Genomic DNA, 72089 nt, shown 5'->3' with positions numbered 1-72089 from the left:
TTAAATTCGGATGCAATTTCTGTGTTTCATCGTCAATAAGAAAGTCCAAGGGATACAGTAAACCTGAAGTGAAGCATCGGAATCTAAAACTGGACTCACAGGAGAGGTACAAATCATAGAAAGTGAGAGTGTCAGTCCTCTTTTACTTAAGTCGGCATTGTGCCTTTTGTAATAAATTCGGATGCTGTTTCTGTGTTTCATCGTCAATAAGAAGGTCCAAGGGATACAGTAAACCTGAAGTGAAGCATCGGAATCTAAAACTGGACTCACAGGAGAGGTTCAAATCATAGAAAGTGAGAGTGTCAGTCCTCTTTTACTTAAGTTGGCATTGTGCCTTTTGTATTAAATTCGGATGCTATTTCTGTGTTTCATCGTCAATAAGAAGGTGCAAGGTATACAGTAAACTTGAAGTGAGGCATCGGAATCTAAAACTGGACTCACAGGAGAGGTTCAAATCATAGGAAGTTAGAGTGTCACTCCTCCTGTACTTAAGTCGGTATTGTGCCCTTTGTATTAAATTCGGATGCAATTTCTGTGTTGAATAGTCAATAAGAAGGTCCAAATGATACAGTAAACCTGAAGTGAAGCATCAGAATTTAAAACTGGGCTCACAGGAGAGGTTCGAATCATAAAAAGTTAGTGTGTCAGTCCTCTTGCACTTAAGTCGGCATTGTTCCTTTTGAATTTAATTCCGATGCAATTTCTTTGTTTCATCGTCAATAAGAAGGTGCAAGGTATACAGTAAACCTGAAGTGAAGTATCGGAATCTAAAACTGGACTCACAGGAGAGGTTAAAATCATAGAAAGTGAGAGTGTCAGTCCTCTTGTACTTAAGTCGGCATTGTGCCATTTGTATTAAAATTCGGATGCAATATCTGCGTTTCATCGTCAATAAGATGGTCCAAGCGATGCAGTAAACCTGAAGTGAAGCATCGGAATCTAAATCTGGTCTCACAGGAGAGGTTCAAATCATAGAATATTAGAGTGTCACTCCTCTTGTACTTAAGTCGGCATTGTGCCATTTGTATTAAATTCGGATGCAATTTCTGTTTTTCATCGTCAATAAGAAAGTCAAAGTGATACAGTAAACCTGAAGTGAAGCATCGGAATCTAAAACTGTACTCACAGGAGAGGTTCGAATCATTGAAAGTTAGTGTGTCAGTCCTCTTGCACTTATGTCGGCATTGTGCCTTTTGAGTTTAATTCCGATGCAATTTCTGTGTTTCATCGTCAATAAGAAGGTGCAAGGTATACAGTAAACCTGAAGTGAAGCATCGGAATCTAAAACTGGACTCACAGGAGAGGTTCAAATCATAGACAGTGAGAGTGTCAGTCCTCTTGTACTTAAGTCGGCATTATGGCATTTGTATTAAATTCGGATGCAATTTCTGTGTTTCATCGTCAATAAGAAGGTGCAAGGTATACAGTAAACCTGAAGTGATGCATCGGAATCTAAAACTGGACTCACAGGAGTTGTTCATATCATAGAAAGTGAGAGTGTCAGTCCTCTTGTACTTAAGTCGGTATTGTGCCTTTTGTATTAAATTCGGATGCAATTTCTGTGTTTCATCGTCAATAAGAAGGTCCAAGGTATACAGTGAACCTGAAGTGAAGTATCGGAATTAAAAACTGGACTCACAGGAGACATTCAAATCATAGAAAGTTAGAGTGTCAGTCCTCATGTACTTAAGTCGGCATTGTGCCTTTTGAATTTAATTCCGATGCAATTTCTGTGTTTCATCGTCAATAAGAAGGTGCAAGGTATACAGTAAACCTGAAGTGAAGCATCGGAATCTGAAACTGGACTCACAGGAGAGGTTCAAATCATAGAAAGAGTGAGTGTCAGTCCTCTTGTACTTAAGTCGCCATTCTGCCTTTTGTATTAAATTCGGATGCAATTTCTGTGTTTCATCGTCAATAAGAAGGTCCAAGGGATACAGTAAACCTGAAGTGAACATCGGAATTTAAACTGGACTCACAGGAGCGGTTCAAATCATTGAAAGTTAGAGTATCAATCCTTTTGTACTTAAGTCGGCATTGTGCATTCTGTATTAAATTCGGATGCAAACTCTGTGTTTCATCGTCAATACGAAGGTCCAAGGGATACAGTAAACATGAAGTGAAGCATCGGAATCAAAAACTGGACTCACAGGAGAGGATCAAATCATAGAAAGTTAGAGTGTTACTCCTCTTGCACTTAAGTCGGTATTGTGCCCTTTGTATTAAATTTGGATGCAATTTATGTGTTTCATCGTCAACAAGAAAGTCCAAGGGATACAGTAAATCTGAAGTGAAACATCGGAATCTAAAACTGGACTTACAGGAGAGGTTCATATAAATGAAAGTTAGAGTGTCAGTCCTCTTTTACTTAAGTCGGCATTGAGCCTTTTGTATTAAATTCGGATGCAATTTCTGTGTTTCGTCGTCAATTAGAAGGTGCAAGGTATACAGTAACCCTGAAGTGAAGCATCGGAACCTAAAACTGGACTTACAGGAGAGGTTGAAATCATTGAAAGTGAGAGTGTCAGTCCTCTTGTACTTAAGTCGGCATTGTGGCATTTGTATTAAATTCGGATGCAATTTCTGTGTTTCATCGTCAATAAGAAAGTCCAAGGGATACAGTAAACCTGAAGTGAAGCATCGGAATCTAAAACTGGACTCACAGGAGAGGTTCAAATCATAGAAAGTGAGAGTGTCAATCCTCTTTTACTTAAGTTGGCATTGTGCCTTTTGTATTAAATTCGGATGCTATTTCTGTGTTTCATCGTCAATAAGAATGTGCAAGGTATACAGTAAACTTGAAGTGAGGCATCGGAATCTAAAACTGGACTCACAGGAGAGGTTCAAATCATAGGAAGTTAGAGTGTCACTCCTCCTGTACTTAAGTCGGTATTGTGCCCTTTGTATTAAATTCGGATGCAATTTCTGTGTTGAATAGTCAATAAGAAGGTCCAAATGATACAGTAAACCTGAAGTAAAGCATCGGAATTTAAACTGGGCTCACAGGAGAGGTTCGAATCAAAAAAAGTTAGTGTGTCAGTCCTCTTGCACTTAAGTCGGCATTGTGCCTTTTGAATTTAATTTCGATGCAATTTCTTTGTTTCATCGTCAATAAGAAGGTGCAAGGTATACAGTAAACCTGAAGTGAAGTATCGGAATCTAAAACTGGACTCACAGGAGAGGTTAAAATCATAGAAAGTGAGAGTGTCAGTCCTCTTGTACTTAAGTCGGCTTTGTGCCATTTGTATTAAAATTCGGATGCAATATCTGTGTTTCATCGTCAATAAGAAGGTCCAAGCGATACAGTAAACCTGAAGTGAAGCATCGGAATCTAAAACTGGTCTCACAGGAGAGGTTGAAATCATAGAATGTTAGAGTGTCACTCCTCTTGCACTTAAGTCGGTATTGTGCCTTTTGTATTAAATTCAGATGCAATTTCTGTGTTTCATCGTCAATAAGAAAGTACATGTGATACAGTAAACCTGAAGTGAAGCATCGGAATCTAAAACTGGACTCACAGGGGATGTTCAAATCATAGAAAGTTAGAATGTCAGTCCTCTTGTACTTCAGTCGGCATTGTGCCTTTTGTATTAAATTTGGATGCAATTTCTGTGTTTCATCGTCAATAAGAATGTCCAAGGGATACAGTAAACTTAAGTGAAGCAACGGAATCTAAAACTCTACTCGCAGGAGAGGTTCAAATCATAGAAAGTTAGAGTGTCAGTCCTATTTTCTTAAGTCGGCATTGTGCCCTTTGTATTAAATTTGGATGTAATTTCTGTGTTTCATCGTCAATAAGAAAGTCCAAGGGATACAGTAAACCTGAAGTGAAGCATCGGAATCTAAAACTGGACTTACAGGAGAGGTTCATATCATTGAATGTTAGAGTGTCAGTCTTCTTTTACTTAAGTCGGCATTGTGCCTTTTGTATTAAATTCGGATGCAATTTCTGTGTTTCGTCGTCAATAAGAAGGTGCAAGGTATACAGTAACAATGAAGTGAAGCATCGGAACCTAAAACTGGACTTACAGGAGAGGATGAAATCATTGAAAGTGAGAGTGTCAGTCCTCTTGTACTTAAGTAGGCATTGTGGCATTTGTATTAAATTCGGATGCAATTTCTGTGTTTCATCGTCAATAAGAAAGTCCATGGGATACATTAAACCTGAAGTGAAGCATCGGAATCTAAAACTGGACTCACAGGAGAGGTACAAATCATAGAAAGTGAGAGTGTCAGTCCTCTTTTACTTAAGTCGGCATTGTGCCTTTTGTAATAAATTTGGATGCTATTTCTGTGTTTCATCGTCAATAAGAAGGTCCAAGGGATACAGTAAACCTGAGGTGAAGCATCAGAATCTAAAACTGGACTCACAGGAGAGGTTCAAATCATAAAATTTAGAGTGTCAGTCCTCTTTTACTTAAGTCGGCATTGTGCCTTTTGTATTACATTCCGATGCAATTTCTGTGTTTCATCGTCAATAAGAAGGTGCAAGGTATACAGTAAACCTGAAGTGATGCATCGGAATCTAAAACTGGACTCACAGGAGTTGTTCATATCATAGAAAGTGAGAGTGTCAGTCCTCTTGTACTTAAGTCGGTATTGTGCCTTTTGTATTAAATTCGGATGCAATTTCTGTGTTTCATCGTCAATAAGAAGGTCCAAGGGATACAGTAAACTTAAGTGAAGCAACGGAATCTAAAACTCTACTCGCAGGAGAGGTTCAAATCATAGAAAGTTAGAGTGTCAGTCCTATTTTCTTAAGTCGGCATTGTGCCCTTTGTATTAAATTTGGATGTAATTTCTGTGTTTCATCGTCAATAAGAAAGTCCAAGGGATACAGTAAACCTGAAGTGAAGCATTGGAATCTAAAACTGGACTTACAGGAGAGGCTCATATCATTGAAAGTTAGAGTGTCTGTCTTCTATTACTTAAGTCGGCATTGTGCCTTTTGTATTAAATTCGGATGCAATATCTGTGTTTCGTCGTCAATAAGAAGGTGCAAGGTACACAGTAACAATGAAGTGAGGCATCGGAACCTAAAACTGGACTTACAGGAGAGGATGAATTCATTGAAAGTGAGTGTGTCAGTCCTCTTGTACTTAAGTAGGCATTGTGGCATTTGTATTAAATTCGGATGCAATTTCTGTGTTTCATCGTCAATAAGAAAGTCCAAGGGATACAGTAAACCTGAAGTGAAGCATCGGAATCTAAAACTGGACTCACAGGAGAGGTACAAATCATAGAAAGTGAGAGTGTCAGTCCTCTTTTACTTAAGTCGGCATTGTGCCTTTTGTAATAAATTCGGATGCTGTTTCTGTGTTTCATCGTCAATAAGAAGGTCCAAGGGATACAGTAAACCTGAAGTGAAGCATCGGAATCTAAAACTGGACTCACAGGAGAGGTTCAAATCATAGAAAGTGAGAGTGTCAGTCCTCTTTTACTTAAGTTGGCATTGTGCCTTTTGTATTAAATTCGGATGCTATTTCTGTGTTTCATCGTCAATAAGAAGGTGCAAGGTATACAGTAAACTTGAAGTGAGGCATCGGAATCTAAAACTGGACTCACAGGAGAGGTTCAAATCATAGGAAGTTAGAGTGTCACTCCTCCTGTACTTAAGTCGGTATTGTGCCCTTTGTATTAAATTCGGATGCAATTTCTGTGTTGAATAGTCAATAAGAAGGTCCAAATGATACAGTAAACCTGAAGTGAAGCATCAGAATTTAAAACTGGGCTCACAGGAGAGGTTCGAATCATAAAAAGTTAGTGTGTCAGTCCTCTTGCACTTAAGTCGGCATTGTTCCTTTTGAATTTAATTCCGATGCAATTTCTTTGTTTCATCGTCAATAAGAAGGTGCAAGGTATACAGTAAACCTGAAGTGAAGTATCGGAATCTAAAACTGGACTCACAGGAGAGGTTAAAATCATAGAAAGTGAAAGTGTCAGTCCTCTTGTACTTAAGTCGGCATTGTGCCATTTGTATTAAAATTCGGATGCAATATCTGCGTTTCATCGTCAATAAGATGGTCCAAGCGATGCAGTAAACCTGAAGTGAAGCATCGGAATCTAAATCTGGTCTCACAGGAGAGGTTCAAATCATAGAATGTTAGAGTGTCACTCCTCTTGTACTTAAGTCGGCATTGTGCCATTTGTATTAAATTCGGATGCAATTTCTGTTTTTCATCGTCAATAAGAAAGTCAAAGTGATACAGTAAACCTGAAGTGAAGCATCGGAATCTAAAACTGTACTCACAGGAGAGGTTCGAATCATTGAAAGTTAGTGTGTCAGTCCTCTTGCACTTATGTCGGCATTGTGCCTTTTGAGTTTAATTCCGATGCAATTTCTGTGTTTCATCGTCAATAAGAAGGTGCAAGGTATACAGTAAACCTGAAGTGAAGCATCGGAATCCAAAACTGGACTCACAGGAGAGGTTCAAATCATAGACAGTGAGAGTGTCAGTCCTCTTGTACTTAAGTCGGCATTATGGCATTTGTATTAAATTCGGATGCAATTTCTGTGTTTCATCGTCAATAAGAAGGTGCAAGGTATACAGTAAACCTGAAGTGATGCATCGGAATCTAAAACTGGACTCACAGGAGTTGTTCATATCATAGAAAGTGAGAGTGTCAGTCCTCTTGTACTTAAGTCGGTATTGTGCCTTTTGTATTAAATTCGGATGCAATTTCTGTGTTTCATCGTCAATAAGAAGGTCCAAGGTATACAGTGAACATGAAGTGAAGTATCGGAATTAAAAACTGGACTCACAGGAGACATTCAAATCATAGAAAGTTAGAGTGTCAGTCCTCATGTACTTAAGTCGGCATTGTGCCTTTTGAATTTAATTCCGATGCAATTTCTGTGTTTCATCGTCAATAAGAAGGTGCAAGGTATACAGTAAACCTGAAGTGAAGCATCGGAATCTGAAACTGGACTCACAGGAGAGGTTCAAATCATAGAAAGAGTGAGTGTCAGTCCTCTTGTACTTAAGTCGCCATTCTGCCTTTTGTATTAAATTCGGATGCAATTTCTGTGTTTCATCGTCAATAAGAAGGTCCAAGGGATACAGTAAACCTGAAGTGAACATCGGAATTTAAACTGGACTCACAGGAGCGGTTCAAATCATTGAAAGTTAGAGTATCAATCCTTTTGTACTTAAGTCGGCATTGTGCATTCTGTATTAAATTCGGATGCAAACTCTGTGTTTCATCGTCAATACGAAGGTCCAAGGGATACAGTAAACATGAAGTGAAGCATCGGAATCAAAAACTGGACTCACAGGAGAGGTTCAAATCATAGAAAGTTAGAGTGTTACTCCTCTTGCACTTAAGTCGGTATTGTGCCCTTTGTATTAAATTTGGATGCAATTTATGTGTTTCATCGTCAATAAGAAAGTCCAAGGGATACAGTAAATCTGAAGTGAAACATCGGAATCTAAAACTGGACTTACAGGAGAGGTTCATATAAATGAAAGTTAGAGTGTCAGTCCTCTTTTACTTAAGTCGGCATTGAGCCTTTTGTATTAAATTCGGATGCAATTTCTGTGTTTCGTCGTCAATTAGAAGGTGCAAGGTATACAGTAACCCTGAAGTGAAGCATCGGAACCTAAAACTGGACTTACAGGAGAGGTTGAAATCATTGAAAGTGAGAGTGTCAGTCCTCTTGTACTTAAGTCGGCATTGTGGCATTTGTATTAAATTCGGATGCAATTTCTGTGTTTCATCGTCAATAAGAAAGTCCAAGGGATACAGTAAACCTGAAGTGAAGCATCGGAATCTAAAACTGGACTCACAGGAGAGGTTCAAATCATAGAAAGTGAGAGTGTCAATCCTCTTTTACTTAAGTTGGCATTGTGCCTTTTGTATTAAATTCGGATGCTATTTCTGTGTTTCATCGTCAATAAGAAGGTGCAAGGTATACAGTAAACTTGAAGTGAGGCATCGGAATCTAAAACTGGACTCACAGGAGAGGTTCAAATCATAGGAAGTTAGAGTGTCACTCCTCCTGTACTTAAGTCGGTATTGTGCCCTTTGTATTAAATTCGGATGCAATTTCTGTGTTGAATAGTCAATAAGAAGGTCCAAATGATACAGTAAACCTGAAGTAAAGCATCGGAATTTAAACTGGGCTCACAGGAGAGGTTCGAATCAAAAAAAGTTAGTGTGTCAGTCCTCTTGCACTTAAGTCGGCATTGTGCCTTTTGAATTTAATTTCGATGCAATTTCTTTGTTTCATCGTCAATAAGAAGGTGCAAGGTATACAGTAAACCTGAAGTGAAGTATCGGAATCTAAAACTGGACTCACAGGAGAGGTTAAAATCATAGAAAGTGAGAGTGTCAGTCCTCTTGTACTTAAGTCGGCTTTGTGCCATTTGTATTAAAATTCGGATGCAATATCTGTGTTTCATCGTCAATAAGAAGGTCCAAGCGATACAGTAAACCTGAAGTGAAGCATCGGAATCTAAAACTGGTCTCACAGGAGAGGTTGAAATCATAGAATGTTAGAGTGTCACTCCTCTTGCACTTAAGTCGGTATTGTGCCTTTTGTATTAAATTCAGATGCAATTTCTGTGTTTCATCGTCAATAAGAAAGTACATGTGATACAGTAAACCTGAAGTGAAGCATCGGAATCTAAAACTGGACTCACAGGGGATGTTCAAATCATAGAAAGTTAGAATGTCAGTCCTCTTGTACTTCAGTCGGCATTGTGCCTTTTGTATTAAATTTGGATGCAATTTCTGTGTTTCATCGTCAATAAGAATGTCCAAGAGATACAGTAAACTTAAGTGAAGCAACGGAATCTAAAACTCTACTCGCAGGAGAGGTTCAAATCATAGAAAGTTAGAGTGTCAGTCCTATTTTCTTAAGTAGGCATTGTGGCATTTGTATTAAATTCGGATGCAATTTCTGTGTTTCATCGTCAATAAGAAAGTCCATGGGATACATTAAACCTGAAGTGAAGCATCGGAATCTAAAACTGGACTCACAGGAGAGGTACAAATCATAGAAAGTGAGAGTGTCAGTCCTCTTTTACTTAAGTCTGCATTGTGCCTTTTGTAATAAATTTGGATGCTATTTCTGTGTTTCATCGTCAATAAGAAGGTCCAAGGGATACAGTAAACCTGAGGTGAAGCATCAGAATCTAAAACTGGACTCACAGGAGAGGTTCAAATCATAAAATTTAGAGTGTCAGTCCTCTTTTACTTAAGTCGGCATTGTGCCTTTTGTATTACATTCCGATGCAATTTCTGTGTTTCATCGTCAATAAGAAGGTGCAAGGTATACAGTAAACTTGAGTGAGGCATCGGAATCTAAAACTGGACTCACAGGAGAGGTTCAAATCATTGAAAGTGAGAGTGTCAGTCCTCTTGTACTTGAGTCGGCATTGTCCCATTTGTATTAAATTCGGATGCAATTTCTGTGTTTCATCCTCAATATGAAGGTCCAAGGGATACTGTTAACCTGAAGTGAAGCATCGGAATATAAAACAAGACTCTCAGGAGAGGTTCAAATCATAGAAAGTTAGAGTGTCACTCCTCTTGTACTTAAGTCAGCATTGTGCCATTTGTATTAAATTCGGATGCAATTTCTGAGTTTCATCGTCAATAAGAAAGTCAAAGTGATACAGAAAACCTGAAGTGAAGCATCGGAATCTAGAACTGTACTCACAGGAGAGGTTCAAATCATAGAAAGTTAGAATGTCAGTCCTCTTGTACTTATGTCGGCATTGTGCCATTTGTATTAAATTCGGATGCAATTTCTGTGTTTCATCGTCAATATGAAGGTGCAAGGTATACAGTAAACCTGAAGTGATGCATTAGAATCTAAAACTGGACTCACAGGAGTGGTTCAAATCATAGAAAGTGAGAGTGTAAGTCCTCTTGTAGTTAAGTCGACGTTGTGCCATTTGTATTAAATTCGGATGCAATTTCTGTGTTTCATCGTCAATAAGAAGGTCCAAGGGATACAGTAAATCTGAAGTGAAGCATCGGAATCTAAAACTGGGCTCACAGGAGAGGTTCGAATCAAAAAAAGTTAGTGTGTCAGTCCTCTTGCACTTAAGTCGGCATTGTGCCTTTTGAATTTAATTTCGATGCAATTTCTTTTTTTCATCGTCAATAAGAAGGTGCAAGGTATACAGTAAACCTGAAGTGAAGTATCGGAATCTAAAACTGGGCTCACAGGAGAGGTTAAAATCATAGAAAGTGAGAGTGTCAGTCCTCTTGTACTTAAGTCGGCATTGTGCCATTTGTATTAAAATTCGGATGCAATATCTGTGTTTCATCGTCAATAAGAAGGTCCAAGCGATACAGTAAACCTGAAGTGAAGCATCGGAATCTAAAACTGGTCTCACAGGAGAGGTTCAAATCATAGAATGTTAGAGTGTCACTCCTCTTGCACTTAAGTCGGTATTGTGCCATTTGTATTAAAATTCGGATGCAATATATGTGTTTCATCGTCAATAAGAAGGTCCAAGCGATACAGTAATCCTGAAGTGAAGCATCGGAATCTAAAACTGGACTCACAGGAGAGGTTCAAATCATAGAAAGTGAGAGTGTCAGTCCTCTTTTACTTAAGTCGGCATTTTGCCTTTTGAATTTAATTCCGATGCAATTTCTGTGTTTCATCGTCAATAAGAAAGTACATGGGATACAGTAAACCTGAAGTGAAGCATCAGAATCTAAAACTGGACTCACAGGGAATGTTCAAATCATAGAAAGTTAGAATGTCAGTCCTCTTGTACTTCAGTCGGCATTGTGCCTTTTGTATTAAATTCGGATGCAATTTCTGTGTTTCATCGTCAATAAGAAGGTCCAAGGGATACAGTAAACTTAAGTGAAGCAACGGAATCTAAAACTCTACTCGCAGGAGAGGTTCAAATCATAGAAAGTTAGAGTGTCCGTCCTATTTTCTTAAGTCGGCATTGTGCCCTTTGTATTAAATTTGGATGTAATTTCTGTGTTTCATCGTCAATAAGAAAGTTCAAGGGATACAGTAAACCTGAAGTGAAGCATCGGAATCTAAAACTGTACTCACAGGAGAGGTTCGAATCATTGAAAGTTAGTGTGTCAGTCCTCTTGCACTTATGTCGGCATTGTGCCTTTTGAGTTTAATTCCGATGCAATTTCTGTGTTTCATCGTCATTAAGAAGGTGCAAGGTATACAGTAAACCTGAAGTGAAGCATCGGAATCTAAAACTGGACTCACAGGAGAGGTTCAAATCATAGACAGTGAGAGTGTCAGTCCTCTTGTACTTAAGTCGGCATTATGGCATTTGTATTAAATTCGGATGCAATTTCTGTGTTTCATCGTCAATAAGAAGGTGCAAGGTATACAGTAAACCTGAAGTGATGCATCGGAATCTAAAACTGGACTCACAGGAGTTGTTCATATCATAGAAAGTGAGAGTGTCAGTCCTCTTGTACTTAAATCGGTATTGTGCCTTTTGTATTAAATTCGGATGCAATTTCTGTGTTTCATCGTCAATAAGAAGGTCCAAGGTATACAGTGAACCTGAAGTGAAGTATCGGAATTAAAAACTGGACTCACAGGAGACATTCAAATCATAGAAAGTTAGAGTGTCAGTCCTCATGTACTTAAGTCGGCATTGTGCCTTTTGAATTTAATTCCGATGCAATTTCTGTGTTTCATCGTCAATAAGAAGGTGCAAGGTATACAGTAAACCTGAAGTGAAGCATCGGAATCTGAAACTGGACTCACAGGAGAGGTTCAAATCATAGAAAGAGAGAGTGTCAGTCCTCTTGTACTTAAGTCGCCATTCTGCCTTTTGTATTAAATTCGGATGCAATTTCTGTGTTTCATCGTCAATAAGAAGGTCCAAGGGATACAGTAAACCTGAAGTGAACATCGGAATTTAAACTGGACTCACAGGGGCGGTTCAAATCATTGAAAGTTAGAGTATCAATCCTTTTGTACTTAAGTCGGCATTGTGCATTCTGTATTAAATTCGGATGCAAACTCTGTGTTTCATCGTCAATAAGAAGGTCCAAGGGATACAGTAAACATGAAGTGAAGCATCGGAATCAAAAACTGGACTCACAGGAGAGGTTCAAATCATAGAAAGTTAGAGTGTTACTCCTCTTGCATTTAAGTCGGTATTGTGCCCTTTGTATTAAATTTGGATGCAATTTATGTGTTTCATCGTCAATAAGAAAGTCCAAGGGATACAGTAAATCTGAAGTGAAACATCGGAATCTAAAACTGGACTTACAGGAGAGGTTCATATAAATGAAAGTTAGAGTGTCAGTCCTCTTTTACTTAAGTCGGCATTGAGCCTTTTGTATTAAATTCGGATGCAATTTCTGTGTTTCGTCGTCAATTAGAAGGTGCAAGGTATACAGTAACCCTGAAGTGAAGCATCGGAACCTAAAACTGGACTTACAGGAGAGGTTGAAATCATTGAAAGTGAGAGTGTCAGTCCTCTTGTACTTAAGTCGGCATTGTGGCATTTGTATTAAATTCGGATGCAATTTCTGTGTTTCATCGTCAATAAGAAAGTCCAAGGGATACAGTAAACCTGAAGTGAAGCATCGGAATCTAAAACTGGACTCACAGGAGAGGTTCAAATCATAGAAAGTGAGAGTGTCAATCCTCTTTTACTTAAGTTGGCATTGTGCCTTTTGTATTAAATTCGGATGCTATTTCTGTGTTTCATCGTCAATAAGAAGGTGCAAGGTATACAGTAAACTTGAAGTGAGGCATCGGAATCTAAAACTGGACTCACAGGAGAGGCTCAAATCATAGGAAGTTAGAGTGTCACTCCTCCTGTACTTAAGTCGGTATTGTGCCCTTTGTATTAAATTCGGATGCAATTTCTGTGTTGAATAGTCAATAAGAAGGTCCAAATGATACAGTAAACCTGAAGTAAAGCATCGGAATTTAAACTGGGCTCACAGGAGAGGTTCGAATCAAAAAAAGTTAGTGTGTCAGTCCTCTTGCACTTAAGTCGGCATTGTGCCTTTTGAATTTAATTTCGATGCAATTTCTTTGTTTCATCGTCAATAAGAAGGTGCAAGGTATACAGTAAACCTGAAGTGAAGTATCGGAATCTAAAACTGGACTCACAGGAGAGGTTAAAACCATAGAAAGTGAGAGTGTCAGTCCTCTTGTACTTAAGTCGGCTTTGTGCCATTTGTATTAAAATTCGGATGCAATATCTGTGTTTCATCGTCAATAAGAAGGTCCAAGCGATACCGTAAACCTGAAGTGAAGCATCGGAATCTAAAACTGGTCTCACAGGAGAGGTTCAAATCATAGAATGTTAGAGTGTCACTCCTCTTGCACTTAAGTCGGTATTGTGCCTTTTGTATTAAATTCAGATGCAATTTCTGTGTTTCATCGTCAATAAGAAAGTACAAGCGATACAGTAAACCTGAAGTGAAGCATCGGAATCTAAAACTGGTCTCACAGGAGAGGTTCAAATCATAGAATGTTAGAGTGTCACTCCTCTTGCACTTAAGTCGGTATTGTGCCATTTGTATTAAATTTCGGATGCAATATCTGTGTTTCATCGTCAATAAGAAGGTCCAAGCGATACAGTAATCCTGAAGTGAAGCATCGGAATCTAAAACTGGACTCACAGGAGAGGTTCAAATCATAGAAAGTGAGAGTGTCAGTCCTCTTTTACTTAAGTCGGCATTTTGCCTTTTGAATTTAATTCCGATGCAATTTCTGTGTTTCATCGTCAATAAGAAAGTACATGGGATACAGTAAACCTGAAGTGAAGCATCAGAATCTAAAACTGGACTCACAGGGAATGTTCAAATCATAGAAAGTTAGAATGTCAGTCCTCTTGTACTTCAGTCGGCATTGTGCCTTTTGTATTAAATTCGGATGCAATTTCTGTGTTTCATCGTCAATAAGAAGGTCCAAGGGATACAGTAAACTTAAGTGAAGCAACGGAATCTAAAACTCTACTCGCAGGAGAGGTTCAAATCATAGAAAGTTAGAGTGTCCGTCCTATTTTCTTAAGTCGGCATTGTGCCCTTTGTATTAAATTTGGATGTAATTTCTGTGTTTCATCGTCAATAAGAAAGTTCAAGGGATACAGTAAACCTGAAGTGAAGCATCGGAATCTAAAACTGTACTCACAGGAGAGGTTCGAATCATTGAAAGTTAGTGTGTCAGTCCTCTTGCACTTATGTCGGCATTGTGCCTTTTGAGTTTAATTCCGATGCAATTTCTGTGTTTCATCGTCATTAAGAAGGTGCAAGGTATACAGTAAACCTGAAGTGAAGCATCGGAATCTAAAACTGGACTCACAGGAGAGGTTCAAATCATAGACAGTGAGAGTGTCAGTCCTCTTGTACTTAAGTCGGCATTATGGCATTTGTATTAAATTCGGATGCAATTTCTGTGTTTCATCGTCAATAAGAAGGTGCAAGGTATACAGTAAACCTGAAGTGATGCATCGGAATCTAAAACTGGACTCACAGGAGTTGTTCATATCATAGAAAGTGAGAGTGTCAGTCCTCTTGTACTTAAATCGGTATTGTGCCTTTTGTATTAAATTCGTATGCAATTTCTGTGTTTCATCGTCAATAAGAAGGTCCAAGGTATACAGTGAACCTGAAGTGAAGTATCGGAATTAAAAACTGGACTCACAGGAGACATTCAAATCATAGAAAGTTAGAGTGTCAGTCCTCATGTACTCAAGTCGGCATTGTGCCTTTTAAATTTAATTCCGATGCAATTTCTGTGTTTCATCGTCAATAAGAAGGTGCAAGGTATACAGTAAACCTGAAGTGAAGCATCGGAATCTGAAACTGGACTCACAGGAGAGGTTCAAATCATAGAAAGAGAGAGTGTCAGTCCTCTTGTACTTAAGTCGCCATTCTGCCTTTTGTATTAAATTCGGATGCAATTTCTGTGTTTCATCGTCAATAAGAAGGTCCAAGGGATACAGTAAACCTGAAGTGAACATCGGAATTTAAACTGGACTCACAGGGGCGGTTCAAATCATTGAAAGTTAGAGTATCAATCCTTTTGTACTTAAGTCGGCATTGTGCATTCTGTATTAAATTCGGATGCAAACTCTGTGTTTCATCGTCAATAAGAAGGTCCAAGGGATACAGTAAACATGAAGTGAAGCATCGGAATCAAAAACTGGACTCACAGGAGAGGTTCAAATCATAGAAAGTTAGAGTGTTACTCCTCTTGCATTTAAGTCGGTATTGTGCACTTTGTATTAAATTTGGATGCAATTTATGTGTTTCATCGTCAATAAGAAAGTCCAAGGGATACAGTAAATCTGAAGTGAAACATCGGAATCTAAAACTGGACTTACAGGAGAGGTTCATATAAATGAAAGTTAGAGTGTCAGTCCTCTTTTACTTAAGTCGGCATTGAGCCTTTTGTATTAAATTCGGATGCAATTTCTGTGTTTCGTCGTCAATTAGAAGGTGCAAGGTATACAGTAACCCTGAAGTGAAGCATCGGAACCTAAAACTGGACTTACAGGAGAGGTTGAAATCATTGAAAGTGAGAGTGTCAGTCCTCTTGTACTTAAGTCGGCATTGTGGCATTTGTATTAAATTCGGATGCAATTTCTGTGTTTCATCGTCAATAAGAAAGTCCAAGGGATACAGTAAACCTGAAGTGAAGCATCGGAATCTAAAACTGGACTCACAGGAGAGGTTCAAATCATAGAAAGTGAGAGTGTCAATCCTCTTTTACTTAAGTTGGCATTGTGCCTTTTGTATTAAATTCGGATGCTATTTCTGTGTTTCATCGTCAATAAGAAGGTGCAAGGTATACAGTAAACTTGAAGTGAGGCATCGGAATCTAAAACTGGACTCACAGGAGAGGCTCAAATCATAGGAAGTTAGAGTGTCACTCCTCCTGTACTTAAGTCGGTATTGTGCCCTTTGTATTAAATTCGGATGCAATTTCTGTGTTGAATAGTCAATAAGAAGGTCCAAATGATACAGTAAACCTGAAGTAAAGCATCGGAATTTAAACTGGGCTCACAGGAGAGGTTCGAATCAAAAAAAGTTAGTGTGTCAGTCCTCTTGCACTTAAGTCGGCATTGTGCCTTTTGAATTTAATTTCGATGCAATTTCTTTGTTTCATCGTCAATAAGAAGGTGCAAGGTATACAGTAAACCTGAAGTGAAGTATCGGAATCTAAAACTGGACTCACAGGAGAGGTTAAAATCATAGAAAGTGAGAGTGTCAGTCCTCTTGTACTTAAGTCGGCTTTGTGCCATTTGTATTAAAATTCGGATGCAATATCTGTGTTTCATCGTCAATAAGAAGGTCCAAGCGATACCGTAAACCTGAAGTGAAGCATCGGAATCTAAAACTGGTCTCACAGGAGAGGTTCAAATCATAGAATGTTAGAGTGTCACTCCTCTTGCACTTAAGTCGGTATTGTGCCTTTTGTATTAAATTCAGATGCAATTTCTGTGTTTCATCGTCAATAAGAAAGTACAAGCGATACAGTAAACCTGAAGTGAAGCATCGGAATCTAAAACTGGTCTCACAGGAGAGGTTCAAATCATAGAATGTTAGAGTGTCACTCCTCTTGCACTTAAGTCGGTATTGTGCCATTTGTATTAAATTTCGGATGCAATATCTGTGTTTCATCGTCAATAAGAAGGTCCAAGCGATACAGTAATCCTGAAGTGAAGCATCGGAATCTAAAACTGGACTCACAGGAGAGGTTCAAATCATAGAAAGTGAGAGTGTCAGTCCTCTTTTACTTAAGTCGGCATTTTGCCTTTTGAATTTAATTCCGATGCAATTTCTGTGTTTCATCGTCAATAAGAAAGTACATGGGATACAGTAAACCTGAAGTGAAGCATCAGAATCTAAAACTGGACTCACAGGGAATGTTCAAATCATAGAAAGTTAGAATGTCAGTCCTCTTGTACTTCAGTCGGCATTGTGCCTTTTGTATTAAATTCGGATGCAATTTCTGTGTTTCATCGTCAATAAGAAGGTCCAAGGGATACAGTAAACTTAAGTGAAGCAACGGAATCTAAAACTCTACTCGCAGGAGAGGTTCAAATCATAGAAAGTTAGAGTGTCCGTCCTATTTTCTTAAGTCGGCATTGTGCCCTTTGTATTAAATTTGGATGTAATTTCTGTGTTTCATCGTCAATAAGAAAGTTCAAGGGATACAGTAAACCTGAAGTGAAGCATCGGAATCTAAAACTGTACTCACAGGAGAGGTTCGAATCATTGAAAGTTAGTGTGTCAGTCCTCTTGCACTTATGTCGGCATTGTGCCTTTTGAGTTTAATTCCGATGCAATTTCTGTGTTTCATCGTCATTAAGAAGGTGCAAGGTATACAGTAAACCTGAAGTGAAGCATCGGAATCTAAAACTGGACTCACAGGAGAGGTTCAAATCATAGACAGTGAGAGTGTCAGTCCTCTTGTACTTAAGTCGGCATTATGGCATTTGTATTAAATTCGGATGCAATTTCTGTGTTTCATCGTCAATAAGAAGGTGCAAGGTATACAGTAAACCTGAAGTGATGCATCGGAATCTAAAACTGGACTCACAGGAGTTGTTCATATCATAGAAAGTGAGAGTGTCAGTCCTCTTGTACTTAAATCGGTATTGTGCCTTTTGTATTAAATTCGGATGCAATTTCTGTGTTTCATCGTCAATAAGAAGGTCCAAGGTATACAGTGAACCTGAAGTGAAGTATCGGAATTAAAAACTGGACTCACAGGAGACATTCAAATCATAGAAAGTTAGAGTGTCAGTCCTCATGTACTTAAGTCGGCATTGTGCCTTTTGAATTTAATTCCGATGCAATTTCTGTGTTTCATCGTCAATAAGAAGGTGCAAGGTATACAGTAAACCTGAAGTGAAGCATCGGAATCTGAAACTGGACTCACAGGAGAGGTTCAAATCATAGAAAGAGAGAGTGTCAGTCCTCTTGTACTTAAGTCGCCATTCTGCCTTTTGTATTAAATTCGGATGCAATTTCTGTGTTTCATCGTCAATAAGAAGGTCCAAGGGATACAGTAAACCTGAAGTGAACATCGGAATTTAAACTGGACTCACAGGGGCGGTTCAAATCATTGAAAGTTAGAGTATCAATCCTTTTGTACTTAAGTCGGCATTGTGCATTCTGTATTAAATTCGGATGCAAACTCTGTGTTTCATCGTCAATAAGAAGGTCCAAGGGATACAGTAAACATGAAGTGAAGCATCGGAATCAAAAACTGGACTCACAGGAGAGGTTCAAATCATAGAAAGTTAGAGTGTTACTCCTCTTGCATTTAAGTCGGTATTGTGCCCTTTGTATTAAATTTGGATGCAATTTATGTGTTTCATCGTCAATAAGAAAGTCCAAGGGATACAGTAAATCTGAAGTGAAACATCGGAATCTAAAACTGGACTTACAGGAGAGGTTCATATAAATGAAAGTTAGAGTGTCAGTCCTCTTTTACTTAAGTCGGCATTGAGCCTTTTGTATTAAATTCGGATGCAATTTCTGTGTTTCGTCGTCAATTAGAAGGTGCAAGGTATACAGTAACCCTGAAGTGAAGCATCGGAACCTAAAACTGGACTTACAGGAGAGGTTGAAATCATTGAAAGTGAGAGTGTCAGTCCTCTTGTACTTAAGTCGGCATTGTGGCATTTGTATTAAATTCGGATGCAATTTCTGTGTTTCATCGTCAATAAGAAAGTCCAAGGGATACAGTAAACCTGAAGTGAAGCATCGGAATCTAAAACTGGACTCACAGGAGAGGTTCAAATCATAGAAAGCGAGAGTGTCAATCCTCTTTTACTTAAGTTGGCATTGTGCCTTTTGTATTAAATTCGGATGCTATTTCTGTGTTTCATCGTCAATAAGAAGGTGCAAGGTATACAGTAAACTTGAAGTGAGGCATCGGAATCTAAAACTGGACTCACAGGAGAGGCTCAAATCATAGGAAGTTAGAGTGTCACTCCTCCTGTACTTAAGTCGGTATTGTGCCCTTTGTATTAAATTCGGATGCAATTTCTGTGTTGAATAGTCAATAAGAAGGTCCAAATGATACAGTAAACCTGAAGTAAAGCATCGGAATTTAAACTGGGCTCACAGGAGAGGTTCGAATCAAAAAAAGTTAGTGTGTCAGTCCTCTTGCACTTAAGACGGCATTGTGCCTTTTGAATTTAATTTCGATGCAATTTCTTTGTTTCATCGTCAATAAGAAGGTGCAAGGTATACAGTAAACCTGAAGTGAAGTATCGGAATCTAAAACTGGACTCACAGGAGAGGTTAAAATCATAGAAAGTGAGAGTGTCAGTCCTCTTGTACATAAGTCGGCTTTGTGCCATTTGTATTAAAATTCGGATGCAATATCTGTGTTTCATCGTCAATAAGAAGGTCCAAGCGATACAGTAAACCTGAAGTGAAGCATCGGAATCTAAAACTGGTCTCACAGGAGAGGTTCAAATCATAGAATGTTAGAGTGTCACTCCTCTTGCACTTAAGTCGGTATTGTGCCTTTTGTATTAAATTCAGATGCAATTTCTGTGTTTCATCGTCAATAAGAAAGTACATGGGATACAGTAAACCTGAAGTGAAGCATCGGAATCTAAAACTGGACTCACAGGGGATGTTCAAATCATAGAAAGTTAGAATGTCAGTCCTCTTGTACTTCAGTCGGCATTGTGCCTTTTGTATTAAATTCGGATGCAATTTCTGTGTTTCATCGTCAATAAGAAGGTCCAAGGGATACAGTAAACTTAAGTGAAGCAACGGAATCTAAAACTCTACTCGCAGGAGAGGTTCAAATCATAGAAAGTTAGAGTGTCAGTCCTATTTTCTTATATCGGCATTGTGCCCTTTGTATTAAATTTGGATGTAATTTCTGTGTTTCATCGTCAATAAGAAAGTCCAAGGGATACAGTAAACCTGAAGTGAAGCATCGGAATCTAAAACTGGACTTACAGGAGAGGTTCATATCATTGAATGTTAGAGTGTCAGTCTTCTTTTACTTCAGTCGGCATTGTGCCTTTTGTATTAAATTCGGATGCAATTTCTGTGTTTCGTCGTCAATAAGAAGGTGCAAGGTATACAGTAACAATGAAGTGAAGCATCGGAACCTAAAACTGGACTTACAGGAGAGGATGAAATCATTGAAAGTGAGAGTGTCAGTCCTCTTGTACTTAAGTAGGCATTGTGGCATTTGTATTAAATTCGGATGCAATTTCTGTGTTTCATCGTCAATAAGAAGGTCCAAGGGATACAGTAAATCTGAAGTGAAGCATCAGAATCTAAAACTGGACTCACAGGAGAGGTTCAAATCATAAAAAGTTAGAGTGTCAGTCCTCTTTTACTTAAGTCGGCATTGTGCCTTTTGTATTACATTCCGATGCAATTTCTGTGTTTCACCGTCAATAAGAAGGTGCAAGGTATACAGTAAACTTTAGTGAGGCATCGGAATCTAAAACTGGACTCACAGGAGAGGTTCAAATCATAGAAAGTGAGAGTGTCAGTCCTCTTGTACTTGAGTCGGCATTGTCCCATTTGTATTAAATTCGGATGCAATTTCTGTGTTTCATCCTCAATATGAAGGTCCAAGGGATACTGTTAACCTGAAGTGAAGCATCGGAATATAAAACAAGACTCTCAGGAGAGGTTCAAATCATAGAAAGTTAGAGTGTCACTCCTCTTGTACTTAAGTCAGCATTGTGCCATTTGTATTAAATTCGGATGCAATTTCTGTGTTTCATCGTCAATAAGAAAGTCAAAGTGATACAGAAAACCTGAAGTGAAGCATCGGAATCTAAAACTGTACTCACAGGAGAGGTTCAAATCATAGAAAGTTAGAATGTCAGTCCTCTTGTACTTAAGTCGGCATTGTGCCTTTTGTATTAAATTCGGATGCAATTTCTGTGTTTCATCGTCAATATGAAGGTGCAAGGTATGCAGTAAACCTGAAGTGATGCATCAGAATCTAAAACTGGACTCACAGGAGTGGTTCAAATCATAGAAAGTGAGAGTGTCAGTCCTCTTGTAGTTAAGTCGACGTTGTGCCATTTGTATCAAATTCGGATGCAATTTCTGTGTTTCATCGTCAATAAGAAGGTCCAAGGGATACAGTAAATCTGAAGTGAAGCATCGGAATCTAAAACTGGGCTCACAGGAGAGGTTCGAATCAAAAAAAGTTAGTGTGTCAGTCCTCTTGCACTTAAGTCGGCATTGTGCCTTTTGAATTTAATTTCGATGCAATTTCCTTGTTTCATCGTCAATAAGAAGGTGCAAGGTATACAGTAAACCTGAAGTGAAGTATCGGAATCTAAAACTGGACTCACAGGAGAGGTTAAAATCATAGAAAGTGAGAGTGTCAGTCCTCTTGTACTTAAGTCGGCATTGTGCCATTTGTATTAAAATTCGGATGCAATATCTGTGTTTCATCGTCAATAAGAAGGTCCAAGCGATACAGTAAACCTGAAGTGAAGCATCGGAATCTAAAACTGGTCTCACAGGAGAGGTTCAAATCATAGAATGTTAGAGTGTCACTCCTCTTGCACTTAAGTCGGTATTGTGCCATTTGTATTAAAATTCGGATGCAATATCTGTGTTTCATCGTCAATAAGAAGGTCCAAGCGATACAGTAATCCTGAAGTGAAGCATCGGAATCTAAAACTGGACTCACAGGAGAGGTTCAAATCATAGAAAGTGGGAGTGTCAGTCCTCTTTTACTTAAGTCGGCATTTTGCCTTTTGAATTTAATTCCGATGCAATTTCTGTGTTTCATCGTCAACAAGAAAGTACATGGGATACAGTAAACCTGAAGTGAAGCATCAGAATCTAAAACTGGACTCACAGGGAATGTTCAAATCATAGAAAGTTAGAATGTCAGTCCTCTTGTACTTCAGTCGGCATTGTGCCTTTTGTATTAAATTCGGATGCAATTTCTGTGTTTCATCGTCAATAAGAAGGTCCAAGGGATACAGTAAACTTAAGTGAAGCAACGGAATCTAAAACTCTACTCGCAGGAGAGGTTCAAATCATAGAAAGTTATAGTGTCCGTCCTATTTTCTTAAGTCGGCATTGTGCCCTTTGTATTAAATTTGGATGTAATTTCTGTGTTTCATCGTCAATAAGAAAGTCCAAGGGATACAGTAAACCTGAAGTGAAGCATCGGAATCTAAAACTGGACTTACAGGAGAGGTTCATATCATTGAAAGTTAGAGTGTCAGTCTTCTTTTACTTAAGTCGGCATTGTGCCTTTTGTATTAAATTCGGATGCAATTTCTGTGTTTCGTCGTCAATAAGAAGGTGCAAGGTATACAGTAACAATGAAGTGAAGCATCGGAACCTAAAACTGGACTTACAGGAGAGGATGAAATCATTGAAAGTGAGAGTGTCAGTCCTCTTGTACTTAAGTAGGCATTGTGGCATTTGTATTAAATTCGGATGCAATTTCTGTGTTTCATCGTCAATAAGAAAGTCCAAGGGATACATTAAACCTGAAGTGAAGAATCGGAATCTAAAACTGGACTCACAGGAGAGGTACAAATCATAGAAAGTGAGAGTGTCAGTCCTCTTTTACTTAAGTCGGCATTGTGCCTTTTGTAATAAATTCGGATGCTATTTCTGTGTTTCATCGTCAATAAGAAGGTCCAAGGGATACAGTAAACCTGAAGTGAAGCATCAGAATCTAAAACTGGACTCACAGGAGAGGTTCAAATCATAAAAAGTTAGAGTGTCAGTCCTCTTTTACTTAAGTCGGCATTGTGCCTTTTGTATTACATTCCGATGCAATTTCTGTGTTTCATCGTCAATAAGAAGGTGCAAGGTATACAGTAAACTTGAAGTGAGGCATCGGAATCTAAAACTGGACTCACAGGAGAGGTTCAAATCATAGAAAGTGAGAGTGTCAGTCCTCTTGTACTTAAGTCGGCATTGTCCCATTTGTATTAAATTCGGATGCAATTTCTGTGTTTCATCCTCAATATGAAGGTCCAAGGGATACTGTTAACCTGAAGTGAAGCATCGGAATATAAAACAAGACTCTCAGGAGAGGTTCAAATCATAGAAAGTTAGAGTGTCACTCCTCTTGTACTTAAGTCAGCATTGTGCCATTTGTATTAAATTCGGATTCAATTACTGTGTTTCATCGTCAATAAGAAAGTCAAAGTGATACAGAAAACCTGAAGTGAAGCATCGGAATCTAAAACTGTACTCACAGGAGAGGTTCAAATCATAGAAAGTTAGAATGTCAGTCCTCTTGTACTTATGTCGGCATTGTGCCTTTTGTATTAAATTCGGATGCAATTTCTGTGTTTCATCGTCAATATGAAGGTGCAAGGTATACAGTAAACCTGAAGTGATGCATCAGAATCTAAAACTGGACTCACAGGAGTGGTTCAAATCATAGAAAGTGAGAGTGTCAGTCCTCTTGTAGTTAAGTCGACGTTGTGCCATTTGTATTAAATTCGGATGCAATTTCTGTGTTTCATCGTCAATGTCCAAGGGATACAGTAAATCTGAAGTGAAGCATCGGAATCTAAAACTGGACTCACAGGAGTGGTTCAAATCATAGGAAGTTAGAGTGTCACTCCTCCTGTACTTAAGTCGGTATTGTGCCCTTTGTATTAAATTCGGATGCAATTTCTGTGTTGAATAGTCAATAAGAAGGTCCAAATGATACAGTAAACCTGAAGTGAAGCATCGGAATTTAAAACAGGGCTCACAGGAGAGGTTCGAATCATAGAAAGTTAGTGTGTCAGTCCTCTTGCACTTAAGTCGGCATTGTGCCTTTTTAATTTAATTCCGATGCAATTTCTTTGTTTCATCGTCAATAAGAAGGTGCAAGGTATACAGTAAACCTGAAGTGAAGTATCGGAATCTAAAACTGGACTCACAGGAGAGGTTAAAATCATAGAAAGTGAGAGTGTCAGTCCTCTTGTACTTAAGTCGGCATTGTGCCATTTGTATTAAAATTCGGATGCAATATCTGTGTTTCATCGTCAATAAGAAGGTCCAAGGGATACAGTAAACCTGAAGTGAAGCATCGGAATCTAAAACTGGTCTCACAGGAGAGGTTCAAATCATAGAATGTTAGAGTGTCACTCCTCTTGCACTTAAGTCGGTATTGTGCCTTTTGTATTAAATTCAGATGCAATTTCTGTGTTTGATCGTCAATAAGAAAGTACAAGGGATACAGTAAACGTGAAGTGAAGCATCGGAATCTAAAACTGGACTCACAGGGGAGGTTCAAATCATAGAAAGTTAGAATGTCAGTCCTCTTGTACTTCAGTCGGCATTGTGCCTTTTGTATTAAATTGGGATGCAATTTCTGTGTTTCATCGTCAATAAGAAGGTCCAAGGGATACATTAAACCTTAAGTGAAGCAACGGAATCTAAAACTCTACTCGCAGGAGAGGTTCAAATCATAGAAAGTTAGAGTGTCAGTCCTATTTTACTTAAGTCGGCATTGTGCCTTTTGTATTAAATTCGGATCCCATTTCTGTGTTCCATCGTCAATACGAAGGTCGAAGGGATACAGTAAACCTGAAGTGAAGCATCGGAATCAAAAACTTGACTCACAGGAGAAGTTCAAATCATAGAAAGTGAGAGTGTCAGTCCTCTTGTACTTAGGTCGGCATTGTGCCATTTGTATTAAAATTCGGATGAAATTTCTGTGTTTCATCGTCAATAAGAAGGTCCAAGGGATACAGTAAACCTAAAGTGAAGCATCGGAATCTAAAACTGGTCTCACAGGAGAGGTTCAAATCATAGAAAGTTAGAGAGTCACTCCTCTTGCACTTAAGTACGTATTGTGCCTTTTGTATTAAATTCAGATGCAATTTCTTTGTTTCATCGTCAATAAGAAAGTACAAAGCATACGGTAAACCTGAAGTGAAGCATCGGAATCTAAAACTGGACTCACAGGAGTGGTTCAAATCAAAGAAAGTTAGAATGTGAGTCCTCTTGTACTTCAGTCGGCATTGTGCCTTTTGTATTAAATTCGGATGCAATTTCTGTGTTTCATGGTCAATAAGAAGGTGCAAGGTATACAGTAAACCTGAAGTGAAGCATCGGAATCTAAATCTGGACTCACAGGAGAGGTTCAAATCATAGAAAGTGAGAGTGTCAGTCCTTCTGTACTTAAATCGGTATTGTGCCTTTTGTATTAAATTCGGATGCAATTTCTGTGTTTCATCGTCAATAAGAAAGTCAAAGTGATGCAGTAAACCTGAAGTGAAGCTTCGGAATCTAAAACTGGACTCACAGGAGAGGTTCAAATCATAGAAAGTTAGATTGTCAGCCCTCTTGTAGTTATGTCGGCATTGTGCCTTTGGAATTAAATTGGGCGGCAATTTCTGTGTTTCATCGTCAATAAGAAGGTCCAAGGGATACAGTAAATCTGAAGTGAAGCATTGGAGTTTAAAACTGGACTCACAGGAGAGGTTCAAATCATAGAAAGTTAGAGTTTCACTCCCCCTGTACTAAAGTCGGTATTGTGCCCGTTGTATTAAATTCGGATGCAATTTCTGTGTTTCATCGTCAATACGAAAGTCCAAATGATACAGTAAACCTGAAGTGAAGCATCGGAATTTAAAACTGGACTCACAGAGAGGTTCGAATCATAGAAAGTTAGAATAACAGTCCTCTTGCACTTAAGTCGGCATCGTGCCTTTTGAATTTCATTCCGATGCATTTTCTGTGTTTCATCGTCAATAAGAAGGTGCAAGGTAAAAAGTAAACCTGAAGTGAAGCATCGGAATCTAAAACAGGACTCACAGGAGAGGTTCAAATCATAGAAAGTGAGAGTGTCAGTCCTCTTGTGCTTAAGTCGGCATTGAGCCTTTTGTATTAAATACGGATGTTATTTCTGTGTTTCATCGTCAGTAAGAAGGTGTAAGGTATACAGTAAACCTGAAGTGAAGCTTCGGAATATAAAACTGGACTCACAGGAGAGGTTCAAATCATAGAAAGTGAGAGTGTCAGTTCTCTTGTACTTAAGTCGGCATTGTGCCATTTATTTTAAATTCGGATGCAATTTCTATGTTTCATCGTCAATAAAAATGTCCAAGGGATACAGTAAACCTGAAGTGAAGCATCGGAATTAAAAACTTGACTCACAGGAGATGTTCAAATCATAGAAAGTGAGAGTGTCAGTCCTCTTGTACTTAGGTCGGCATTGTGCCATTTGTATTAAAATTCGGATGCAATTTCTGTGTTTCATCGTCAATAAGAAGGTCAAAGGGATACAGTAAAACTGAAGTGAAGAATCGGAATCTAAAACTGGTCTCACAGGAGAGGTTCAAATCATAGAAAGTTAGAGTGTCACTCCTCTTACACTTAAGTCGGTCTTGTGCCTTTTGCATTAAATTCAGATGCAATTTCTTTGTTTCATCGTCAATAAGAAAGTACAAGGCATACAGTAAACCTGAAGTGAAGCATCGGAATCTAAAACTGGACTCACAGGAGAGGTTCAAATCAAAGAAAGTTAGAATGTGAGTCCTCTTGTACTTCAGTCGGCATTGTGCCTTTTGTATTAAATTCGGATGCAATTTCTGTGTTTCATCGTCAATAAGAAGGTGCAAGGTATACAGTTAACCTGAAGTGAAGCATCGGAATCTAAAACTGGACTCACAGGAGAGATTCAAATCATAGAAAGTGAGAGTGTCAGTCCTTCTGTACTTAAATCTTTATTGTGCCTTTTGTATTAAATTCGGATGCAATTTCTGTGTTTCATCGTCAATAAGAAAGTCAAAGTGATGCAGTAAACCTGAAGTGAAGCATCGGAATCTGAAACTGGACTCACAGGAGAGGTTCAATTCATTGAAAGTTAGATTGTCAGCCCTCTTGTACTTATGTCGGCATTGTGCCTTTGGAATTAAATTGGGATGCAATTTCTGTGTTTCATCGTCAATAAGAAGGTGCAAGGTATACTGTAAACCTGAAGTGATGTATGGGAATCTAAAACTGGACTCACAGGAGTGGTTCAAATCATAGAAAGTGAGAGTGTCAGTCCTCTTGTACTTAAGTCGACATTGTGCTATTTGTATTAAATTCGGATGCAAATTCTGTGTTTCATCGTCAATAAGAAGGTCCAAGGGATACAGTAAATCTGAAGTGAAGCATCGGAATCTAAAACTGGACTCACAGCAGAGGTTCAAATCATAGAAAGTTAGAGTTTCACTCCCCCTGTACTTAAGACGGCATTGTGCCCTTTGTATTAAATTCGGATGCAATTTCTGTGTTACATCGTCAATAAGAAGGTCCAAGGGATACAGTAAATCTGAAGTGAAGCATCGGAATTTAAAACTGGACTCACAGGAGAGGTTCAAATCATAGAAAGTTAGAGTTTCACTCCCCCTGTACTAAAGTCGGTATTGTGCCCTTTGTATTAAATTCGGATGCAATTTCTGTGTTTCATCGTCAATACGAAAGTCCAAATGATACAGTAAACCTGAAGTAAAGCATCGGAATTTAAAACTGGACTCACAGGAGAGGTTCGAATCATAGAAAGTTAGAATAACAGTCCTCTTGCACTTAAGTCGGCATCGTGCCTTTTGAATTTCATTCCGATGCAATTTCTGTGTTTCATCGTCAATACGAAGGTGCAAGGTATACAGTAAACCTGAAGTGAAGCATCGGAATCAAAAACTTGACTCACAGGAGAAGTTCAAATCATAGAAAGTGAGAGTGTCAGTCCTCTTGTACTTAGGTCGGCATTGTGCCATTTGTATTAAAATTCGGATGCAATTTCTGTGTTTCATCGTCAATAAGAAGGTCCAAGGGATACAGTAAACCTAAAGTGAAGCATCGGAATCTAAAACTGGTCGCACAGGAGAGGTTCAAATCATAGAAAGTTAGAGAGTCACTCCTCTTGCACTTAAGTCGGTATTGTGCCTTTTGTATTAAATTCAGATGCAATTTCTTTGTTTCATCGTCAATAAGAAAGTACAAGGCATACAGTAAACCTGAAGTGAAGCATCGGAATCTAAAACTGGACTCACAGGAGAGGTTCAAATCAAAGAAAGTTAGAATGTGAGTCCTCTTGTACTTCAGTCGGCATTGTGCCTTTTGTATTAAATTCGGATGCAATTTCTGTGTTTCATGGTCAATAAGAAGGTGCAAGGTATACAGTAAACCTGAAGTGAAGCATCGGAATCTAAATCTGGACTCACAGGAGAGGTTCAAATCATAGAAAGTGAGAGTGTCAGTCCTTCTGTACTTAAATCGGTATTGTGCCTTTTGTATTAAATTCGGATGCAATTTCTGTGTTTCATCGTCAATAAGAAAGTCAAAGTGATGCAGTAAACCTGAAGTGAAGCATCGGAATCTAAAACTGGACTCACAGGAGAGGTTCAAATCATAGAAAGTTAGATTGTCAGCCCTCTTGTACTTATTTCGGCATTGTGCCTTTGGAATTAAATTGGGAGGCAATTTCTGTGTTTCATCGTCAATAAGAAGGTGCAAGGTATACTGTAAACCTGAAGTGATGCATGGGAATCTAAAACTGGACTCACAGGAGTGGTTCAAATCATAGAAAGTGAGAGTGTCAGTCCTCTTGTACTTAAGTCGGTATTGTGCCCTTTGTATTAAATTCGGATGCAATTTCTGTGTTACATCGTCAGTAAGAAGGTCCAAATGATACAGTAAACCTGAAGTGAAGCATCGGAATTTAAAACTGGACTCACAGAGAGGTTCGAATCATAGAAAGTTAGAATAACAGTCCTCTTGCACTTAAGTCGGCATCGTGCCTTTTGAATTTCATTCCGATGCATTTTCTGTGTTTCATCGTCAATAAGAAGGTGCAAGGTATAAAGTAAACCTGAGGTGAAGCATCGGAATCTAAAACAGGACTCACAGGAGAGGTTCAAATCATAGAAAGTGAGAGTGTCAGTCCTCTTGTACTTAAGTCGGCATTGTGCCATTTATATTAAATTCGGATGCAATTTCTATGTTTCATCGTCAATAAAAATGTCCAAGGGATACAGTAAACCTGAAGTGAAGCATCGGAATTAAAAACTTGACTCACAGGAGATGTTGAAACCATAGAAAGTGAGAGTGTCAGTCCTCTTGTACTTAGGTCGGCATTGTGCCATTTGTATTAAAATTCGGATGCAATTTCTGTGTTTCATCGTCAATAAGAAGGTCAAAGGGATACAGTAAAACTGAAGTGAAGAATCGGAATCTAAAACTGGTATCAGAGGAGAGGTTCAAATCATAGAAAGTTAGAGTGTCACTCCTCTTGCACTTAAGTCGGTCTTGTGCCTTTTGTATTAAATTCAGATGCAATTTCTTTGTTTCATCGTCAATAAGAAAGTACAAGGCATACAGTAAACCTGAAGTGAAGCATCGGAATCTAAAACTGGACTCACAGGAGAGGTTCAAATCAAAGAAAGTTAGAATGTCAGCCCTCTTGTACTTCAGTCGGCATTGTGCCTTTTGTATTAAATTCGGATGCAATTTCTGTGTTTCATCGTCAATAAGAAGGTGCAAGGTATACAGTTAACCTGAAGTGAAGCATCGGAATCTAAAACTGGACTCACAGGAGAGATTCAAATCATAGAAAGTGAGAGTGTCAGTCCTTCTGTACTTAAATCGGTATTGTGCCTTTTGTATTAAATTCGGATGCAATTTCTGTGTTTCATCGTCAATAAGAAAGTCAAAGTGATGCAGTAAACCTGAAGTGAAGCATCGGAATCTAAAACTGGACTCACAGGAGAGGTTCAATTCATAGAAAGTTAGATTGTCAGCCCTCTTGTACTTATGTCGGCATTGTGCCTTTGGAATTAAATTGGGATGCAATTTCTGTGTTTCATCGTCAATAAGAAGGTGCAAGGTATACTGTAAACCTGAAGTGATGCATGGGAATCTGAAACTGGACTCACAGGAGTGGTTCAAATCATAGAAAGTGAGAGTGTCAGTCCTCTTGTACTTAAGTCGACATTGTGCTATTTGTATTAAATTCGGATGCAAATTCTGTGTTTCATCGTCAATAAGAAGGTCCAAGGGATACAGTAAATCTGAAGTGAAGCATCGGAATCTAAAACTGGACTCACAGGAGAGGTTCAAATCATAGAAAGTTAGATTGTCAGCCCTCTTGTACTTATGTCGGCATTGTGCCTTTGGAATTAAATTGGGATGCAATTTCTGTGTTTCATCGTCAATAAGAAGGTGCAAGGTATACTGTAAACCTGAAGTGATGCATGGGAATCTGAAACTGGACTCACAGGAGTGGTTCAAATCATAGAAAGTGAGAGTGTCAGTCCTCTTGTACTTAAGTCGACATTGTGCTATTTGTATTAAATTCGGATGCAAATTCTGTGTTACATCGTCAATAAGAAGGTCCATGGGATACAGTAAATCTGAAGTGAAGCATCGGAATTTAAAACTGGACTCACAGGAGAGGTTCAAATCATAGAAAGTTAGAGTTTCACTCCCCCTGGTCTAAAGTCGGTATTGTGCCCTTTGTATTAAATTCGGATGCAATTTCTGTGTTTCATCGTCAATACGAAAGTCCAAATGATACAGTAAACCTGAAGTAAAGCATCGGAATTTAAAACTGGACTCACAGGAGAGGTTCAAATCATAGAAAGTTAGAATAACAGTCCTCTTGCACTTAAGTCGGCATCGTGCCTTTTGAATTTCATTCCGATGCAATTTCTGTGTTTCATCGTCAATAAGAAGGTGCAAGGTATACAGTAAACCTGAAGTGAAGCATCGGAATCTAAAACTGGACTCACAGCAGAGGTTCAAATCATAGAAAGTGAGAGTGTCAGTCCTCTTGTACTTAAGTCGGCATTGTGCCTTTTATATTAAATTCGGATGCAATTTCTGTGTTTCATCGTCAATAAAACGGTCCAAGGGATACAGTAAACCTGAAGTGAAGCATCGGAATCTAAAACTGGACTCACAGGAGAGATTCAATCATAGAAAGTTAGAGTGTCACTCCTCTTGTACTTAGGTCGGTATTGTGCCTTTTGTATTAAATTCGGATGCAATTTCTGTGTTTCATCGTCAATAAGAAGGTCCAAGGGATACAGTAAACCTGAAGTTAAGCATCGTAATCTAAAACTGGTCTCACAGGAGAGATTCAAATCATAGAAAGTTAGAGTGTCACTCCTACTGTACTTAAGTCGGTATTGTGGTCTTTGTATTAAATTCGGATGCAAATTCTGTGTTTTATCCTCAATATGAAGGTCCAAGGGATACAGTAAACCTGAAGTGAAGCATCGAAATCTAAAACTAGACTCACAGGAGAGGTTCAAATCATAGAAAGTTAGAGTTTCACACCTCTTGTACTTCAGTTGGCATCGTGCCATTTGTATTAAATTCGGATGCAATTTCTGTGTTTCATCGTCAATAAGAAAGTCCAAGTGATACAGTAAACCTCAAGTGAAGCATCGGAATCTAAAACTGGACTCACAGGAGAGGTTCAAATCATATAAAGTTAGAATGTCAGTCCTCTTGTACTTATGTCGGCATTGTGCCATTTGTATTAAATTCGGATGCAATTTCTGTGTTTCATCGTCAATAAGAAGGTGCAAGGTATAGAGTAAACCTGAAGTGATGCATCAGAATCTAAAACTGGACTCACAGGAGTGGTTCAAATCATAGAAAGTGAGAGTGTCAGTCCTCTTGTACTTAAATCGACATTGTGCCATTTGTATTAAATTCTGATGCCATTTCTGTGTTTCATCGTCAATAAGAAGGTCCAAGGGATACAGTAAATCTGAAGTGAAGCATCGGAATCTAAAACTGGACTCACAGGAGAGGTTCAAATCATAGAAAGTTAGAGTTTCACTCCTCCTGTGCTTAAGTCGGTATTGTGCCCTTTGTATTAAATTCGAATGCAATTTCTGTGTTTCATAGTCAATAAGAAGGTCCAAATGATACAGTAAACCTGAAGTGAAGTATCGGAATTTAAAACTGGGCTCACAGGAGAGGTTCAAATCATAGAAAGTGAGAGTGTCAGTGCTCTTGTACTTAAGTCGGCATTGTGCCTTTTGTATTAAATACGGATGCTCTTTCTGTGTTTCATCGTCAATAAGAAGGTGCAAGGTATACAGTAACCCTGAAGTGAAGCATCGGAATGTAAAACTGGACTCACAGGAGAGGTTCAAATCATAGAAAGTGAGAGTGTCAGTCCTCTTGTACTTAAGTCGGCATTGTGCCATTTATATTAAATGCGGATGCAATTTCTGTGTTTCATCGTCAATAAAAAGTTCCAAGGGATACAGTAAACCAGAAGTGAAGCATCGGAATCTAAAACTGGACTCACAGGAGAGGTTCGAATCATAGAAAGTTAGAGTGTCAGTCCTCTTGCACTTAAGTCCGCATTGTGCCTTTTGAATTTAATTCCGATGCAATTTCTGTGTTTCATCGTCAATAAGAAGGTGCAAGGTATACAGTAAACCTGAAGTGAAGCATCGGAATCTAAAACTGGACTCACAGGAGAGGTTAAAATCATAGAAAGTGAGAGTGTCTGTCCTCTTGTACTTAAGTCGGCATTGTGCCATTTGTATTAAATTCGGATGCAATTTCTGTGTTTCATCGTCAATAAGAAGGTGCAAGGTATACAGTAAACCTGAAGTGAAGCATCGGAATGTAAAACTGGACTCACAGGAGAGGTTTAAATCATAGAAAGTGAGAGTGTCTGTCCTCTTGTACTTAAGTCGGCATTGTGCCATTTATATTAATTTCGGATGCAATTTCTGTGTTTCATCGTCAATAAGAAGTTCCAAGGGATACGGTAAACCTGAAGTGAAGCATCGGAATCTAAAACTGGACTCGCAGGAGAGGTTCAAATCATAGAACGTTAGAGTGTCACTCCTCTTGCGCTTAAGTCGGTATTGTGCCTTTTGTATTAAATTTGGATGCAATTTCTGTGTTTCATCGTCAATAAGACGGTCCAAGGGATACAGTACACCTTCAGTGAAGCATCGGAATCTAAAACTGGTCTCCCAGGAGAGGTTCGAATCATAGAAAGTTAGAGTGTCAGTCCTCTTGCACTTAAGTCGGCATTGTGCCTTTTGAATTTAATTCCGATGCAATTTCTGTGTTTCTTCGTCAATAAGAAGGTGCAAGGTATACAGTAAACCTGAAGTGGAGCATCGGAATCTAAAACTGGACTCACAGGAGAAGTTCAAATCATAGAAAGTGAGAGTGTCAGTCCTCTTGTTCTTAAGTCGGCATTGTGTCATTTGTATTAAAATCGAATGCAATTTCTGTGTTTCATCGTCAATAGGAAGGTCCAAGGGATACAGTAAACCTGAGGTGAAGCATCGGAATCTAAAACTGGACTCATAGGAGAGGTTCAAATCATAGAAAGTTAGTGTGTCACTCCTCTTGCACTTAAGTCGGCATTGTGGCTTTTGTATTAAATTCAGATGCAATTTCTGTGTTTCATCGTCAATAAGAAGGTGCAAGGTATACAGTAAACCTGAAGTGAAGCATCGGAATCAAAAACTTGACTCACAGGAGAAGTTCAAATCATAGAAAGTGAGAGTGTCAGTCCTCTTGTACTTAGGTCGGCATTGTGCCATTTGTATTAAAATTCGGATGAAATTTCTGTGTTTCATCGTCAATAAGAAGGTCCAAGGGATACAGTAAACCTAAAGTGAAGCATCGGAATCTAAAACTGGTCTCATAGGAGAGGTTCAAATCATAGAAAGTTAGAGAGTCACTCCTCTTGCACTTAAGTACGTATTGTGCCTTTTGTATTAAATTCAGATGCAATTTCTTTGTTTCATCGTCAATAAGAAAGTACAAAGCATACAGTAAACCTGAAGTGAAGCATCGGAATCTAAAACTGGACTCACAGGAGAGGTTCAAATCAAAGAAAGTAAGAATGTGAGTCCTCTTGTACTTCAGTCGGCATTGTGCCTTTTGTATTAAATTCGGATGCAATTTCTGTGTTTCATGGTTAATAAGAAGGTGCAAGGTATACAGTAAACCTGAAGTGAAGCATCGGAATCTAAATCTGGACTCACAGGAGAGGTTCAAATCATAGAAAGTGAGAGTGTCAGTCCTTCTGTACTTAAATCGGTATTGTGCCTTTTGTATTAAATTCGGATGCAATTTCTGTGTTTCATCGTCAATAAGAAAGTCAAAGTGATGCAGTAAACCTGAAGTGAAGCTTCGGAATCTAAAACGGGACTCACAGGAGAGGTTCAAATCATAGAAAGTTAGATTGTCAGCCCTCTTGTACTTATGTCGGCATTGTGCCTTTGGAATTAAATTGGGAGGCAATTTCTGTGTTTCATCGTCAATAAGAAGGTCAAAGGGATACAGTAAAACTGAAGTGAAGAATCGGAATCTAAAACTGGTCTCACAGGAGAGGTTCAAATCATAGAAAGTTAGAGTGTCACTCCTCTTGCAATTAAGTCGGTCTTGTGCCTTTTGCATTAAATTCAGATGCAATTTCTTTGTTTCATCGTCAATAAGAAAGTACAAGGCATACAGTAAACCTGAAGTGAAGCATCGGAATCTAAAACTGGACTCACAGGAGATGTTCAAATCAAAGAAAGTTAGAATGTGAGTCCTCTTGTACTTCAGTCGGCTTTGTGCCTTTTGTATTAAATTCGGATGCAATTTCTGTGTTTCATCGTCAATAAGAAGGTGCAAGGTATACAGTTAACCTGAAGTGAAGCATCGGGATCTAAAACTGGACTCACAGGAGAGATTCAAATCATAGAAAGTGAGAGTGTCAGTTATTCTGTACTTTAATCTTTATTGTGCCTTTTGTATTAAATTCGGATGCAATTTCTGTGTTTCATCGTCAATAAGAAAGTCAAAGTGATGCAGTAAACCTGAAGTGAAGCATCGGAATCTAAAACTGGACTCACAGGAGAGGTTCAATTCATAGAAAGTTAGATTGTCAGCCCTCTTGTACTTATGTCGGCATTGTGCCTTTGGAATTAAATTGGGATGCAATTTCTGTGTTTCATCGTCAATAAGAAGGTGCAAGGTATACTGTAAACCTGAAGTGATGCATGGGAATCTAAAACTGGACTCACAGGAGTGGTTCAAATCATAGAAAGTGAGAGTGTCAGTCCTCTTGTACTTAAGTCGACATTGTGCTATTTGTATTAAATTCGGATGCAAATTCTGTGTTTCATCGTCAATAAGAAGGTCCAAGGGATACAGTAAATCTGAAGTGAAGCATCGGAATCTAAAACTGGACTCACAGCAGAGGTTCAAATCATAGAAAGTTAGAGTTTCACTCCCCCTGTACTTAAGACGGCATTGTGCCCTTTGTATTAAATTCGGATGCAATTTCTGTGTTACATCGTCAATAAGAAGGTCCAAGGGATACAGTAAATCTGAAGTGAAGCATCGGAATTTAAAACTGGACTCACAGGAGAGGTTCAAATCATAGAAAGTTAGAGTTTCACTCCCCCTGTACTAAAGTCGGTATTGTGCCCTTTGTATTAAATTCGGATGCAATTTCTGTGTTTCATCGTCAATACGAAAGTCCAAATGATACAGTAAACCTGAAGTAAAGCATCGGAATTTAAAACTGGACTCACAGGAGAGGTTCGAATCATAGAAAGTTAGAATAACAGTCCTCTTGCACTTAAGTCGGCATCGTGCCTTTTGAATTTCATTCCGATGCAATTTCTGTGTTTCATCGTCAATAAGAAGGTGCAAGGTATACAGTAAACCTGAAGTGAAGCATCGGAATCAAAAACTTGACTCACAGGAGAAGTTCAAATCATAGAAAGTGAGAGTGTCAGTCCTCTTGTACTTAGGTCGGCATTGTGCCATTTGTATTAAAATTCGGATGCAATTTCTGTGTTTCATCGTCAATAAGATGGTCCAAGGGATACAGTAAACCTAAAGTGAAGCATCGGAATCTAAAACTGGTCGCACAGGGGAGGTTCAAATCATAGAAAGTTAGAGAGTCACTCCTCTTGCACTTAAGTCGGTATTGTGCCTTTTGTATTAAATTCAGATGCAATTTCTTTGTTTCATCGTCAATAAGAAAGTACAAGGCATACAGTAAACCTGAAGTGAAGCATCGGAATCTAAATCTGGACTCACAGGAGAGGTTCAAATCATAGAAAGTGAGAGTGTCAGTCCTTCTGTACTTAAATCGGTATTGTGCCTTTTGTATTAAATTCGGATGCAATTTCTGTGTTTCATCGTCAATAAGAAAGTCAAAGTGATGCAGTAAACCTGAAGTGAAGCATCGGAATCTAAAACTGGACTCACAGGAGAGGTTCAAATCATAGAAAGTTAGATTGTCAGCCCTCTTGTACTTATTTCGGCATTGTGCCTTTGGAATTAAATTGGGAGGCAATTTCTGTGTTTCATCGTCAATAAGAAGGTGCAAGGTATACTGTAAACCTGAAGTGATGCATGGGAATCTAAAACTGGACTCACAGGAGTGGTTCAAATCATAGAAAGTGAGAGTGTCAGTCCTCTTGTACTTAAGTCGGTATTGTGCCCTTTGTATTAAATTCGGATGCAATTTCTGTGTTACATCGTCAGTAAGAAGGTCCAAATGATACAGTAAACCTGAAGTGATGCATCGGAATTTAAAACTGGACTCACAGAGAGGTTCGAATCATAGAAAGTTAGAATAACAGTCCTCTTGCACTTAAGTCGGCATCGTGCCTTTTGAATTTCATTCCGATGCATTTTCTGTGTTTCACCGTCAATAAGAAGGTGCAAGGTATAAAGTAAACCTGAAGTGAAGCATCGGAATCTAAAACAGGACTCAGAGGAGAGGTTCAAATCATAGAAAGTGAGAGTGTCAGTCCTCTTGTACTTAAGTCGGCATTGAGCCTTTTGTATTAAATACGGATGTTATTTCTGTGTTTCATCGTCAGTAAGAAGGTGCAAGGTATACAGTAAACCTGAAGTGAAGCATCGGAATGTAAAACTGGACTCACAGGAGAGGTTCAAATCATAGAAAGTGAGAGTGTCAGTCCTCTTGTACTTAAGTCAGCATTGTGCCATTTATATTAAATTCGGATGCAATTTCTATGTTTCATCGTCAATAAAAATGTCCAAGGGATACAGTAAACCTAAAGTGAAGCATCGGAATTAAAAACTTTACTCACAGGAGATGTTCAAACCATAGGAAGTGAGAGTGTCAGTCCTCTTGTACTTAGGTCGGCCTTGTGCCATTTGTATTAAAATTCGGATGCAATTTCTGTGTTTCATCGTCAATAAGAAGGTCAAAGGGATACAGTAAAACTGAAGTGAAGAATCGGAATCTAAAACTGGTATCAGAGGAGAGGTTCAAATCATAGAAAGTTAGAGTGTCACTCCTCTTGCACTTAAGTCGGTCTTGTGCCTTTTGTATTAAATTCAGATGCAATTTCTTTGTTTCATCGTCAATAAGAAAGTACAAGGCATACAGTAAACCTGAAGTGAAGCATCGGAATCTAAAACTGGACTCACAGGAGAGGTTCAAATCAAAGAAAGTTAGAATGTCAGCCCTCTTGTACTTCAGTCGGCATTGTGCCTTTTGTATTAAATTCGGATGCAATTTCTGTGTTTCATCGTCAATAAGAAGGTGCAAGGTATACAGTTAACCTGAAGTGAAGCATCGGAATCTAAAACTAGACTCACAGGAGAGATTCAAATCATAGAAAGTGAGAGTGTCAGTCCTTCTGTACTTAAATCGGTATTGTGCCTTTTGTATTAAATTCGGATGCAATTTCTGTGTTTCATCGTCAATAAGAAAGTCAAAGTGATGCAGTAAACCTGAAGTGAAGCATCGGAATCTAAAACTGGACTCACAGGAGAGGTTCAATTCATAGAAAGTTAGATTGTCAGCCCTCTTGTACTTATGTCGGCATTGTGCCTTTGGAATTAAATTGGGATGCAATTTCTGTGTTTCATCGTCAATAAGAAGGTGCAAGGTATACTGTAAACCTGAAGTGATGCATGGGAATCTGAAACTGGACTCACAGGAGTGGTTCAAATCATAGAAAGTGACAGTGTCAGTCCTCTTGTACTTAAGTCGACATTGTGCTATTTGTATTAAATTCGGATGCAAATTCTGTGTTTCATCGTCAATAAGAAGGTCCAAGGGATACAGTAAATCTGAAGTGAAGCATCGGAATCTAAAACTGGACTCACAGCAGAGGTTCAAATCATAGAAAGTTAGAGTTTCGCTCCCCCTGTACTTAAGACGGCATTGTGCCCTTTGTATTAAATTCGGATGCAATTTCTGTGTTACATCGTCAATAAGAAGGTTCATGGGATACAGTAAATCTGAAGTGAAGCATCGGAATTTAAAACTGGACTCACAGGAGAGGTTCAAATCATAGAAAGTGAGAGTGTCAGTCCTCTTGTACTTAAGTCGGCATTGTGCCTTTTATATTAAATTCGGATGCAATTTCTGTGTTTCATCGTCAATAAAACGGTCCAAGGGATACAGTAAACCTGAAGTGAAGCATCGGAATCTAAAACTGGACTCACAGGAGAGATTCAATCATAGAAAGTTAGAGTGTCACTCCTCTTGTACTTAGGTCGGGATTGTGCCTTTTGTATTAAATTCGGATGCAATTTCTGTGTTTCATCGTCAATAAGAAGGTCCAAGGGATACAGTAAACCTGAAGTTAAGCATCGTAATCTAAAACTGGTCTCACAGGAGAGATTCAAATCATAGAAAGTTAGAGTGTCACTCCTACTGTACTTAAGTCGGTATTGTGGTCTTTGTATTAAATTCGGATGCAAATTCTGTATTTTATCCTCAATATGAAGGTCCAAGGGATACAGTAAACCTGAAGTGAAGCATCGAAATCTAAAACTAGACTCACAGGAGAGGTTCAAATCATAGAAAGTTAGAGTTTCACACCTCTTGTACTTCAGTTGGCATCGTGCCATTTGTATTAAATTCGGATGCAATTTCTGTGTTTCATCGTCAATAAGAAAGTCAAAGTGATACAGTAAACCTGAAGTGAAGCATCGGAATCTAAAACTGGACTCACAGGAGAGGTTCAAATCATAGAAAGTTAGAATGTCAGTCCTCTTGTACTTATGTCGGCATTGTGCCATTTGTATTAAATTCGGATGCAATTTCTGTGTTTCATCGTCAATAAGAAGGTGCAAGGTATAGAGTAAACCTGAAGTGATGCATCAGAATCTAAAACTGGACTCACAGGAGTGGTTCAAATCATAGAAAGTGAGAGTGTCAGTCCTCTTGTACTTAAATCGACATTGTGCCATTTGTATTAAATTCTGATGCCATTTCTGTGTTTCATCGTCAATAAGAAGGTCCAAGGGATACAGTAAATCTGAAGTGAAGCATCGGAATCTATAACTGGACTCACAGGAGAGGTTCCAATTATAGAAAGTTAGAGTATCACTCCTCCTGTGCTTAAGTCGGTATTGTGCCCTTTGTATTAAATTCGAATGCAATTTCTGTGTTTCATAGTCAATAAGAAGGTCCAAATGATACAGTAAACCTGAAGTGAAGTATCGGAATTTAAAACTGGGCTCACAGGAGAGGTACAAATCATAGAAAGTGAGAGTGTCAGTGCTCTTGTACTTAAGTCGGCATTGTGCCTTTTGTATTAAATACGGATGCTCTTTCTGTGTTTCATCGTCAATAAGAAGGTGCAAGGTATACAGTAACCCTGAAGTGAAGCATCGGAATGTAAAACTGGACTCACAGGAGAGGTTCAAATCATAGAAAGTGAGAGTGTCAGTCCTCTTGTACTTAAGTCGGCATTGTGCCATTTATATTAAATTCGGATGCAATTTCTGTGTTTCATCGTCAATAAAAAGGTCCAAGGGATACAGTAAACCTGAAGTGAAGCATCGGAATCTAAAACTGGACTCACAGGAGAGGTTCGAATCATAGAAAGTTAGAGTGTCAGTCCTCTTGCACTTAAGTCCGCATTGTGCCTTTTGAATTTAATTCCGATGCAATTTCTGTGTTTCATCGTCAATAAGAAGGTGCAAGGTATACAGTAAACCTGAAGTGAAGCATCGGAATCTAAAACTGGACTCACAGGAGAGGTTAAAATCATAGAAAGTGAGAGTGTCTGTCCTCTTGTACTTAAGTCGGCATTGTGCCATTTGTAATAAATTCGGATGCAATTTCTGTGTTTCATCGTCAATAAGAAGGTGCAAGGTATACAGTAAACCTGAAGTGAAGCATCGGAATGTAAAACTGGACTCACAGGAGAGGTTCAAATCATAGAAAGTGAGAGTGTCTGTCCTCTTGTTCTTAAGTCGGCATTGTGCCATTTATATTAATTTCGGATGCAATTTCTGTGTTTCATCGTCAATAAGAAGTTCCAAGGGATACGGTAAACCTGAAGTGAAGCATCGGAATCTAAAACTGGACTCGCAGGAGAGGTACAAATCATAGAACGTTAGAGTGTCACTCCTCTTGTGCTTAAGTCGGTATTGTGCCTTTTGTATTAAATTTGGATGCAATTTCTGTGTTTCATCGTCAATAAGACGGTCCAAGGGATACAGTAAACCTTCAGTGAAGCATCGGAATCTAAAACTGGTCTCCCAGGAGAGGTTCGAATCATAGAAAGTTAGAGTGTCAGTCCTCTTGCACTTAAGTCGGCATTGTGCCTTTTGAATTTAATTCCGATGCAATTTCTGTGTTTCTTCGTCAATAAGAAGGTGCAAGGTATACAGTAAACCTGAAGTGGAGCATCGGAATCTAAAACTGGACTCACAGGAGAAGTTCAAATCATAGAAAGTGAGAGTGTCAGTCCTCTTGTTCTTAAGTCGGCATTGTGTCATTTGTATTAAAATCGAATGCAATTTCTGTGTTTCATCGTCAATAGGAAGGTCCAAGGGATACAGTAAACCTGAGGTGAAGCATCGGAATCTAAAACTGGACTCATAGGAGAGGTTCAAATCAAAGAAAGTTAGTGTGTCACTCCTCTTGCACTTAAGTCGGTATTGTGGCTTTTGTATTAAATTCAGATGCAATTTCTGTGTTTCATCGTCAATAAGAAAGTCCAAGGGATACAGTAATCCTGAAGTGAAGCATCGGAATCTAAAACTGGACTCACAGGAGAGGTTCAAATCATAGAAAGTGAGAGTGTCAGTCCTCTTGTACTTAAGTCGGCATTGTGCCATTTATATTAAATTCGGATGCAATTTCTGTGTTTCATCGTCAATAAGAATGTCCAAGGGATACAGTAAACCTGAAGTGAAGCATCGGAATCTAAAACTGGACTCGCAGGAGAGGTTCAAATCATAGAATGTTAGAGTGTCACTCCTCCTGTGCTTAAGTCGGTATTGTGCCTTTTGTATTAAATTCCGATGCAATTTCTGTGTTTCATCGTCAATAAGATGGTCCGAGGGATGCAGTAAACCTTAAGTGAAGCATCGAAATCTAAAACTGGACTCACAGGAGAGGTTTGAATCATAGAAAGTTAGAGTGTCAGTCCTCTTGCACATAACTCGGCATTGTGGCTTTTGAATTTAATTCCGATGCAATTTCTGTGTTTCATCGTCAATAAGAAGGTGCAAGGTATACAGTAAACCTGAAGTGAAGCATCGGCATCTAAAACTGGACTCACAGGAGAGGTTCAAATCATTGAGAGTGTCAGTCCTCTTGTACTTAATTCTGCATTGTGCCATTTGTATTAAAATCGGATGCAATTTCTGTGTTTCATCGTCAATAAGAAGGTCCAAGGGATACAGTAAACCTGAAGTGAAGCATTGGAATCTAAAACTAAACTCACAGGAGAGGTCCAAATCATAGAAAGTTAGAGTTTCACTCCTCCTGTACTTAAGTCGGTATTGTGCCCTTTGTATTAAATTCGGGTGGTATTTCTGTGTTTCATCGTCAATAAGAAGGTCCAAGAGATACAGTAAACCTGAAGTTAAGCATCGGAATCTAAAACTGGTCTCACAGGAGAGATTCAAATCATAGAAAGTCAGAGTTTCACTCCTCCTGTACTTAAGTCGGTATTGTGCGCTTTGTATTAAATTCGGATGCAAATTCTGTGTTTCATCGTAATTAAGAAGGTACAAGGGATACAGTAAACCTGAAGTGAAGCATCGGAATCTAACACTGGACTCACAGTAGAGGTCCAAGTCATAGAATGTTAGAGTGTCACTCCTCTTGTGCTTAAGTCGGTATTGTGCCTTTTGTATTAAATTCGGATGCAATTTCTGTGTTTCATCGTCAATAAGAAGGTCCAAGGGATACAGTTAACCTTAAGTGAAGCATCAGAATCTAAAACTGGGCTCGCAGGAGAGTTTCAAATCATAGAATGTTAGAGTGTCAGTCCTCTTTTACTTAAGTCGGCATTGTGGCTTTTATATTATATTATAATGCAATTTCTGTGTTTCATCGTCAATAAGAAAGTCCAAGGGATACAGTGAACCTGAAGTGAAGCATCGGAATCGAAAACTGGACTCACAGGAGAGGTTCAAATCATAGAAAGTGAGAGTGTGAATCCTTTTTTACTTCAGTCGGCATTGTGCCTTCTGTATTAAATTCGGATGCAATTTCTGTGTTTCATCGTCAATAAGAAGGTGCAAGGTATACAGTAAACCTGAAGTGAAGCATCGGAATGTAAAACTGGACTCACAGGAGAGGTTCAAATCATAGAAAGTGAGAGTGTAAGTCCTCTTGTACTTAAGTCGGCATTGTGCCATTTATATTAAATTCGGATGCAATTTCTGTGTTTCATCGTCAATAAGAAGGTCCAAGGGATACAGTAAACCTGAAGTGAAGCATCGGAATCTAAAACTGGACTCACAGGAGAGGGTCAAATCATAGAAAGTTAGAGTGTCACTCCTCTTGCACTTAAGTCGGCATTGTGCCTTTTGAATTAAATTCATATGCAATTTCTGTGTTTCATCGTCAATAAGAAAGTCCAAGGGAAACTGTAAACCTGAAGTGAAGCAACGGAATCTAAAACTGGACTCACAGGAGAGGTTCAAATCATAGAAAGTTAGAATGTCAGTCCTTTTGTACTTCAGTCGGCATTGTGCCTTTTGTATTAAATTCGGATGCAATTTCTGTGTTTCATCGTCAATAAGAAGGTGCAAGATATACTGTAAACCTGAAGTGAAGCATCGGAATGTAAAACTGGACTCACAGGAGAGGTTCAAATCATAGAAAGTTAGAGTGTCAGTCCTCTTGTACTTAAGTCGGTATTGTGCCATTTATATTAAATTCGGATGCAATTTCTGTGTTTCATCGTCAATAAGAAGGTCCAAGGGATACAGTAAACCTGAAGTGAAGCATCGGAATCTAAAACTGGACTCACAGGAGAGGTACAAATCATAGAAAGTTAGAGTGTCACTCCTCTAGTACTAAAGTCGGTATTGTGCCTGTTGTATTAAATTCGGATGCAATTTCTGTCGTCAATAAGAAGGTCCAAGGGATACAGTAAACCTGAAGTGAAGCATAGGAATCTAAAACTGGACTCACAGGAGAGGTTCAAATCATAGAAAGGTAGAGTGTCAGTCCTCGTGTACTTAAGTCGGCATTGCGCCATTTATATTAAATTCGGATGCAATTTCTGTGTTTCATCGTCAATAAGAAGGTCCAAGGGATACAGTTAACCTGAAGTGAAGCATCGGAATCTAAAACTGGACTCACACTAGAGGTTCAAATCATAGAATGTTAGAGTGTCACTCCTTTTGTACTTAAGTCGATATTGTTCCTTTTGTATTAAATTCGGATGCAATTTCTGTGTTTCATCGTCAATAAGAAGGTCCAAGGGATACAGTAAACCTTAAGTGAAGCATCGCAATCTGAAACTGGACTCTCAGGAGAGGTTCAAATCATAGAATGTTAGAGTGTCAGTCCTCTTTCACTTAAGTCGGCATTGTGCCTTTTTTATTAAATTCGAATGCAATTTCTGTGTTTCATCGTAATTACGAAGGTGCAAGGTATACAGTAAACCTGAAGTGAAGCATCGGAATGTAAAACTGGACTCACAGGAGAGGTTCAAGTCATAGAAAGTGAGAGTGTCAGTCCTCTTGTACTTAATTCGACATTGTTCCATTTGTATTAAATTCGGATGCAATTTCTGTGTTTCATCGTCAATAAGATGGTCCAAGGGATACAGTAAACCTGAAGTTAAGCATCGTAATCTAAAACTGGACTCACAGGAGAGGTTCAAATCATAGAAAGTTAGAGTTTCACTCCTCCTGTACTTAAGTCGGTATTGTGCCCTTTGTATTATATTCGGATGCTATTTCTGTGTTTCATCGTCAATAAGAAGGTCCAAGGGATACAGTAAACCTGAAGTTAAGCATCGGAATCTAAAACTGGTCTCACAGGAGAGATTCAAATCATAGAAAGTTAGAGTTTCACTCCTCCTGTAATTAAGTCGGTATTGTGCCCTTTGTATTAAATTCGGATATAAATTCTGTGTTTCATCGTCAATAAGAAGGTCCAAGGGATACAGTAAACTTGAAGTGAAGCATCGAAATCTAAAACTGGACTCACAGGAGAGGTTAAAATCATAGAATGATAGAGTGTCACTCCCCTTGTGCTTAAATCGGTATTGTGCCTTTGTATTAAATTCGGATGCAATTTCTGTGTTTCATCGTCAATAAGAAGGTCCAAGGGATACAGTAAACCTTAAGTGAAGCATCGGAATCTAAAACTGGACTCGCAGGAGAGGTTCAACTCATAGAATGTTAGAGTGTCAGTCCTCTTTTACTTAAGTCGGCATTGTGGCTTGTGTATTATATTCGAATGCAATTTCTGTGTTTCATCGTCAATAAGAATGTCCAAGGGATACAGTAAACCTGACGTTAAGCATCGGAATCTGAAACTGGACTCACAGGAGAGGTTCAAATCATAGAAAGTTAGAGTGTCACTCCTCTTGTACTTAAGTCGGCATTGTGCCATTTATATTCATTTTCGGATGCAATTTCTGTGTTTCATCGGTAATAAGAAGGTCCAAGGGATACAGTAAACCTGAAGTGAAGCATCAGAATCTAAAACTGGACTCGCAGGAGAGGTTCAAATCATAGAATGTTAGAGTTTCACTCCTCCTGTACTTAAGTCGGTATTGTGCCCTTTGTATTGAATTCGGATGCTATTTCTGTGTTTCATCGTCAATAAGAAGGTCCAGGGGATACAGTAAACCTGAAGTTAAGCATCGGAATCTAAAACTGGACTCACAGGAGAGGTTCAAATCATAGAAAGTTAGAGTGTCAGTCCTCTTGTACTTAAGTCGGTATTGTGCCACTTATATTAAATTCGGATGCAATTTCTGTGTTTCATCGTCAATAAGAAGGTCCAAGGGATACAGTAAACCTGAAGTGAAGCATCGGAATCTAAAACTGGACTCACAGGAGAGGTACAAATCATAGAAAGTTAGAGTGTCACTCCTCTAGTACTAAAGTCGGTATTGTGCCTGTTGTATTAAATTCGGATGCAATTTCCTGTCGTCAATAAGAAGGTCCAAGGGATACAGTAAACCTGAAGTGAAGCATAGGAATCTAAAACTGGACTCACAGGAGAGGTTCAAATCATAGAAAGTTAGAGTGTCAGTCCTCGTGTACTTAAGTCGGCATTGCGCCATTTATATTAAATTCGGATGCAATTTCTGTGTTTCATCGTCAATAAGAAGGTCCAAGGGATACAGTTAACCTGAAGTGAAGCATCGGAATCTAAAACTGGACTCATACTAGAGGTTCAAATCATAGAATGTTAGAGTGTCACTCCTTTTGTACTTAAGTCGATATTGTTCCTTTTGTATTAAATTCGGATGCAATTTCTGTGTTTCATCGTCAATAAGAAGGTCCAAGGGATACAGTAAACCTTAAGTGAAGCATCGTAATCTGAAACTGGACTCTCAGGAGAGGTTCAAATCATAGAATGTTAGAGTGTCAGTCCTCTTTCACTTAAGTCGGCATTGTGCCTTTTTTATTAAATTCGAATGCAACTTCTGTGTTTCATCGTCATTACGAAGGTGCAAGGTATACAGTAAACCTGAAGTGAAGCATCGGAATGTAAAACTGGACTCACAGGAGAGGTTCAAGTCATAGAAAGTGAGAGTGTCAGTCCTCTTGTACTTAATTCGACATTGTGCCATTTGTATTAAATTCGGATGCAATTTCTGTGTTTCATCGTCAATAAGATGGTCCAAGGGATACAGTAAACCTGAAGTTAAGCATCGTAATCTAAAACTGGACTCACAGGAGAGGTTTAAATCATAGAAAGTTAGAGTTTCACTCCTCCTGTACTTAAGTCGGTATTGTGCCCTTTGTATTATATTCGGATGCTATTTCTGTGTTTCATCGTCAATAAGAAGGTCCAAGGGATACAGTAAACCTGAAGTTAAGCATCGGAATCTAAAACTGGTCTCACAGGAGAGATTCAAATCATAGAAAGTTAGAGTTTCACTCCTCCTGTAATTAAGTCGGTATTGTGCCCTTTGTATTAAATTCGGATATAAATTCTGTGTTTCATCGTCAATAAGAAGGTCCAAGGGATACAGTAAACTTGAAGTGAAGCATCGAAATCTAAAACTGGACTCACGGGAGAGGTTAAAATCATAGAATGTTAGAGTGTCACTCCCATTGTGCTTAAATCGGTATTGTGCCTTTGTATTAAATTCGGATGCAATTTCTGTGTTTCATCGTCAATAAGAAGGTCCAAGGGATACAGTAAACCTTAAGTGAAGCATCGGAATCTAAAACTGGACTCGCAGGAGAGGTTCAACTCATAGAATGTTAGAGTGTCAGTCCTCTTTTACTTAAGTCGGCATTGTGGCTTGTGTATTATATTCGAATGCAATTTCTGTGTTTCATCGTCAATAAGAAGGTCCAAGGGATACAGTAAACCTGACGTTAAGCATCGGAATCTGAAACTGGACTCACAGGAGAGGTTCAAATCATAGAAAGTTAGAGTGTCACTCCTCTTGTACTTAAGTCGGCATTGTGCCATTTATATTCATTTTCGGATGCAATTTCTGTGTTTCATCGGTAATAAGAAGGTCCAAGGGATACAGTAAACCTGAAGTGAAGCATCAGAATCTAAAACTGGACTCGCAGGAGAGGTTCAAATCATAGAATGTTAGAGTTTCACTCCTCCTGTACTTAAGTCGGTATTGTGCCCTTTGTATTGAATTCGGATGCTATTTCTGTGTTTCATCGTCAATAAGAAGGTCCAGGGGATACAGTAAACCTGAAGTTAAGCATCGGAATCTAAAACTGGTCTCACAGGAGAGATTCAAATCATAGAAAGTTAGAGTTTCACTCCTCCTGTACTTAAGTCGGTTTTGTGCCCTTTGTATTAAATTCGGATGCAAATTCTGTGTTTCATCGTCAATATGAAGGTCCAAGGGATACAGTAAACCTGAAGTGAAGCATCAGAATCTAAAACTGGACTCACAGGAGAGGTTCAAATCATAGAATGTTAGAGTGTCACTCCTCTTGTGCTTAAGTCGGTATTGTGCCCTTTGTATTAAATTCGGATGCAATTTCTGTGTTTCATCGTCAATAAGAAGGTCCAAGGGATACAGTAAACCTTAAGTGAAGCATCGGAATCTAAAACTGGACTTGCAGGAGAGGCTCAAACCATAGAATGTTAGAGTGTCAGTCCTCTTTTACTTAAGTCGGCATTGTTGCTTTTGTATTATATTCGAATGCAATATCTGTGTTTCATCGTCAGTAGGAAAGTCCAAGGGATACAGTAAACCTGAAGTGAAGCATCGGAATCGAAAACTGGACTCACAGGAGAGGTTCAAATCATAGAAAGTGAAGGTGAGAATCCTTTTTTACTTCAGTCGGCATTGTGCCTTCTGTATTAAATTCGGATGCAATTTCTGTGCTTCATCGTCAATAAGAAGGTGCAAGGTATACAGTAAACCTGAAGTGAAGCTTCGGAATGTAAAATTGGACTCACAGGAGAGGTTCAAATCATAGAAAGTGAGAGTGTCAGTCCTCTTGTGCTTAAGTCGGCATTGTGCCATTTATATTAAATTCAGATGCAATTTCTGTGTTTCATCGTCAATAAGAAGGTCCAAGGGATACAGTAAACCTGATGTGAAGCATCGGAATCTAAAACTGGACTCGCAGGAGAGGTTCAAATCATAGAATGTTAGAGTATCACTCCTCTTGTGCTTAAGTCGGTATTGTGCCTTTTGTATTAAATTCGGATGCAATTTCTGTGTTTCATCGTCAATAAGAAGGTTCAAGGGATACAGTAAACCTTCAGTGAAGCATCGGAATCTAGATCTGGACTCACAGGAGAGTTTCGAATCATAGAAAGTTAGAGAGTCAGTCCTCCTGCACTTAAGTCGGCATTGTGCCTTTTGAATTTAATTCCGATGCAATTTCTGTGTTTCATCGTCGATAAGAAGGTGCAAGGTATACAGCAAACCTGAAGTGGAGCATCGGAATCTAAAACTGGATTCACAGGAGAGGTTCAAATCATAGTAAGTGAGAGTGTCAGTCCTCTTGTACTTAAGTCGGCTTTGAGCCATTTGTATTAAAATCGGATGCAATTTCTGTGTTTCATCGTCAATAAGAAGGTGCAAGGTATACTGTAAACCTGAAGTGAAGCATCGGAATGTCAAACTGGACTCACAGGAGAGGTTCAAATCAGAGATAGTTGGAGTGTCAGTCCTCTTGTACTTAAGTCGGCATTGTGCCATTTATATTAAATTCGGATGCAATTTCTGTGTTTCATCGTCAATAAGAAGGTCCAAGGGATACAGTAAACCTGAAGTGAAGCTTCGGAATCTAAAACTGAACTCACAGGAGAGGTACAAATCATAGAAAATTAGAGTGTCACTCCTCTTGTACTTAAGTCGGTATTGTGCCTTTTGTATTAAATTCGGATGCAATTTCTGTGTTTCGTCGTCAATAATAAGGTCCATGGGATACAGTAAACCTGAAGTGAAGCATAGGAATCTAAAACTGGACTCACAGGAGAGGTTCAAATCATAGAAAGTGAGAGTGTCAGTCCTCGTGTACTTAAGTCGGCATTGCGCCATTTATATTAAATTCGGATGCAATTTCTGTGATTCATCGTTAATAAGAAGGTCCAAGGGATACATTAAACCTGAAGTTAAGCATCGGAATCTAAAACTGGACTCACAGGAGAGGTTCAAATCATAGAAAATTAGAGTTTCACTCCTGCTGTACTTAAGTCGGTATTGTGCACTTTGTATTAAATTCGGATGCTATTTCTGTGTTTCATCGTCAATAAGAAGGTCCAAGGGATACAGTAAACCTGAAGTTAAGCATCGGAATCTAAAACTGGTCTCACAGGAGAGATTCAAATCATAGAAAGTTAGAGTTTCACTCCTCCTGTACTTAAGTCGGTATTGTGCCCTTTGTATTAAATTCGGATGCAAATTCTGTGTTTCATCGTCAATATGAAGGTCCAAGGGATACAGTAAACCTGAAGTGAAGCATCGGAATCTAAAACTGGACTCACAGGAGAGGTTCAAATCATAGAGTGTTAGAGTGTCAGTCCTCTTTTACTTAAGTCGGCATTGTGCCTTTTTTATTAAATTCGAATTTAATTTCTGTGTTTCATCGTCATTACGAAGGTGCAAGGTATACAGTAAACCTGAAGTGAAGCATCGGAATCTAAAACTGGACTCACAGGAGAGGTTCAAATCATAGAAAGTGAGAGTGTGAATCCTTTTTTACTTCAGTCGGCATTGTGCCTTCTGTATTAAATTCGGATGCAATTTCTGTGTTTCATCGTCAATAAGAAGGTGCAAGGTACACAGTAAACCTGAAGTCAAGCATCGGAATGTAAAACTGGACTCACAGGAGAGGTTCAAATCATAGAAAGTGAGAGTGTCAGTCCTCTTGTACTTAAGTCGGCATTGTGCCATTTATATTAAATTCGGATGCAATTTCTGTGTTTCATCGTCAATAAGAAGGTCCAAGGGATACAGTAAACCTGAAGTGAAGCATCGGAATCTAAAACTGGACTCGCAGGAGAGGTTCAAATCATAGAATGTTAGAGTGTCACTCCTCTTGTGCTTAAGTCGGTATTGTGCCTTTTGTATTAAATTCGGATGCAATTTCTGTGTTTCATCGTCAATAAGAAGGTCCAAGGGATACAGTAAACTTTCAGTGAAGCATCGGAATCTAGAACTGGACTCACAGGAGAGTTTCGAATCATAGAAAGTTAGAGAGTCAGTCCTCCTGCACTTAAGTCGGCATTGTGCCTTTCGAATTTAATTCCGATGCAATTTCTGTGTTTCATCGTCAATAAGAAGGTGCAAGGTATACAGTAAACCTGAAGTGGAGCATCGGAATCTAAAACTGGACTCACAGGAGAGGTTCAAATCATAGAAAGTGAGAGTGTCAGTCCTCTTGTACTTAAGTCGGCATTGTGCAATTTCTGTGTTTCATCGTCAATAAGAAGGTCCAAGGGATACAGTGAAGCTGAAGTGAAGCATCGGAATCTAAAACTGGACTCACAGGAGAGGTTCAAATCATAGTAAGTTAGAATGTCAGTCCTCTTGTACTTAAGTCGGCATTGCGCCATTTATATTAAATTCGGACGCAATTTCTGTGTTTCATCGTCAATAAGACGGTGCAAGGTATACTGTAAACCTGAAGTGAAGCATCGGAATGTAAAACTGGACTCACAGGAGAGGTTCAAATCATAGAAAGTTAGAGTGTCAGTCCTCTTGTACTGAAGTCGGCATTGTGCCATTTATATTAAATTCGGATGCAATTTCTGTGTTTCATCGTCAATAAGAAGGTCCAAGGGATACAGTAAACCTGATGTGAAGCTTCGGAATCTAAAACTGGACTCACAGGAGAGGTACAAATCATAGAAAGTTTGAGTGTCACTCCTCTTGTACTTAAGTCGGTATTGTGCCTTTTGTAATAAATTCGGATGCAATTTCTGTGTTTTATCGTCAATAAGAAGGTCCAAGGGATCCAGTAAACCTTTAGTGCAGCATCGGAATCTGAACCTGGACTCTCAGGAGAGGATCAAATCATAGAATGTTAGAGTGTCAGTCCTCTTTTACTTAAGTCGGCATTGTGCCTTTTTTATTAAATTCGAATGCAATTTCTGTGTTTCATCGTCATTACGAAGGTGCAAGGAATACAGTAAACCTGAAGTGAAGCATCGGAATGTAAAACTGGACTCACAGGAGAGGTTCAAGTCATAGAAAGTGAGAGTGTCAGTCCACTTGTACTTGATTCGACATTGTGCCATTTGTTTTAAATTCGGATGCAATTTCTGTGTTTCATAGTCAATAAGATGGTCCAAGGGATACAGTAAACCTGAAGTTAAGCATCGTAATCTAAAACTGGAATCAAAGGAGAGGTTCAAATCATAGAAAGTTAGAGTTTCACTCCTCCTGTACTTAAGTCGGTATTGTGCCCTTTGTATTAAATTCGGATGTTATTTCTGTGTTTCATCGTCAATAAGAAGGTCCAAGGGATACAGTAAACTTGAAGTGGAGCATCGAAATCTAAGACTGGACTCACAGGAGAGGTTCAAATCATAGAATGTTAGAGTGTCAACCCCTCTTGTACTTAAGTCGGTATTGTGCCTTTTGTCTTGATTTCGGATGCAATTTCTGTGTTTCATCGTCAATAAGAAGGTCCAAGGGATACAGTAAACCTTCAGTGAAGCATCGGAATCTAAAACTGGACTCTCAGGAGAGGTTCAAATCATAGAGTGTTAGAGTGTTAGTCCTCTTTTACTTAAGTCGGCATTGTGCCTTTTTTATTAAATTCGAATTTAATTTCTGTGTTTCATCGTCATTACGAAGGTGCAAGGTATACAGTAAACCTGAAGTGAAGCATCGGAATCTAAAACTGGACTCACAGGAGAGGTTCAAGTCATACAAAGTGAGAGTGTAGGTCCTCTTGTACTTAAGTCGACATTGTGCCATTTGTATTAAATTCGGATGCAATTTCTGTGATTCATCGTCAATAAGAAGGTCCAAGGGATACAGTGAACCTGAAGTGAAGCATCGGAATCGAAAACTGGACTCACAATAGAGGTTCAAATCATAGAAAGTGAGAGTGTCAATCCTTTTTTACTTCAGTCGGCATTGTGACTTCTGTATTAAATTCGGATGCAATTTTTGTGTTTCATCGTCAATAAGAAGTTCCAAGGGATACAGTAAATCTGAAGTGAAGCATCGGAATCTAAAACTGGACTCACAGGAGAGGTTCAAAACATACAAAGTGAGAGTGTCAGTCCTCTTGTACTTAAGTCGGCATTGTGATTTTTGTTTTAAATTCGGATACAATTTCTGTGTTTCATCGTCAAGAAGAAGGTCCAAGGGATACAGTAAACCTGAAATGAAGCATCGGAATCTCAAACTGGACTCACAGGAGAGGTTCAAATCACAGAAGGTTTGAGTGTCAGTCCTCTTGTACTTAAGTCGGCATTGTGCATTTTGAATTTAATTCCGATGCAATTTCTGTGTTTCATCGTCAATAAGACGGTGCAAGGTCTGCAGTAAACCTGAAGTGAAGCATCGGAATCTAAAACTGGACTCACAGGAGAGGTTCAAATCACAGAAAGTGAGAGTGTCAGTCCTCTTTTACTTAAGCCGGCATTTTGCCTTTTGAATTTAATTCCGATTCAATTTCTGTCTTTCATCGTGAAGAAGAATGTCCAGGGGATACAGTAAACCTGAAGTGAAGCATCGGAATCTAAAACTGGACTCACAGGAGAGGTTCAAATCATAGAAAGTGAGAGTGTCAGTCCTCTTGTACTTAAGTCGGCATCATGAGATTTGTATTAAATTCGGAAGCAATATCTGTGTTTCATCGTCAATAAGAAGGTCCAAGGGATGCAGTAAACCTAAAGTGAAGCATCGGAATCTAAAACTGGACTCACAGGAGAGATTCAAATCATAGAAGGTTAGAGTGTCACTCCTCTTGTACTTAAGTCGGTATTGTGCCTTTTGTATTAAATTCGGATGCAATTTCTGTGTTTCATCGTCAATAAGAAGGTCCAAGGGATACAGTAAACCTGTAGTGAAGCATCGGAATCTAAAACTGGTCTCACAGGAGAGATTCAAATCATAGAAAGTTAGAGTTTCACTCCTCCTGTACTTAAGTCGGTATTGTGCCCTTTGTATGAAATTCGGATGCAAATTCTGTGTTTCATCGTCAATAAGAAAGTCCAAGGGATACAGTGAACCTGAAGTGAAGCATCGGAATCTAAAACTGGACACACAGGAGAGGTTCAAATCATAGAAAGTGAGAGTGTGATTCCTTTTTTACTTCAGTCGGCATTGTGCCTTCTGTATTAAATTCGGATGCAATTTCTGTGTTTCATCGTCAATAAGAACGTTCAAGGTATACAGTAAACCTGAAGTGAAGCATCGGAATGGAAACCGGACTCACAGGAGAGGTTAAAATCATAGAAAGTGAGAGTGTCAGTCCTCTTGTACTTAAGTCGGCATTGTGCCATTTATATTAAATACGGATAAAATTTCTGAGTTTGATCGTCAAAAAGAAGGTCCAAGGGATACAGTAAACCTGAAGTGAAGCATCGGAATCTAAAACTGGACTCGCAGGGGAGGTTCAAATCATAGAATGTTAGAGTGTCACTCCTCTTGTGCTTAAGTCAGTATTGTGCTTTTTGTATTAAATTCGGATGCAATTTCTGTGTTTCATCGTCAATAAGAAGGTCCAAGGGATACAGTAAACCTTCAGTGAAGCATCGGAATCTAAAACTGGACTCACAGGAGAGGTTCGAATCATAGAAAGTTAGAGTGTCAGTCCTCTTGCACTTAAGTCGGCATTGTGCCTTTTGAATTTAATTCCGATGCAATTTCTGTGTTTCATCGTCAATAAGAAGGTGCAAGGTATACAGTAAACCTGAAGTGGAGCATCGGAATCTAAAACTGGACTCACAGGAGAGGTTCAAATCATAGAAAGTGAGAGTGTCAATCCTCTTGTACTTATGTCGGTATTGTGCGATTTGTATTAAAATCGGATGCAATTTCTGTGTTTCATCGTCAATAAGAAGGTCCAAGGGATACAGTAAACCTGAAGTGAAGCATCGGAATCTAAAACTGGACTCACAGGAGAGGTTCAAATCATAGAAAGTTAGTGTGTCACTCCTCTTGCACTTAAGTCGGTATTGTGGCTTTTGTATTAAATTCAGATGCAATTTCTGTGTTTCATCGTCAATAAGAAAGTTCAAGGGATACACTAAACCTGAAGTAAAGCATCGGAATCTAAAACTGGACTCACAGGAGAGGTTCAAATCATAGAAAGTTAGAATGTCAGTCCTTTTGTACTTCAGTCGGCATTGTGATTTTTGTATTAAATTCGGATGCAATTTCTGTGTTTCATCGTCAATAAGAAGGTGCAAGGTATACTGTAAACCTGAAGTGAAGCATCGGAATGTAAAACTGGACTCACAGGAGAGGTTCAAATCATAGAAAGTTAGAGTGTCAGTCCTCTTGTACTTAAGTCGGCATTGTGCCATTTATATTAAATTCGGATGCAATTTCTGTGTTTCGTCGTCAATAAGAAGGTCCAAGGGATACAGTAAACCTGAAGTGAAGCATAGGAATCTAAAACTGGACTCACAGGAGAGGTTCAAATCATAGAAAGTGAGAGTGTTAGTCCTCGTGTACTTAAGTCGGCATTGCGCCATTTATATTAAATTCGGATGCAATTTCTGTGTTTCATCGTCAATAAAAAGGTCCAAGGGATACAGTAAAACTGAAGTGAAAGCATCGGAATCTAAAACTGGACTCACACTAGAGGTTCAATTCATAGAATGTAGGAGTGTCACTCCTCTTGTACTTAAGTCGGTATTGTGCCTTTTGTATTAATTTCGGATGCAACTTCTGTGTTTCATTGTCAATAAGAAGGTCCAAGGGATACAGTAAATCTGAAGTGAAGCATCGGAATGTAAAACTGGACTCACAGGAGAGGTTCAAGTCATAGAAAGTGAGAGTGTCAGTCCTCTTGTACTTAATTCGACATTGTGGCATTTGTATTAAATTCGGATGCAATTTCTGTGTTTCATCGTCAATAAGATGGTCCAAGGGATACAGTAAACCTGAAGTTAAGCATCGGAATCTAAAACTGGTCTCACAAGAGAGATTCAAATCATAGAAAGTTAGAGTTTCACTCCTCCTGTACTTAAGTCGGTATTGTGCCCTTTGTATTAAATTCGGATGCAAATTCTGTGTCTCATCGTCAATAAGAAGGTCCCAGGGATACAGTAAACCTGAAGTGAAGCATCGGAATCTAAAACTGGACTCACAGGAGAGGTTCAAATCATAGAATGTTAGAGTGTCAAAACCTCTTGTACTTAAGTCGGTATTGTGCCTTTTGTCTTGAATGCGGATGCAATTTCTGTGTTTTATCGTCAATAAGAAGGTCCACAGGATACAGTAAACCTGACGTGAAGCATCTGAATCTGAAACTGGACTCTCAGGAGAGGTTCAAATCATAGAATGTTAGAGTGTCAGTCCTCTTTTACTTAAGTCGGCAGTGTGCCTTTTTTATTAAATTCGAATGCTATTTCTGTGTTTCTACGTCAATAAGATGGTCCAAGGGATACAGTAATCCTGAAGTTAAGCATCAGAATCTAAAACTGGAATCACAGGAGAGGTTCAAATCATAGAAAGTTAGAGTTTCACTCCTCCTGTACTTAAGTCGGTATTGTGCCCTTTGTATTAAATACAGATGCTATTTCTGTGTTTCATCGTCAATAAAAAGGTCCAAGGGATACAGTAAACCTGAAGTTAAGCATCGGAATCTAAAACTGCTCTCACAGGAGAGATTCAAATCATAGAAAGTTAGAGTTTCACTCCTCCTGTACTTAAGTCGGTATTGTGCCCTTTGTATTAAATTCGGATGCAAATTCTGTGTTGCATCGTCAATAAGAAGGTCCAAGGGATACAGTAAACTTGAAGTGAAGCATCCGAATCTAAACCTGGACTCACAGGAGAGGTTCAAATCATAGAATGTTAGAGTGTCACTCCCCTTGTGCTTAAGTCGGTATTGTGCAGTTTGTATTAATTTCGGATGTAATTTCTGTGTTTCATCGTCAATAAGAAGGTCCAAGGGATACAGTAACCTTAAGTGAAGCAACGGAATCTAAAACTGGACTCGCAAGAGAGGTTCAAACCATAGGATGTTAGAGTGTCAGTCCTCTTTTACTTAAGTCGGTATTGTGCATTTTGTATTAAATTCAGATCCAATTTCTGCGTTTCATCGTCAATAAGAAGGTCCAAGGGATACAGTAAACCTGAAGTGAAGCTTCGGAATCAAAAAGTGGACTCACAGGAGTGGTTCAAATCATAGAATGTTAGAATGTCAGTCCTTTTGTACTTCAGTCGGCATTGTGCCTTTTGTATTAAATTCGGATGCAATTTCTGTGTTTCATCGTCAATAAGAAGGTGCAAGGTATACTGTAAACCTGAAGTGAAGCATCGGAATGTAAAACTGGACTCACAGGAGAGGTTCAAATCATAGAAAGTTAGAGTGTCAGTCCTCTTGTACTTAAGTCGGCATTGTGCCATTTATATTAAATTCGGATTCAATTTCTGTGTTTCATCGTCAATAAGAAGGTCCAAGGGATACAGTAAACCTGAAGTGAAGCTTCGGAATCTAAAACTGGACTCACAGGAGAGGTACAAATCATAGAAAATTAGAGTGTCACTCCTCTTGTACTTAAGTCGGTATTGTGCCTTTTGTATTAAATTCGGATGCAATTTCTGTGTTTCGTCGTCACTAAGAAGGTCCATGGGATACAGTAAACCTGAAGTGAAGCATAGGAATCTACAACTGGTCTCACAGGAGAGGTTCAAATTATAGAAAGTGAGAGTGTCAGTCCTCGTGTACTTAAGTCGGCATTGCGCCATTTATATTAAATTCGGATGCAATTTCTGTGTTTCATCGTTAATAAGAAGGTCCAAGGGATACAGTAAACCTGACGTTAAGCATCGGAATCTAAAACTGGACTCACAGGAGAGGTTCAAATCAGAGAAAGTTAGAGTTTCACTCCTAATGTACTTAAGTCGGTATTATGCATTTTGTATTAAATTCGGATGCTATTTCTTTGTTTCATCGTCAATAAGAAGGTCCAAGGGATACAGTAAACCTGAAGTTAAGCATCGGAATCTAAAACTGGTCTCACAGGAGAGATTCAAATCATAGAAAGTTAGAGTGTCACTCCCCTTGTGCTTATATCGGTATTGTGCCTTTTGTATTAAATTCGGATGCAATTTCTGTGTTTCATCGTCAATAAGAAGGTCCAAGGGATACAGTAAACCTGAAGTGAAGCATCGGAATCTAAAACTGGACTCACAGGAGAGGTTCAAATTATAGAATGTTAGAGTGTCACTCCTCTTGAGCTTAAGTCGGTATTGTGCCCTTTGTATTAAATTCGGATGCAATTTCTGTGTTTCATTGTCAATAAGAAGGTCCAAGGGATACAGTAAACCTTAAGTGAAGCATCGGAATCTAAAACTGAACTCGCAGGAGAGGTTCAAATCATAGAATGTTAGAGTGTCAGTCCTCTTTTACTTAAGTCGGCATTGTGGCTTTTGTATTATATTCGAATGCAATTTCTGTGTTTCATCGTCAATAAGAAAGTCCAAGGGATACAGTGAACCTGAAGAGAAGCATCGGAATCGAAAACTGGACTCACAGGAGAGGTTCAAATCATAGAAAGTGAGAGTGTGATTCCTTTTTTACTTCAGTCGGCATTGTGCCTTCTGTATTAAATTCGGATGCAATTTCTGTGTTTCATCGTCAATAAGAAGGTTCAAGGTATACAGTAAACCTGAAGTGAAGCATCGGAATGGAAACTGGACTCACAGGAGAGGTTAAAATCATAGAAAGTGAGAGTGTCAGTCCTCTTGTACTTAAGTCGGCATTGTGCCATTTATATTAAATTCGGATGCAATTTCTGAGTTTAATCGTCAATAAGAAGGTCCAAGGGATACAGTAAACCTGAAGTGAAGCATCGGAATTTAAAACTGGACTCGCAGGGGAGGTTCAAATCATAGAATGTTAGAGTGTCACTCCTCTTGTGCTTAAGTCGGTATTGTGCTTTTTGTATTAAATTCGGATGCAATTTCTGTGTTTCATCGTCAATAAGAAGGTCCAAGGGATACAGTAAACCTTCATTGAAGCATCGGAATCTAAAACTGGACTCACAGGAGAGGTTCGAATCATAGAAAGTTAGAGTGTCAGTCCTCTTGCACTTAAGTCGGCATTGTGCCTTTTGAATTTAATTCCGATGCAATTTCTGTGTTTCATCGTCAATAAGAAGGTGCAAGGTATACAGTAAACCTGAAGTGGAGCATCGGAATCTAAAACTGGACTCACAGGAGAGGTTCAAATCATAGAAAGTGAGAGTGTCAGTGCTCTTGTACTTATGTCGGCATTGTGCGATTTGTATTAAAATCGGATGCAATTTCTGTGTTTCATCGTCAATAAGAAGGTCCAAGGGATACAGTAAACCTGAAGTGCAGCATCGGAATCTAAAACTGGACTCACAGGAGAGGTTCAAATCATAGAAAGTTAGTGTGTCACTCCTCTTGCACTTAAGTCGGTATTGTGGCTTTTGTATTAAATTCAGATGCAATTTCTGTGTTTCATCGTCAATAAGAAAGTACAAGGGATACACTAAACCTGAAGTAAAGCATCGGAATCTAAAACTGGACTCACAGGAGAGGTTCAAATCATAGAAAGTTAGAATGTCAGTCCTTTTGTACTTCAGTCGGCATTGTGCCTTTTGTATTAAATTCGGATGCAATTTCTGTGTTTCATCGTCAATAAGAAGGTGCAAGGTATACTGTAAACCTGAAGTGAAGCATCGGAATGTAAAACTGGACTCACAGGAGAGGTTCAAATCATAGAAAGTTAGAGTGTCAGTCCTCTTGTACTTAAGTCGGCATTGTGCCATTTATATTAAATTCGGATGCAATTTCTGTGTTTCATCGTCAATAAGAAGGTCGGAGGGATACAGTAAACCTGATGTGAAGCATCGGAATCTAAAACTGGACTCAAAGGAGAGATTCAACTCATAGAAAGTTAGAGTGTCACTCCACTTGTACTTAAGTCGGTATTGTGCCTTTTGTATTAAATTCGGATGCAATTTCTGTGTTTCGTCGTCAATAAGAAGGTCCAAGGGAAACAGTAAACCTGAAGTTAAGCATCGGAATCTAAAACTGGTCTCACAAGAGAGATTCAAATCATAGAAAGTTAGAGTTTCACTCCTCCTGTACTTAAGTCGGTATTGTGCCCTTTGTATTAAATTCGGATGCAAATTCTGTGTTTCATCGTCAATAAGAAGTTCCAAGGGATATAGTAAACTTGAAGTGAAGCATCGGAATCTAAAACTGGACTCACAGGAGAGGTTCACATCATAGAATGTTAGAGTGTCACTCCCCTTGTGCTTAAGTAGGTATTGTGCCTTTTGTATTAATTTCGGATGTAATTTATTTGTTTCATCGTCAATAAGAAGGTCCAAGTGATACAGTAACCTTAAGTGAAGCAACGGAATCTAAAACTGGACTCGCAGGAGAGGTTCAAATCATAGAATGTTAGAGTGTCAGTCCTCTTTTACTTAAGTTGGTATTGTGCATTTTGTATTAAATTCGGATCCAATTTCTGCGTTTCATCGTCAATAAGAAGGTCCAAGGGATACAGTAAACCTGAAGTGAAGCATCGGAGTCAAAAACTGGACACACAGGAGGGGTTCAAATCATAGAATGTTAGAGTTTCACTCCTCCTGTACTTAAGTCGGTATTGTGCCCTTTGTATTAAATTCGGATGCAAATTCTGTGTTTCATCGTCAATAAGAAGGTCCAAGGGATACAGTAAACCTGAAGTGAAGCATCGGAATCTAAAACGGGAATCACAGGAGAGGTTCAAATCATAGAAAGTGAGAGTGTCAGTCCTCTTGTACTTAAGTCGGCATTGCGCCATTTATATTAAATTCGGACGCAATTTCTGTGTTTCATCGTCAATAAGAAGTCCCAGGGATACAGTAAACCTGAAGTGAAGCATCGGAATCTAAAACTGGACTCACAGGAGAGGTTCAAATCATAGAATGTTCGAGTGTCAACCCCTCTTGTACTTAAGTCGGTATTGTGCCTTTTGTCTTGAATGCGGATGCAATTTCTGTGTTTTATCGTCAATAAGAAGGTCCACAGGATACAGTAAACCTGAAGTGAAGCATCGGAATTTAAAACTGGACTCGCAGGGGAGGTTCAAATCATAGAATGTTAGAGTGTCACTCCTCTTGTGCTTAAGTCGGTATTGTGCTTTTTGTATTAAATTCGGATGCAATTTCTGTGTTTCATCGTCAATAAGAAGGTCCAAGGGATACAGTAAACCTTCATTGAAGCATCGGAATCTAAAACTGGACTCACAGGAGAGGTTCAAATCATAGAAAGTGAGAGTGTGAATCCTTTTTTACTTCAGTCGGCATTGTGCCTTCTGTATTAAATTCGGATGCAATTTCTGTGTTTCATCGTCAATAAGAAGGTGCAAGGTATACAGTAAACCTGAAGTCAAGCATCGGAATGTAAAACTGGACTCACAGGAGAGGTTCAAATCATAGAAAGTGAGAGTGTCAGTCCTCTTGTACTTAAGTCGGCATTGTGCCATTTATATTAAATTCGGATGCAATTTCTGTGTTTCATCGTCAATAAGAAGGTCCAAGGGATACAGTAAACCTGAAGTGAAGCATCGGAATCTAAAACTGGACTCGCAGGAGAGGTTCAAATCATAGAATGTTAGAGTGTCACTCCTCTTGTGCTTAAGTCGGTATTGTGCCTTTTGTATTAAATTCGGATGCAATTTCTGTGTTTCATCGTCAATAAGAAGGTCCAAGGGATACAGTAAACTTTCAGTGAAGCATCGGAATCTAGAACTGGACTCACAGGAGAGTTTCGAATCATAGAAAGTTAGAGAGTCAGTCCTCCTGCACTTAAGTCGGCATTGTGCCTTTCGAATTTAATTCCGATGCAATTTCTGTGTTTCATCGTCAATAAGAAGGTGCAAGGTATACAGTAAACCTGAAGTGGAGCATCGGAATCTAAAACTGGACTCACAGGAGAGGTTCAAATCATAGAAAGTGAGAGTGTCAGTCCTCTTGTACTTAAGTCGGCATTGTGCAATTTCTGTGTTTCATCGTCAATAAGAAGGTCCAAGGGATACAGTGAAGCTGAAGTGAAGCATCGGAATCTAAAACTGGACTCACAGGAGAGTTTAAAATCATAGAAAGTTAGTGTGTCACTCCTCTTGCACTTAAGTCGGTATTGTGGCTTTTGTATTAAATTCAGATGCAATTTCTGTGTTTCATCGTCAATAAGAAAGTCCAAGGGATACAGTAAACCTGAAGTGAGGCATCGGAATCTAAAACTGGACTCACAGGAGAGGTTCAAAACATAGAAAGTTAGAATGTCAGTCCTCTTGTACTTAAGTCGGCATTGCGCCATTTATATTAAATTCGGACGCAATTTCTGTGTTTCATCGTCAATAAGACGGTGCAAGGTATACTGTAAACCTGAAGTGAAGCATCGGAATGTAAAACTGGACTCACAGGAGAGGTTCAAATCATAGAAAGTTAGAGTGTCAGTCCTCTTGTACTTAAGTCGGCATTGTGCCATTTATATTAAATTCGGATGCAATTTCTGTGTTTCATCGTCAATAAGAAGGTCCAAGGGATACAGTAAACCTGATGTGAAGCTTCGGAATCTAAAACTGGACTCACAGGAGAGGTACAAATCATAGAAAGTTTGAGTGTCACTCCTCTTGTACTTAAGTCGGTATTGTGCCTTTTGCATTAAATTCGGATGCAATTTCTGTGTTTCATCGTCAATAAGAAGGTCCAAGGGATCCAGTAAACCTTTAGTGCAGCATCGGAATCTGAACCTGGACTCTCAGGAGAGGATCAAATCATAGAATGTTAGAGTGTCAGTCCTCTTTTACTTAAGTCGGCATTGTGCCTTTTTTATTAAATTCGAATGCAATTTCTGTGTTTCATCGTCATTACGAAGGTGCAAGGTATACAGTAAACCTGAAGTGAAGCATCGGAATGTAAAACTGGACTCACAGGAGAGGTTCAAGTTATAGAAAGTGAGAGTGTCAATCCACTTGTACTTAATTCGACATTGAGCCATTTGTTTTAAATTCGGATGCAATTTCTGTGTTTCATAGTCAATAAGATGGTCCAAGGGATACAGTAAACCTGAAGTTAAGCATCGTAATCTAAAACTGGAATCAAAGGAGAGGTTCAAATCATAGAAAGTTAGAGTTTCACTCCTCCTGTACTTAAGTCGGTATTGTGCCCTTTGTATTAAATTCGGATGCTATTTCTGTGTTTCATCGTCAATAAGAAGGTCCAAGGGATACAGTAAACTTGAAGTGGAGCATCGAAATCTAAGACTGGACTCACAGGAGAGGTTCAAATCATAGAATGTTAGAGTGTCAACCCCTCTTGTACTTAAGTCGGTATTGTGCCTTTTGTCTTGATTTCGGATGCAATTTCTGTGTTTCATCGTCAATAAGAAGGTCCAAGGGATACAGTAAACCTTCAGTGAAGCATCGGAATCTAAAACTGGACTCTCAGGAGAGGTTCAAATCATAGAGTGTTAGAGTGTTAGTCCTCTTTTACTTAAGTCGGCATTGTGCCTTTTTTATTAAATTCGAATTTAATTTCTGTGTTTCATCGTCATTACGAAGGTGCAAGGTATACAGTAAACCTGAAGTGAAGCATCGGAATCTAAAACTGGACTCACAGGAGAGGTTCAAGTCATACAAAGTGAGAGTGTAGGTCCTCTTGTACTTAAGTCGACATTGTGCCATTTGTATTAAATTCGGATGCAATTTCTGTGATTCATCGTCAATAAGAAGGTCCAAGGGATACAGTGAACCTGAAGTGAAGCATCGGAATCGAAAACTGGACTCACAGGAGAGGTTCAAATCATAGAAAGTGAGAGTGTCAATCCTTTTTTACTTCAGTCGGCATTGTGCCTTCTGTATTAAATTCGGATGCAAATTCTGTGTTGCATCGTCAATAAGAAGGTCCAAGGGATACAGTAAACTTGAAGTGAAGCATCCGAATCTAAACCTGGACTCACAGGAGAGGTTCAAATCATAGAATGTTAGAGTGTCACTCCCCTTGTGCTTAAGTCGGTATTGTGCAGTTTGTATTAGTTTCGGATGTAATTTCTGTGTTTCATCGTCAATAAGAAGGTCCAAGGGATACAGTAACCTTAAGTGAAGCAACGGAATCTAAAACTGGACTCGCAAGAGAGGTTCAAACCATAGGATGTTAGAGCGTCAGTCCTCTTTTACTTAAGTCGGTATTGTGCATTTTGTATTAAATTCAGATCCAATTTCTGCGTTTCATCGTCAATAAGAAGGTCCAAGGGATACAGTAAACCTGAAGTGAAGCTTCGGAATCAAAAAGTGGACTCACAGGAGTGGTTCAAATCATAGAAAGTTAGAATGTCAGTCCTTTTGTACTTCAGTCGGCATTGTGCCTTTTGTATTAAATTCGGATGCAATTTCTGTGTTTCATCGTCAATAAGAAGGTGCAAGGTATACTGTAAACCTGAAGTGAAGCATCGGAATGTAAAACTGGACTCACAGGAGAGGTTCAAATCATAGAAAGTTAGAGTGTCAGTCCTCTTGTACTTAAGTCGGCATTGTGCCATTTATATTAAATTCGGATGCAATTTCTGTGTTTCATCGTCAATAAGAAGGTCCAAGGGATACAGTAAACCTGAAGTGAAGCTTCGGAATCTAAAACTGGACTCACAGGAGAGGTACAAATCATAGAAAATTAGAGTGTCACTCCTCTTGTACTTAAGTCGGTATTGTGCCTTTTGTATTAAATTCGGATGCAATTTCTGTGTTTCGTCGTCACTAAGAAGGTCCATGGGATACAGTAAACCTGAAGTGAAGCATAGGAATCTAAAACTGGTCTCACAGGAGAGGTTCAAATTATAGAAAGTGAGAGTGTCAGTCCTCGTGTACTTAAGTCGGCATTGCGCCATTTATAGTAAATTCGGATGCAATTTCTGTGTTTCATCGTTAATAAGAAGGTCCAAGGGATACAGTAAACCTGACGTTAAGCATCGGAATCTAAAACTGGACTCACAGGAGAGGTTCAAATCAGAGAAAGTTAGAGTTTCACTCCTCCTGTACTTAAGTCGGTATTGTGCCCTTTGTATTAAATTCGGATGCTATTTCTGTGTTTCATCGTCAATAAGAAGGTCCAAGGGATACAGTAAACCTGAAGTTAAGCATCGGAATCTAAAACTGGTCTCACAGGAGAGATTCAAATCATAGAAAGTTAGAGTGTCACTCCCCTTGTGCTTATATCGGTATTGTGCCTTTTGTATTAAATTCGGATGCAATTTCTGTGTTTCATCGTCAATAAGAAGTCCCGGGGATACAGTAAACCTGAAGTGAAGCATCGGAATCTAAAACTGGACTCACAGGAGAGGTTCAAATCATAGAATGTTCGAGTGTCAACCCCTCTTGTACTTAAGTCGGTATTGTGCCTTTTGTCTTGAATGCGGATGCAATTTCTGTGTTTTATCGTCAATAAGAAGGTCCACAGGATACAGTAAACCTGAAGTGAAGCATCGGAATTTAAAACTGGACTCGCAGGGCAGGTTCAAATCATAGAATGTTAGAGTGTCACTCCTCTTGTGCTTAAGTCGGTATTGTGCTTTTTGTATTAAATTCGGATGCAATTTCTGTGTTTCATCGTCAATAAGAAGGTCCAAGGGATACAGTAAACCTTCATTGAAGCATCGGAATCTAAAACTGGACTCACAGGAGAGGTTCAAATCATAGAAAGTGAGAGTGTGAATCCTTTTTTACTTCAGTCGGCATTGTGCCTTCTTTATTAAATTCGGATGCAATTTCTGTGTTTCATCGTCAATAAGAAGGTGCAAGGTATACAGTAAACCTGAAGTCAAGCATCGGAATGTAAAACTGGACTCACAGGAGAGGTTCAAATCATAGAAAGTGAGAGTGTCAGTCCTCTTGTACTTAAGTCGGCATTGTGCCATTTATATTAAATTCGGATGCAATTTCTGTGTTTCATCGTCAATAAGAAGGTCCAAGGGATACAGTAAACCAGAAGTGAAGCATCGGAATCTAAAACTGGACTCGCAGGAGAGGTTCAAATCATAGAATGTTAGAGTGTCACTCCTCTTGTGCTTAAGTCGGTATTGTGCCTTTTGTATTAAATTCGGATGCAATTTCTGTGTTTCATCGTCAATAAGAAGGTCCAAGGGATACAGTAAACTTTCAGTGAAGCATCGGAATCTAGAACTGGACTCACAGGAGAGTTTCGAATCATAGAAAGTTAGAGAGTCAGTCCTCCTGCACTTAAGTCGGCATTGTGCCTTTCGAATTTAATTCCGATGCAATTTCTGTGTTTCATCGTCAATAAGAAGGTGCAAGGTATACAGTAAACCTGAAGTGGAGCCATCGGAATCTAAAACTGGACTCACAGGAGAGGTTCAAATCATAGAAAGTGAGAGTGTCAGTCCTCTTGTACTTAAGTCGGCATTGTGCAATTTCTGTGTTTCATCGTCAATAAGAAGGTCCAAGGGATACAGTGAAGCTGAAGTGAAGCATCGGAATCTAAAACTGGACTCACAGGAGAGTTTCAAATCATAGAAAGTTAGTGTGTCACTCCTCTTGCACTTAAGTCGGTATTGTGGCTTTTGTATTATATTCAGATGCAATTTCTGTGTTTCATCGTCAATAAGAAAGTCCAAGGGATACAGTAAACCTGAAGTGAGGCATCGGAATCTAAAACTGGACTCACAGGAGAGGTTCAAATCATAGAAAGTTAGAATGTCAGTCCTCTTGTACTTAAGTCGGCATTGCTCCATTTATATTAAATTCGGACGCAATTTCTGTGTTTCATCGTCAATAAGACGGTGCAAGGTATACTGTAAACCTGAAGTGAAGCATCGGAATGTAAAACTGGACTCACAGGAGAGGTTCAAATCATAGAAAGTTAGAGTGTCAGTCCTCTTGTACTTAAGTCGGCATTGTGCCATTTATATTAAATTCGGATGCAATTTCTGTGTTTCATCGTCAATAAGAAGGTCCAAGGGATACAGTAAACCTGATGTGAAGCTTCGGAATCTAAAACTGGACTCACAGGAGAGGTACAAATCATAGAAAGTTTGAGTGTCACTCCTCTTGTACTTAAGTCGGTATTGTGCCTTTTGTATTAAATTCGGATGCAATTTCTGTGTTTCATCGTCAATAAGAAGGTCCAAGGGATCCAGTAAACCTTTAGTGCAGCATCGGAATCTGAACCTGGACTCTCAGGAGAGGATCAAATCATAGAATGTTAGAGTGTCAGTCCTCTTTTACTTAAGTCGGCATTGTGCCTTTTTTATTAAATTCGAATGCAATTTCTGTGTTTCATCGTTATTACGAAGGTGCAAGGTATACAGTAAACCTGAAGTGAAGCATCGGAATGTAAAACTGGACTCACAGGAGAGGTTCAAGTCATAGAAAGTGAGAGTGTCAATCCACTTGTACTTAATTCGACATTGTGCCATTTGTTTTAAATTCGGATGCAATTTCTGTGTTTCATAGTCAATAAGATGGTCCAAGGGATACAGTAAACCTGAAGTTAAGCATCGTAATCTAAAACTGGAATCAAAGGAGAGGTTCAATTCATAGAAAGTTAGAGTTTCACTCCTCCTGTACTTAAGTCGGTATTGTGCCCTTTGTATTAAATTCGGATGCTATTTCTGTGTTTCATCGTCAATAAGAAGGTCCAAGGGATACAGTAAACTTGAAGTGGAGCATCGAAATCTAAGACTGGACTCACAGGAGAGGTTCAAATCATAGAATGTTAGAGTGTCAACCCCTCTTGTACTTAAGTCGGTATTGTGCCTTTTGTCTTGATTTCGGATGCAATTTCTGTGTTTCATCGTCAATAAGAAGGTCCAAGGGATACAGTAAACCTTCATTGAAGCATCGGAATCTAAAACTGGACTCACAGGAGAGGTTCAAATCATAGAAAGTGAGAGTGTGAATCCTTTTTTACTTCAGTCGGCATTGTGCCTTCTTTATTAAATTCGGATGCAATTTCTGTGTTTCATCGTCAATAAGAAGGTGCAAGGTATACAGTAAACCTGAAGTCAAGCATCGGAATGTAAAACTGGACTCACAGGAGAGGTTCAAATCATAGAAAGTGAGAGTGTCAGTCCTCTTGTACTTAAGTCGGCATTGTGCCATTTATATTAAATTCGGATGCAATTTCTGTGTTTCATCGTCAATAAGAAGGTCCAAGGGATACAGTAAACCAGAAGTGAAGCATCGGAATCTAAAACTGGACTCGCAGGAGAGGTTCAAATCATAGAATGTTAGAGTGTCACTCCTCTTGTGCTTAAGTCGGTATTGTGCCTTTTGTATTAAATTCGGATGCAATTTCTGTGTTTCATCGTCAATAAGAAGGTCCAAGGGATACAGTAAACTTTCAGTGAAGCATCGGAATCTAGAACTGGACTCACAGGAGAGTTTCGAATCATAGAAAGTTAGAGAGTCAGTCCTCCTGCACTTAAGTCGGCATTGTGCCTTTCGAATTTAATTCCGATGCAATTTCTGTGTTTCATCGTCAATAAGAAGGTGCAAGGTATACAGTAAACCTGAAGTGGAGCATCGGAATCTAAAACTGGACTCACAGGAGAGGTTCAAATCATAGAAAGTGAGAGTGTCAGTCCTCTTGTACTTAAGTCGGCATTGTGCAATTTCTGTGTTTCATCGTCAATAAGAAGGTCCAAGGGATACAGTGAAGCTGAAGTGAAGCATCGGAATCTAAAACTGGACTCACAGGAGAGTTTCAAATCATAGAAAGTTAGTGTGTCACTCCTCTTGCACTTAAGTCGGTATTGTGGCTTTTGTATTAAATTCAGATGCAATTTCTGTGTTTCATCGTCAATAAGAAAGTCCAAGGGATACAGTAAACCTGAAGTGAGGCATCGGAATCTAAAACTGGACTCACAGGAGAGGTTCAAATCATAGAAAGTTAGAATGTCAGTCCTCTTGTACTTAAGTCGGCATTGCTCCATTTATATTAAATTCGGACGCAATTTCTGTGTTTCATCGTCAATAAGACGGTGCAAGGTATACTGTAAACCTGAAGTGAAGCATCGGAATGTAAAACTGGACTCACAGGAGAGGTTCAAATCATAGAAAGTTAGAGTGTCAGTCCTCTTGTACTTAAGTCGGCATTGTGCCATTTATATTAAATTCGGATGCAATTTCTGTGTTTCATCGTCAATAAGAAGGTCCAAGGGATACAGTAAACCTGATGTGAAGCTTCGGAATCTAAAACTGGACTCACAGGAGAGGTACAAATCATAGAAAGTTTGAGTGTCACTCCTCTTGTACTTAAGTCGGTATTGTGCCTTTTGTATTAAATTCGGATGCAATTTCTGTGTTTCATCGTCAATAAGAAGGTCCAAGGGATCCAGTAAACCTTTAGTGCAGCATCGGAATCTGAACCTGGACTCTCAGGAGAGGATCAAATCATAGAATGTTAGAGTGTCAGTCCTCTTTTACTTAAGTCGGCATTGTGCCTTTTTTATTAAATTCGAATGCAATTTCTGTGTTTCATCGTTATTACGAAGGTGCAAGGTATACAGTAAACCTGAAGTGAAGCATCGGAATGTAAAACTGGACTCACAGGAGAGGTTCAAGTCATAGAAAGTGAGAGTGTCAATCCACTTGTACTTAATTCGACATTGTGCCATTTGTTTTAAATTCGGATGCAATTTCTGTGTTTCATAGTCAATAAGATGGTCCAAGGGATACAGTAAACCTGAAGTTAAGCATCGTAATCTAAAACTGGAATCAAAGGAGAGGTTCAATTCATAGAAAGTTAGAGTTTCACTCCTCCTGTACTTAAGTCGGTATTGTGCCCTTTGTATTAAATTCGGATGCTATTTCTGTGTTTCATCGTCAATAAGAAGGTCCAAGGGATACAGTAAACTTGAAGTGGAGCATCGAAATCTAAGACTGGACTCACAGGAGAGGTTCAAATCATAGAATGTTAGAGTGTCAACCCCTCTTGTACTTAAGTCGGTATTGTGCCTTTTGTCTTGATTTCGGATGCAATTTCTGTGTTTCATCGTCAATAAGAAGGTCCAAGGGATACAGTAAACCTTCAGTGAAGCATCGGAATCTAAAACTGGACTCTCAGGAGAGGTTCAAATCATAGAGTGTTAGAGTGTTAGTCCTCTTTTACTTAAGTCGGCATTGTGCCTTTTTTATTAAATTCGAATTTAATTTCTGTGTTTCATCGTCATTACGAAGGTGCAAGGTATACAGTAAACCTGAAGTGAAGCATCGGAATCTAAAACTGGACTCACAGGAGAGGTTCAAGTCATACAAAGTGAGAGTGTAGGTCCTCTTGTACTTAAGTCGACATTGTGCCATTTGTATTAAATTCGGATGCAATTTCTGTGATTCATCGTCAATAAGAAGGTCCAAGGGATACAGTGAACCTGAAGTGAAGCATCGGAATCGAAAACTGGACTCACAGGAGAGGTTCAAATCATAGAAAGTGAGAGTGTCAATCCTTTTTTACTTCAGTCGGCATTGTGACTTCTGTATTAAATTCGGATGCAATTTTTGTGTTTCATCGTCAATAAGAAGGTCCAAGGGATACAGTAAATCTGAAGTGAAGCATCGGAATCTAAAACTGGACTCACAGGAGAGGTTCAAAACATACAAAGTGAGAGTGTCAGTCCTCTTGTACTTAAGTCGGCATTGTGATTTTTGTTTTAAATTCGGATACAATTTCTGTGTTTCATCGTCAAGAAGAAGGTCCAAGGGATACAGTAAACCTGAAATGAAGCATCGGAATCTCAAACTGGACTCACAGGAGAGGTTCAAATCACAGAAGGTTTGAGTGTCAGTCCTCTTGTACTTAAGTCGGCATTGTGCATTTTGAATTTAATTCCGATGCAATTTCTGTGTTTCATCGTCAATAAGACGGTGCAAGGTCTGCAGTAAACCTGAAGTGAAGCATCGGAATCTAAAACTGGACTCACAGGAGAGGTTCAAATCACAGAAAGTGAGAGTGTCAGTCCTCTTTTACTTAAGCCGGCATTTTGCCTTTTGAATTTAATTCCGATCAATTTCTGTCTTTCATCGTGAAGAAGAATGTCCAGGGGATACAGTAAACCTGAAGTGAAGCATCGGAATCTAAAACTGGACTCACAGGAGAGGTTCAAATCATAGAAAGTGAGAGTGTCAGTCCTCTTGTACTTAAGTCGGCATCATGACATTTGTATTAAATTCGGAAGCAATATCTGTGTTTCATCGTCAATAAGAAGGTCCAAGGGATGCAGTAAACCTAAAGTGAAGCATCGGAATCTAAAACTGGACTCACAGGAGAGATTCAAATCATAGAAGGTTAGAGTGTCACTCCTCTTGTACTTAAGTCGGTATTGTGCCTTTTGTATTAAATTCGGATGCAATTTCTGTGTTTCATCGTCAATAAGAAGGACCAAGGGATACAGTAAACCTGTAGTGAAGCATCGGAATCTAAAACTGGTCTCACAGGAGAGATTCAAATCATAGAAAGTTAGAGTTTCACTCCTCCTGTACTTAAGTCGGTATTGTGCCCTTTGTATGAAATTCGGATGCAAATTCTGTGTTTCATCGTCAATAAGAAAGTCCAAGGGATACAGTGAACCTGAAGTGAAGCATCGGAATCTAAAACTGGACACACAGGAGAGGTTCAAATCATAGAAAGTGAGAGTGTGATTCCTTTTTTACTTTAGTCGGCATTGTGCCTTCTGTATTAAATTCGGATGCAATTTCTGTGTTTCATCGTCAATAAGAACGTTCAAGGTATACAGTAAACCTGAAGTGAAGCATCGGAATGGAAACCGGACTCACAGGAGAGGTTAAAATCATAGAAAGTGAGAGTGTCAGTCCTCTTGTACTTAAGTCGGCATTGTGAGATTTATATTAAATACGGATAAAATTTCTGAGTTTGATCGTCAATAAGAAGGTCCAAGGGATACAGTAAACCTGAAGTGAAGCATCGGAATCTAAAACTGGACTCGCAGGGGAGGTTCAAATCATAGAATGTTAGAGTGTCACTCCTCTTGTGCTTAAGTCAGTATTGTGCTTTTTGTATTAAATTCGGATGCAATTTCTGTGTTTCATCGTCAATAAGAAGGTCCAAGGGATACAGTAAACCTTCAGTGAAGCATCGGAATCTAAAACTGGACTCACAGGAGAGGTTCGAATCATAGAAAGTTAGAGTGTCAGTCCTCTTGCACTTAAGTCGGCATTGTGCCTTTTGAATTTAATTCCGATGCAATTTCTGTGTTTCATCGTCAATAAGAAGGTGCAAGGTATACAGTAAACCTGAAGTGGAGCATCGGAATCTAAAACTGGACTCACAGGAGAGGTTCAAATCATAGAAAGTGAGAGTGTCAATCCTCTTGTACTTATGTCGGTATTGTGCTATTTGTATTAAAATCGGATGCAATTTCTGTGTTTCATCGTCAATAAGAAGGTCCAAGGGATACAGTAAACCTGAAGTGAAGCATCGGAATCTAAAACTGGACTCACAGGAGAGGTTCAAATCATAGAAAGTTAGTCTGTCACTCCTCTTGCACTTAAGTCGGTATTGTGGCTTTTGTATTAAATTCAGATGCAATTTCTGTGTTTCATCGTCAATAAGAAAGTTCAAGGGATACACTAAACCTGAAGTAAAGCATCGGAATCTAAAACTGGACTCACAGGAGAGGTTCAAATCATAGAAAGTTAGAATGTCAGTCCTTTTGTACTTCAGTCGGCATTGTGCCTTTTGTATTAAATTCGGATGCAATTTCTGTGTTTCATCGTCAATAAGAAGGTGCAAGGTATACTGTAAACCTGAAGTGAAGCATCGGAATGTAAAACTGGACTCACAGGAGAGGTTCAAATCATAGAAAGTTAGAGTGTCAGTCCTCTTGTACTTAAGTCGGCATTGTGCCATTTATATTAAATTCGGATGCAATTTCTGTGTTTCATCGTCAATAAGAAGGTCCGAGGGATACAGTAAACCTGATGTGAAGCATCGGAATCTAAAACTGGACTCAAAGGAGGGATTCAACTCATAGAAAGTTAGAGTGTCACTCCTCTTGTACTTAAGTCGGTATTGTGCCTTTTGTATTAAATTCGGATGCAATTTCTGTGTTTCGTCGTCAATAAGAAGGTCCAAGGGATACAGT

Source organism: Schistocerca serialis, unplaced genomic scaffold, assembly GCF_023864345.2.
Source record: "Schistocerca serialis cubense isolate TAMUIC-IGC-003099 unplaced genomic scaffold, iqSchSeri2.2 HiC_scaffold_1417, whole genome shotgun sequence".
In the NCBI taxonomy this organism is placed as follows: Eukaryota; Metazoa; Arthropoda; class Insecta; order Orthoptera; family Acrididae; genus Schistocerca; species Schistocerca serialis.
This window is presented reverse-complemented; position numbering follows the sequence as displayed.